Below are 71,775 nucleotides of genomic sequence, written 5' to 3'. Positions count from 1 at the left end.
TGTTAAAATAGGAAAGACCTTTAATCTGGCCACAAGCCATATTAAGAAAGATGAGACTTTCCCTTATATAAATGAAGGGCCCTGAACCTGGCCCCACCAATGGCACAATATTGTCCATTTTGGTAGGTGGGTCTCACGACTTTAAAATGTATCATATCAAGTAAAGGAGAGACCATAGCACATCCCAAGCGATGTGAGATTTTCCATGGTTCTACATCCACGCTTTCACTGTGGATATATTTCTAAAAATCAAACTCATCACTAACTCTACTACCAATGAAGTGCCATGAATCTAGTCCCACCGATGACACTATATTATTTGCTTTGACAAGTGCACCTCACGAAAATGCGTCATACCGAATAAAGGAGACCATAGAACGAGACCATAGAATATATATGCGCATTATATGGCACATCCCAAATGATGTGGGATTTTCTGTCATTCTACAAGAGAAGCTCATTAACTCTCTTTTTGCCTAGTTTTTTTAATCTAATTCTTATTTGAGAAAATAATTGAAATTAATACACCAAAGTATGAAGGAACCTGAAACTCTAAAATTTCAATTTAAATTCCAAAACATCAAATTTTTAAAAGAGATTTCACATTTTTTTATTATTTTATTCTGACTAAAGTTTGTCACAATAGTCTGAAAAAAATCCAAATTTTCGAAGTGTGCTGAAATTTTGGTGTATTAATATTTTTATTTTTGTTTTTTTTTTTAATTTACATAGATTATACCTACTCTATTACTTGAAATTTGATTGGTATCTATAGAAAAATAAAATTTAACCAATACAATTTACATCCACCATACTTAAATGTAATAAGGGAGAAAGAAAATCACCCGGTCGCACAGCGCACTGTCCCTACGCCCAAATACAGGGATGAGCATAATGACCGCTGCACTCCTTGGAAATATGAAAATGACTAGGGGTGCGGTGGTCATTTAGCACGCCCCTGTGTTTGAGCATAGGGGCAACGTGCGTTGTGCAACCGAGTGGCATTCTCTTTCCCAGTATTAAATATATCTAACAAAGTGGTTATATTTTTTAAAAATAAATAAAAAGGTGAACGTAAGAGGACCTCAGTCTACATGTCCACAAAATTTGAACCAGCAAGAAGATAAATATTTGACCCTTTAAGAAGGCTTTCATAAGAAAATCAATTGAAAGAAGAACACAATCACAATGCTTATTGTGTTGTGGTTAAACATGGACCTCGCAACCTAGTCATGGGGACAAGAGGAAGATCGAGTCATGTCTTATTCCCAGCGTTGCTTAAGTAAAGCTATAAAAGGATTTCAAGAAATAATTTGAAACTTACATCACAAATTGTCATTGACATGCACATTAAAGATACATATGAAATGACACTATTACCCTCATTAGGAAAAATTGTACATCAAACTAAAAGGGCAAAAAAAATAAAACTACAAATTATTCAACACCTTGTAGGATGTCAATAAGAGAATTGCTTTAGGGAAGGTCCGAAAAGATGAGATCTAGATCAGTAATGATAACTTGAATTGCTTTAGGGAAGGTCCGAAAAGATGAGATCTAGATCAGTAATGATAACTTCAGCTCCGTATTTAATCATATACCCTCAAGGATCAAGAACTCGAGTCTCGACCTGGCTGAAATCGAGTTTTGGTCGAAACCTGTTACTTTCTCCCTGTTATGTCAAGAAATCGCTCAGCGGTCCTTCGAGTGCCGTAACTTGCAAAAAGCCCTGGGGTGACAAAGGAGAACCGGTGTGGTTTCGGCCTAGGACTCTCCGATGCCTAAGTTAGATCTCTCTGAGCAAACAGATGAATAGTAGTATTCAATATGAGTTAAGATGTCCCCTTTGATGGGGTTGTGTACTTTGCCTTTTATAGTAGTGTATGGCGATGTGGAGAGTTCCAGTTGATGTAGAGTGTTTGCCGTAGCTGATAGAGTCCCTGAGTAGCAGGGCTTATCCTTGATAGATTGTCTTCCCGTGAGACGTGGTGTCACGGTAGACCTGGTAGTCGTCTTCCTGAGAGACGTGGTGTCCTTGATAGACTTGGTAGTTGTCTTCTTGTAAGAAGTAGTGTCCTGATAGACTTGGTGTCCTTGGTGGATAGACCTCATCTACGTGGTAGATGGGATTTCCGGTGCATGAATCCGTTCAGACTACGTGACTCGATAGGCGGTGGCCTAGAGTCCTTGACGATGTTGTCTTGTTAATGGCGATCCGAGGGAGCTTGTGCTTGGAGATGTCGTGTTCGGAGGAGCCGTGTCCGGGGTCTTCGTCCAAGGGGTTAGGGCCCAAGGAGGTCCGCGCCCCCAAGGGGTTGGCGCCCAAGGAGGTCTGCGCTCCCCAGGGGTTGGCGCCCAAGGGTGGTGGTGGATGGTGCTTCCCTGACTCTGTGCTGCCCACTCTTCTGGGTCATGCCACGTGGCGATCTTCGATTAGTCTGTGTGAATTTGGGTTCACCATTTGCCCCCCATTCTCTTGGAACGGAGTGCCCAAGAGAGTAGACTTCCATTGCCTTGTATCAACTAGGGGGCTCTCTGCGAATAATTTCTTCTTTGAGGATGTGCTTATGAATAACTTGGTGAGGGAGAGGTCATAGGTTCAAACCCCTCCTTCCCCATCTTTTTGTCCCTTTCTTCTTTTTTTTTTGTAGATATGTATGTCTTTGCCTTCATTTCACTTTTCACTTTGTACTTGAGCTTTGGGTTTGATGACCACTTCTTATGCCCCCCAAGTGTTTGATTGTTGGTCACAATGAGGGGCATCTTGCCTAGTTCTTAGACATTAGCCTTGCTCTTGGTGTCTTGTTTGGCCTGGTGCCTATGGCCTTGCTTGTTGTGCTTTGCGTTGCTTACTTGACATCTTCCTAGGTGGGTGCTGACGTGGTGTGCGCCCAAATCGACTACGCTCAAGCAATCCATGCCTAGAGGGGAATCCTTCGTAGGGATTTGTGCCTAGTGCCCCACCGGTCCGCGCCCATTTACGGTTTGTGCCCGCTTGCGATCTACGGTCGGCGGTCGACGTCCGTCACGATGGAGGTTGGCGGTCATCTTAGTCTGCGTGGCGTTGGAGGTTGTCGCCCCTGGTTCCGCGCCCATGACGTTGGCGGTCGACGCTTATTGGTTTGGGCCCTGTTGACGTTGGCGGTCGGCGCCTGTCTTGGTCCGCGCCCTGTTGGAGGTTGGCGGTCGGTGCCTGTCTGGTGGAGGTTGGTGCCTATCTGGGTCCGCGATCCGCTCCCTGTTGGAGGTTGGTAGTTGATGCCTGGTCCGCGGTCCGCGCCTGTTGGAGGTTGGCGCCCATCTTGGTCTGTGGTTAGCGCCTGTTGGAGGTCAACGGTCCCTTTCTTGGCCCGTGGTCCGTGCCTACCCCTCTCTGACCGACGTCTATTGGTGAGCATTGTCTTTCCTTCCTCCATGGACACTTGCCCTTCAACTCTTTTTTTTCTTTATTCATTGGCCTTACTTTGATGGTTGCAGGTGGTTCCTTTCTCTTCTCCTCGGTTGCTTGGTCTTGGGAGGTCTTCATTCTGAGTAAGTAACCCGTTGTCTTCCTTGTTTGTTCATGTCTTCCGCTGACGACTCTGATCCGACCTCGGTTGGGGTTGGATTTGTTGAGGCGTCTTTGTCAGGGTCGTCTTCCCCTGCGGATACTTCTACTTCCTTGCCTTCCCTTGTTGCTAGTGTTAGGGAAGAGGCTTCTGGAGATTCTGTTCCTAGTAGAGGTCGTCAGGCCTCCCGAGCTTCCACTTCTGTTGGCGACCCTAGGAGCAAGTTGGCCCACATTGCTAGTATCTTGACTTCTTCAGACTTGGCGTCCCTACGTCAGGAGTTCCATATACCCCCTGAGGTCTTGCTTCGTGTCCCTGGACCGGATGACCGTGCTTACTCCCACCGAGGAGATGAGGTATGCCTATACCGCATTTTCCTTGTTCATGGTCTTCGTCTTCCTGTCTCCTGCTTTGTGGAGCTGGTGTTGGGGCATTGGTGCCTTAACCACGGGCAGGTGGTGCCCAACTCTTGGAGGGTCATACTGGGCTTCTATGTGTTCTTCGCCCGGATGGGTCGTGCTGCCACTGTTCCCTTGTTCTTTTACTTGTACGTGTTGAAGAAGGGGGAAGGTGGGTGTTACCACTTCGCTCGTGGTCTCCCTAGGAGATCTCTTACCGCGCTCGATCCTCTGGTGGGGATCACCAGTTCGGTGAAGTGCTGGAGGTATCGCTTCTTCTTCGCCATGATCCCCTACTATGCCTTGCGGTCTACCTGGGAAGTTATTGATATCAGGAGGTTGAACAACCCTTTTGAGTTGAGTGACTTTGAGCGCTACTCCCTCCAACGCTGTCAAGGATGCAACCCGTTCGATATCCATCATTTGGATTCTTAGGCTTTCTTGTGTCTTTGGAAGTTGAGTCCTGGTAAGATACTTGACTTCTTTGATGTTTGCTTATGTACTTTCCTTCTATGTATTCCTGGCTTGACCTACCAGGTGTTCTTGGTTGGATGTTGAACTTTTGGATGGACACATTTTGGATGATAGCTTTTGGATTGTGATGCTTGCTTTTTGTATGTACTTGACTTTTTCTTCTGGTAATGTTTATATGACATGCATTTGATTCCTCTTGCTTTGATGTTTTTCAACTGTGTAACCCCATGTAACTGGTGGTCCATAGGGATGCCCTGGTTGGGTGGTCCATGGACCTTGGTGGCATAACGTCTCGGGTGGTGGCGGACTGCCTTAGGCATAAAGCCTCAGTGGTGGCGGACTGTCTTAGGCGTAAAGCCTCAATGGTGGCGGACTGTCTTAGGCGTAAAGCCTCGGTGGTGGAGGATTGCCTTAGGCTTAAAGCCTCAGTGGTGGCGAACTGCCTTAGGCTTAAAGCCTCAGTGGTGGCGGACTGCCTTAGGCGTAAAGCCTCAGTGGTGGCGAACTGCATCAGGCTTAAAGCCTCAGTGGTGGCGGACTGCCTTAGGCGTAAAGCCTCAATGGTGGCGAACTGCCTTACGCTTAAAACCTCAGTGGTGGCGAACTGCCTTAGGCTTAAAGCCTCAGTGGTGGCGGACTGCCTGAGGCATAAAGCCTCAGCGGTGGCGGACTGCCTTAGGCATAAAGCCTCAGTGGTGGCGAACTGCCTTAGGCTTAAAGCCTCAGTGGTGGCGGACTACCTTAGGCGTAAAGCCTTTGTGGTAGCGAACTGCCTTAGGCATAAAGCCTTAGTGGTGGCGAACTACCTTAGGCTTAAAGCCTCAGTGGTGGCGGACTGCCTTAGGCATAAAGCCTCAATGGTGGCGAACTGCCTTAGGCTTAAAGTTTCAGTGGTGGCGAACTGCCTTAGGCTTAAAGACTCAGTGGTGGCGAACTGCCTTAGGCTTAAAGCCTCAGTGGTGGCGGACTGCCTTAGGCATAAAGCCTCAGCGGTGGCGGACTGCCTTAGGCGTAAAGCCTCAGTGGTGGTGGCGGACTGCCTTAGGCTTAAAGCCTCAGTGGTGGCGGACTGCCTTAAGCTTAAAGCCTCAGTGGTGACGAACTGCCTTAGGCATAAAGCCTCAGTGGTGGCGAACTACCTTAGGCTTGAAGCCTCAGTGGTTGCGAACTGCCTTAGGCTTGAAGCCTCAGTGGTGGCAGACTGCCTTAGGCTTAAAGTCTCAATGGTGGCGGACTGCCTTAGGCATAAAGCCTCAGTGGTGGCGAACTGCCTTAGGCTTAAAGCCTCGATGGTGACGAACTGCCTTAGGCTTAAAGCCTCAGTGGTGGCGGACTGCTTTAGGCTTAAAGCCTTGATTGAGTAGTAGAAGAAGTCGAGCATTCTCGAAATTTTTTTCAAATTATCCTTGAAACTGTAATGCCATCTACTGCTACTGTTGGTGGTGCTGCTACTCCGCTGTCGTTACTTTTACTAATAGTACTTCTTCAGGTGTAGTGAGTTCCAGGTGTGGTCTACCTTCTTGCCCCCCGGAGTTTTCAAGTGGTATGTCCCTGGACGTATCTGCTTGGAAACTATATAGGGTCCTTCTGAATTTGCTGATAGTTTCCCTTCTTTTCTTGGTTGTGATGCACTTGCCCTTCTTAGGACTAGATCTCCATGATGGAATAGCCATTCACGTACCCTGGTATTGTAGTACTTGGCTGTTCCCTGTTGGTCACCTCCACCTGACCATTGGCCTATGGGTATGCTACCGAAACAGGCCGATAGTCAATATTATAACTCTGACAGAAAGCTCTGAACTTGGGGTTATTGAACTACTTTCCATTGTCTGAGACTATGATCTTTGGTACCCCGAACCTGTAGATGATGTCGTCACGGACGAACTTCTCCATCTCATTCTCTATAATCTTGGCTAGTGGTTTGGCTTCCACCCACTTGGTGAAGTAGTCTATGGCGACCACCAAGTACTTGCGGTTGCTTGGTGCTGCTGTGAAGTCCCCCCGAATGTCCACCCCCCACATGGCAAAGGGAATGGGGTTGCTGACCAGTGTCAGCTTGGTGGCGGGTTGATGGGGTACTGGGGCGAACAACTGACATTGCTCGCAAGCTTTGCCATACTGGATGGCTTCCTCTTGCATTCTTGGCCAGTAGAGTTCCTGACGGGGGATCTTGTAGGCTAGGGTTCTCCTAACCATATGGCTTTTGCAGACCCCTTCATGCACCTCTGCCAGGGTATATCGTGCTCCCTTGGGTCCTAGGCACCGAAGTAGTGGTGCTGTGACCCCCCTCTTGAACAGTACTCCGTCCAAGACGGTGTACTCTGCAGCTCTCACTCTCATATTCCTTACTTCAACCTTGTCTTATGGTTGGATGTCATTCTGTAGGTTGGTGAGTATAGGGTCCATCTAGCTAGGCCCCTCCTCAATTTCATTAACTTGCTTCTCTTGGTACATTGGCTCATGTAATATTTACACTGCACTGGCCATGTTTCTGAGTTCATCATTGGCTAGCCTGGACAGTGCATCAACAGTTGTATTCTCGATCCTTGGAACTCGAACCATCTCAAACTTCCCGAACCTCGGACCTCGAACCTCGAACTTCGACCATGGTTTATCGCCTATGGTCCTTGGCTGTAGCCTTTTTATTTATTTATTTTTTGAATTGGTCTTTGGCCACAGACACCTCTTTGCTCGAACCTCAAACCACGATCCTCGAACCTCGAACCTCGAACCTCGAACATGCCCAGCTTACGGGTCTACTGGCCTCGTACCTTTTTTGAACTTGGTCTTTGCTTTTTGGTGCCCCCAAGTGTTTGCTTTTGGGGGGCAATGAATCGTGGTGCCTTCTGCATGCTTACTTGATCTCTCTTGGCCATTAGCCTTGCTTTGATGGCTTGGCCGGCCTGGTGTTTGCTTTTGGGTGGCAAAGAGTTGTGTGCCACCTCTTTGTTTCTTGACTATTGCCTCTTGTGCTTGTCCTCGATCTGTGCTTGGTTAGCACCTATGCGCTCAATCCGCGCCTGGTGGGAGTCCTTTGATCCGCTCCTGTTTGGGTGTCATCGATCCACTCCTGTTGGGATCCGCTCCCGTTTGTACTTGGTATGTATATTCTTTCTTTTCCTTTTTGGTTCTCTTTCTCAGTCACGCCCTCGATCTCCTTGGCCCGAACGGCCATCACGTCTCCCCTTCACGTATTTGTTTAGGCTCCCTGCTCTTACGAGATTTTCTATCTCTCTCTTTAGTTGATAGCATTCCTCTGTGTCATGCCCATTATCCTTGTGGAAGAGGTAGTACTTGTCAGGATTGCGCTTCTCAGGTCCTGCCAGCATGGGTCGTGGCCATTTGATTACGTCACGGTCTTGGATATGCATGAGGATCTGTGACCTGGTGGTGTTGAGGGGTGTGAACTCTTGGCTGCTTACCCTCTCGCTTCTCTCTGATCGACGATCACTTCATCCAGACGGTCGATCGCCTTTCTCCTATCGACGCTCAGTCCTTGACCTTTTATTATCTTTACGGTCATTTGGTGCTGACCTCTTGTTGTTTTGGGCCTTGCCTTCAATTGCCTTCTTCCGTGCTTGCACTATCTCGGCCATGTTGGCGAACTCATTACATCGCTCCAGGAGCTCTTTCATGGTCTTGGTCTCATGACGTGCCAAGTCCTTGATTAGTTCCATGTATCTGATGCCCCCTGCTAGGGCTGCATGCTAGGTTAGGTCATCCAAGTCTCTGACTTCCAAGGATTCCTTGGTGAACCTGCTAACATACTCCCTGAGGGACTCCCCAGGGTTTTGGATCACGTTCAGTAGGTTGACTGTGGTCTTCTTCTGTTTGACGCTGCTCTGGAAGCGGGTCACAAACTGTTCGCATAGCTCTGCAAACAATCCAATCGACTGTGGTCGTAGTCGGGAGAACCATGAAGTTGCTGCACCCTTGAGGGATGCAAGGAATGCTCGACATGATACCACGTCCGATCCACTATATAGAGTCATCATGCCATTAAAGTAGTTGATATGGTCATTAGGGTCGATGGTACCGCTGTAGAGTTCAAAGGTAGGTAACCTGAACCTGGATGGCAGTGAGGCTGACATGATCTCTTCTGAGAAAGGGTGTTGTCCAGGGATTGAATGTGTCTCACCCTTGGTTTGCTTCTTCAACCCTTCCAGTTTCTCGTCCAACTCTCGGAGTCTCTTGTCTAACTCTTCATCCCGTGCTTGTTCCCCACGCCATGCTGGTCGTTCGGTGCGAGCTCGTTCACGTCCTCTCCTGAAAGTCCCTTCCTGTCTCGACTGTTGGTGAGATGGTGAAGGGTCACGTCGTGACGAATCTTGTCTTCACCGCGAGGGGCTTCCTTCACGGTAAGTTTGGCTTCGCTCTGGTACATGACTTCCTTCTAGTCGACCATCAAACACCGACCTCCGCATGGACCCATTAGGGTTAGGTACCCCGGACCGGTGTGATGGTGTTCTTCCTCAGTCCGACCGTGCTGGGAGGTCTGCCATTCTCCTTAGATGTTGGGAGAGTTCTCCCTATTGCCTAGTGTGCCCTCCAGATCTATCACCCCTGGGAGGTGATTTCCTAGGGCTTCGCTCTCGCCTCTGCTCTTGCCTACGACTATGGGTGACCGCTTTCTGCCTTAGATATTCGCGGAAGAGTCGTTGGTCATCGAGGATCTGACGTTGCAAGTCGTTGATCTGACCTACGGTCGCTGGTGCATTGGGATCAGGTACTGGTTCCACAATGCCTTCAGCGGCTACTTCGGGGTTGAGGTTGACTCCCTCAACCTGTTGGCTCTTTGGGACCTCCCTCTCCTGAGAGACATGGTCTGTGGCTCTGCGACGTGAGCTCTTTGGAGGAGGTGATCCGTTCCTCCCTCGGGGCATTGTTGGCGGAGGGAGCGATCTTCCTGCGTGCCATGGTTGATCAAATATGGAAATAAGCTAGTAAAGGTAATGGCTAGCGTCATTCCCTCAAACGACGTCAATCTGTTGCGTCAAGAAATCGCTCAGCGGTTCTTCGAGTGCTGTAACCTGCATAAGACCCTGGGATGACAAAGGAGAACCGGTGTGGTTCCGACCTAGGATTCTCCGATACCTAAGTTAGATCTCTCTGAGCAAACAAATGAATAGTAATATTCAATATGAGTTAAGATGTCCCCTTTGATGGGGTTGTGTACCTTGCCTTTTATAGTAGTGTATGACGGTGTGGAGAGTCCCAGTTGATGTAGAGTGTTTGTCGTAGGTGATAGTCCCTGAGTAGCAGGGCTTATCCTTGATAAGTTGTCTTCCTGTGAGACGTGGTGTCATGGTAGACCTGGTAATCGTCTTCCTGAGAAACGTGGTGTCCTTGATAGACTTGGTAGTTGTCTTCTTGTAAGAAATAGTTTCCTGATAAACTTGGTGTTCTTGGCGAATAAACCTCATCTACGTGGTAGATGGGATTTCCGGTGCATGAGTCTGTTCAGACTATGTGACTCGATAGGCAGTGGCCTAGAGTCCTTAACGATGTTGTCTTGTTGATGGCGATCCAAGGGAGCTTGTGCTTGGAGATGACGTGTTCGGAGGAGCCGTGTCCGGGGTCTTCATCCAAGGTGTTGGCGCTCAAGGAGGTCCGAGCTCCCCAGGGGTTGGCGCCCAAGGGTGGCGATGGATGGTGCTTCCCTGACTCTATGCTGCCCACTCTTCTGGGTCATGTCACATGGCGATCTTCGATTAGTCGGTGTGAATTTGGGTTCATCACTCCCATACATGGGGAAACCTTGGTTGGAGAGGTTTTTGCTGAAACTACCAAATTGGAGGGGGTTTTGCCAAAACCAAGTTGAGATATGCCTTTCTCGATCAAGATGAGCTATTATATAGGCCTGGTTTAAGGTGGTTCAACCATGTTTCGAGTGAAACATGGTCAAAACTAGTCAAAACCACCGATACATGATCAAAACCTTGCACTTTAAAAAATCCACCTCCAACTCGTCTCGAAAACCTACAAAACAGAGATATCTCGATGGTTTCGACAGAGTTCTTGATCCATGCATACCCTCGACACAAAACCAGCCTGTATCAACATCAAATTTCCATTCATCAATGCACGTTCAAGAGCAAAATGCATACCATCCGACATCAAATTCTAGATTAAAAATTCATCCAAGTACATCTCTAAGACCCCAAGTAAGGTTTTCGATCGTAATTAACCATAAAACAACCTTGATTTTCACTAGTTTTCTACCCTCGATGAGAAACCACCTAATTGGTAACCGTGCACCTTCTCCATTGTCCCGAGTATCTACTATTTATAACTTTATTTTGCCACTACTCTAACTCCGTTTAGACTAAAACTAAACAAATCGGCAAAGGTTGTGGCCAGATCATGAGAATAGATTTCGCTTGTGGCGTTAGGCCCCAACAGGACTGTTCCCAAGGCATATAACCTAAAGGAGGGTGCCCACCCAATAGCAGAAGCTCAACTCAGCTCCCTCTGGCTCGTAACAGAGAACAAATCCAAATGGTGTATAGCCTGTCAGGTCTCAGGACTCCGCAGTGTAGAGGCTATGATGTACATCTTATCGTCCCCATGTGGATAGCTGATCCGGATTCTGGAAGGAGTACCTAATGGCACAAGGTGAAGACAGGAGAGTCAAACACATGACCTCCTGGAGCCTGCACTCTCTACTGGCAAGGCAGCAACCAATTGAGCAAACAATTGTCTTCAATCTATTGGAGTTTGAACTTCATCTTCTGCATGTAATTCTGTTCAAACAAGGTGAATCCATGTCCATGAAAGCAACAAAAATGTTTTTCAGGAAATAACCAACCCTGAGGATCCAATCATTTCACCCTGCACTGCCAGTATACATTGTTGTTGGGTAAATATACCTAGTAACATACAAAACTTCAGTAAGCAGCTTCAATCTAAACAAAGACACATGGGAACTAAAAGAATGTTTAGTTGCCATGCCCGAGACCTAATTGCAGTTTGAAGATTAAATCTATCATATAGAAAAGCAGGTAAACCACCCAACCAGACACAAGAAAATCATGACAATGTAAACACCCCTATGACCAGTGCCTCTACCTGTCGTACATGGACGGTGGGAGCTCTGCCTTTTTGGAAGTAGCCTAATATTATGCAAGTTTTGGATGCACATCTCACAGGTGGACCTGTTCACTTTCCAACTCCCATGTATGCTCCAATAGAAGAGTTTCACCTCCGCATTGACTACACATTCTGCAAGACATGGAGATTAATTGATTGATATGGAGAACGAACAATACTATAAAGTGAACTCGACCATTTTATTACAAAGCATGTCAGTTAGACCTCTACCATTAGTACTCTGAATGTCCCTCCCAAACTTCAAATAGAAAGCAGAGCCAGATCAACAAGACCCAACTGGTTGCAAGGGCCCGAGAAGTATTAGAGTAGCACAATGACCCCCCCCCAAAAGCCCCTTAGCTCTGCATGTCCTCTAGCTTCATGAGCAATGTAATGGATGTCCATCGTGAACTAAGGCTCGATAGAATGCAAATATTTTCTTGATTAGTCTCCTTTCAGCATCAAAGAGCAGCAGTTGCAAGTGTGAGAAGGCAGGATTAGCTTGGGGAAGCAACCTCCAAAATCCTTGCAAATAAATCACACCTAATCTAACAACTGAAAGAAAATCTGAATAGGAGCCCTGTAATTTCTAGGAGTTTTTATTTCCATGTCAAGAATTCCATAAGTGGAATAATGTTCAATACTAATCTGTCCAACACTTGATGTGTCTGGGGAGGGGAGGGGAGGGAAGGGGAGAGAGAGAGAGAGAGAGAGAGAGAGAGGGTCTAGACTCTAGACAACAGCTTCATAAAATAGAGATATTCAAACAGTAAAAGCCAGAAGCATTGTACAACCAAGAACTGGACAGGTCAACATCAGAAGAGAGTTTTACTACAATTATTTGTTTATTTATTGACATCCATCACAAACAATCAAGATCAGAACACTTAACAGTCATGATAAAACCAACCATTGCATTATCATAACCTTAGAGAATGTATCATACAAATAGATCCTCATTCCAATAGTTCACACTCAAAAGAAAGATTAATTTGTTCACAGTTTTATATCTTTCTCACTAACAGATTTTAGTTTTCAATAATCCAAACAGTATTTTGGGAAAACGAGCAAAAGTACAACCATGGTACATCCCACCATAATCAATACTATTGTACACTTACTCAATTTTGAAGAAATTTTACCAGTTGTGAGTAAATTTGTAGACGTGTCTATGCTTCCCGCCTCAGCTTTAAATCCTTTGTAAATTTTGTTCTCATCAACAGAGATCATATTTCTAGATTCACAAGTTAATCGTACAAACTTTCCACTAGACAAAAAAATATCAATTGATGCAGTCATTAAACTTTAAAAACGCAATTTAGTATTAACATCTAGTATTGACAAATAAAAGATGTAGAATGCAGTAACAATGGTATATTGCAACCGCAGCTAAATGCATGTGCAATAGGAAACAAACTATGATTTGTATTTACCAAAAGATATTTGGTCAGTTTTTCGAGGGGCATTTGTGTCACCATTCTTGACGAGTTTACCCCTCAATGAATTATATTCATCTGCCAAATCCTTCAACTTACTAGAAGCATGATATAGTGCATCTATTATCATGCAACAGTATCCCATTACGAACCACTGGTACTTGCCAATGTAAAACCCTACATCATCATCATAATAATAGAGCAATAATAATAATAATAAGGAAAAATTGCCATTTCACATTCCAATGAAGATAAGCTTAGCTTAGTGGCCTACCTAATTCTGCCACATGGCAAAATGATGAATTAATTTCCACCGTTGGATAGACAGTGGACAGTCTGGATAGGCCACTTGTCAAATTTCGTACTCAAAATCAACCATTATCCCACCCCCATCATAATAATAGAACAATAATAATAATTAAGGAAGATTGCCATTTCACAGTTCAGTGTAGATAAGCTTACCTTTGTGGCCCACCAAATTCTGCCAAATGGCAAAATGATGAGTTAATTTCCACCGTTGGATAGACAGTGGACAGTTTGGATAGGCCACTTGTCAAATTTCATACTCAAAATCAACCATTATTCCACCCCATGTATTGGCATGCATCACCGTGTATGTCAATGCAGCCACAATACTCTGACCACCAGTGTGCATTCTACCATAGTCTTGGATTTTAAAGGCTCTATTTTGCCACCTGGCAAACTCTGTTTGTTAAAACTTGACATGTGAGCAGACCTAGGGTCCTACCTATCAACAAAATTTTAGCCCCATCAGACATGCCACGTGGCAGATTTTTGGACTGACCAGATAAGCTTATCTATCAGGCCAACCATATATAATAATAATGTGAATTATCATTGTCACAACTCAAAAGGGTCTGTTATTATTCCAAATGTCACAAGGTATGTATTCTGACATGTGGACAGATGATGTGTCCATTCCGACTGTTGGATAGAGAGGACATGGTCTAGATTAATTAACATGCATTGAATTGTTATATTAAAAAGAACTGTTTTCACCATCACATTTAAAAAAAAAAATTCTTGATTTCACTGCTCTAGACACGAGTCCACCGATATTCTAACACAGTTTAAGAACTGACAAGAGGATGACAATAATCCACAAATCCCTGACTTGTAGGTGAATCAGCTGATTAAATGTGATAAATATGAGAATGTAAAACATACTAAAATGAAGGAATGGATAATGAGAGTGAGAACAATCCATGCCCAAGGTCCTCAAGATGTCCTAAGGAGCACTTGTCAGCTCTCGGTGGAAGAATTAACCTCCCAACAGTAATGCATCTACTCCGCAGAAAAATCTAAACTAATGAGCCTGCTTGTTTCCATAACAAAAAATGACAACCTTATCTGATCCCAATATAGCAACTAAGCCAATCTGATGCAGTATTATGTTGATGTAGCATACTGCCAGCCTTGCTAACTCAAAAGGAACAATACACTATTCAAAAAATGATTTAAATATTTTCCTATAAAACATTATTTACGGGATGAGAAGGCAAGATAATATTCCAACTATGGATAATATGTTTGGCCTCAACAAGTTGCACTTGCTATTTTACAATGTCACTGTAAAAGAATATACATGTAAAATACCACACCTCCAATGTACACACATGCACCTCAAATGGAGATGATCATGCCTTGTAAATTCGCTGAACTTCTATTCCTGCAATACATGCTAACATTAGAATACAAGTAAATGCATCGTGCATCATTAACTAATTATTACACACCCCAAAATGAATGCAAGATTTTATTTCCGATGAATGTGAGGAAGACAAAGGTTAGGAAAAAAAGAAACAGAGCAAAATAGATCAATCAATAAGTAAAACAGCTGAAGAGAACTGAAAAACTAACAAGAACCTTCAGCTCTCTGATTAGTTACACTGGCCTGTCTATTTATAATTTTAAGGTAAACACAGGTACGTGGAGTGTTATTTAGAGTCTTAAGGTAAACACTGGTACGTGAGAGTGTTTATTTACAAATCTTAAGGTAAACACAGATATGTGGAGTGTTTATTTACAATCTTAAACACAGGTACGTGAAGTGTTAAATACAATCTTAAGGTAAATACAGGTACATGAAGTGTTCATTTACAACCTCAATGTAAATACAAGTATGTAGAATCCCTCTCTCTCTCTCTTACATGCGTCAGAAAGTCAATTAATCAGAAAAAGACAGATTATATGACATAATTGCATTGACAAATCCCATAGCAATATTCTTGGCAAGCTTGGCCAACATCACATTAGCTGTATAGACTCCACAAGAGAACAAGATGCTCACCGACACGGCCAATTCTCAGCCTTGCTTTTCTCTAGCATACAAAATAATCTCCAATGAATTTAATTTTTTATGCTTTTTTGCCAACTTAAAGCATTAAAATCACCTTCCATCATGACCTTCGCCATATTAAGCTCCTTGGCAATTATGAAGGCCATCATAAAGAGTTAAGGCTCATCCTAGTTGCAAACATGTGAACCAATTGGCCAGTAAAAATTCTACCACAATGATCACGAGACAATCTCAACCCAGGTATCCCAAGGAAGTTAAGTTTTAAACACAGCACCCATCAGCATTGAATGTAGCCTCATTCACAATGGGAGGTTGCCATGCCATTTCAATGTCAAATATGTAACAAGAGTATTATTCACCATGTCAATAACTCAAAATTCCATTTGAGGCTTCAAGAGATCTGAAGATAAGACCTATCATTTCCACAGTTTGACAAAGTCAAGAAGAACCATTTAAAGAAAAATAACCTACTTCACACATAACCAGTGTCAGGGCGTATGATTCTCCAACTAAGAATTAAAATTAAGGTTATATATAGGCAAGGGATTTAGGGTTAATATGGAAAATCAGAAATTTGAGTTTCATGGGAATTGAAGAATAGGGTTTGAAATGCAATGGGGTAGATTAGTAGATATGCCAGAAGTTCTGAATGCTAAGTCTAAGTTGATAGAGTTGATGGTTTTGGATGAAAAACTAAGACTTCAATGGAGAAAGATGATTTGCTGTAGGTCATTGGCCGATGTAGTAGAGAAATCAACTGGTAAATGATCAGCCGGTTGCTTAGTCATTTACATATATAAATGGAATGGCCAAAACAAGTCAAATGGTTTTTACCAGTCAGGCAATGAGTACCAAGTCCAGAGTCTACTGACTAGGTAGGTGATGTAGTTCAGAAGAACAAGAAACCAGCATCAAACCAGACCATCAAACTGAACCAGAATGGCAAAGGAATCAAAATGGATTTGTTTCTGAAATTATTTTTAAAAAATCTCAAATGAACTCCGTGTACTTTTCTACTGCAGAACTAGAATAGGACGAAAACCTTACAAAAACAAACAAAATTCAAGAGAAAGGAGAAGAAGTTTCAGATTAAAGATATTGTCTGTTAGGCCCCAAATTTACAGCACTAAGAGTTTTAAAAACTTCAGCATTGATTTTCGAACTAAGGACATGATTAGAAAGCAAGGTGGAGTAGATTGTTTTTGGAGATCTATGGGGCCAAATAAGGCCTGAGGAAATAGAGTAAATTATTTCTCTGAACAAACATTTAAAGAAATACCTGTAATACAAGAGGAACAAGGATTTCATACAATCCCACATTATGGACCCTTGTAAGACTAAAGATTCTTAATATCACCCTATGACCACTTAGTGCTATGTTTAGATTTATTTATGGCGTCAAACTGACCCAAGCACTAAAACGAAGCAAGGAATCCGTACCAGGACCAAACAAGAGCTAGAACTGATCACGGGCCGGTATGGAAGAAGATGGGAAAACCCTGGGGTAGAAGATCGCACACGCACACAGCCACACAGGCTCTTCACAAACACTTTATTATTCCATTCTTCAAATCTGTGATTTCATCCAAATACAAACTATTTAAAAGAAGAAAACTCAACTAGAAAAGGAAACCTAGTAAACTTGGAAACAGCTTTACAAAGAAACAACACCTTAAGATTTCTAACCAACTCAAACACTTGCAAACGTATCCCTAAAATAAAGTGAATAAAATAAAAGATATTATCTTCCTAAATAAAATAAATTCTAAAACCCCACTAGACCAAAGACCCAAATTGGATCTGGTTCATCTCCATCTGGATACCCAACTGGGTTTGGGTCGATCCAAGGTAGTGCACCTACATCAATTCCCTTGGTGTTGAGAAAAACTCGTCCACCAATTTGGTAAAACGAGAGAATTAGCAACAATTGATTGGCATCCACAACTATCAGCTTTGATGGGGCGATGATCCAGCACATCTCATGATCAACCATCACGATCTTCTGATGGTCGCTAGCGAACGACGTCTCTTCGATAAGAATCTGATTGTGGGGTTTCACAATTGAAATCTGACCGTCGATCAATTCTTCAATTGCAACCTTGATCAGACTGTGTACTTCAGTTTGATCGTTGCTTTCGTTGACCCCATTTTCTTCCACATCTGATCCACCTTCTGAAGATTGTATCATGCTTGACATCTTATCATAGAAGTTGTTGTTACTATTGGCAAGCTCTCGAAAACCTATCGTCAAATTAAAAAGTTTTGTTTGCAATTTACAGAACCCATCGCTAATCGAAAGGAGCAATTCGTATCGATCAACCTCCATGATGTAGTGGGTTTATGATATAAATAGCAGAATTGTAATTTATTGGACTGTAAACTAAAGAAAAGAAGTGTGGAGTACGTAGGGATGGGGACTGGGGAGGGGTAAACTTGGAAGAAAATAAAATAAGAATAGAAGGGAGGGGGCAATTCTGGAAAGAAAAAAAAAAGAATAAAGGAAGGGTAAGGGGGAGTAATCTTGGAACAAAAGATAATAAAGTTAGAATTGGACTAAAAGGGGGAGGGCAGTTTAGGAAACAAACAAAAGGGGACAAGAGAAGGATCATGGGGTGGGGGTTACCGTCTTCTATTGGGACTGTGACTAAACGCCGAAGTAGCTGCTGTGAGCTGTGCAACAGAGGAAGGGGGGAAGACGTGATGAGCTCTTCTACCAGCGGAGGATCTGGTGGAGAAAAGGGCGGAAGTCTCACTCTTCGACAAGAAGTTCGAACCCAGAAAGAGAGAGGGTAGGGAAGAAGATGGGAAAACCCTGAGAAGAAATCAGAGTTGCAGGGTAGAGAGGAGATCACAATAGAAAGAGACGGGGGGGGGGGAGAAGAAGATCGCACACAGCCACACAGGCTTTTCACAAACACTTTATTATTCCATTCTTCAAATCTGTGATTTCATCCTAATACAAGCTATTTAAAAGAAGAAAACCCAACTAGCAAAGGAAACCTAGTAAACTTGGAAACAAACTTTAACAAGGAAATAACATCCTAAGATTCCTAACCAACTCAAACACTTGCAAATGTATCCCACTTTCCAAAATAAAATAAATTCCTAAAATCCTACTAGACCAAAGACCCAAATTGGATCCGGTTCATCTCCATCTGGATACCCAACTGGGTTTGGGTTGATCCAAGGTAGTGCACCTACATCAAGAACCCATTCCAAATATAAAAAAAGGGCTTACCCAGTGCATGAAGCTCCGGCCACTGCGGGGTCTGGAAGGGGCAAATGTACACAATCTTACCCCATGCTTCGCAGGAGAAGATGTTTCCAAGTTTTGAACCCGCAACCACACAGGTTGCAATAGTTCAACTAACCGTTGTGTCAAGGCTCACCCACTAATTCCAAATATACTACTGATTTAACAAAATAGAAGAAATTAATGTAAAGCAGCTACAGACTCATTTAACCCAACCACCGCATAGTTTCACCTACTCTCAATCATTAGTGCAGTTCATTCGGACTTGGAGATGGCTGAACAGTCTTACATGGGACAATTAACCCATGGCTTGTTCCCATAAATGGCTGGCTCCAATCACATGGAGCACTACAAACAACATAATAGACTAAACTATACATGGCAATTAAAAATTATTAAGGGAGAGAGAATGGAGGAAAAGAGCAAGTAATATACTGCAATCCTCTCCCAAACAAAACAAATAATATTCCAAATTGAAATTACATACCAATAGTATGATGAACTACAAATAGTTCACCTGAGGAGAGATGGTTCATATTAAACTTCCAATACATAAACCACCACACATTTAAGATTCCTAAATGTGCTGCTGCTATAATTATGTACCTACATTTTATTCTTTAAATAAAGAATAATAATAAAACAATAACTCATGATATACCTGAGGAGGTATGGAGTATATTGGGGAAAAGGAGAGGGGGCAAAAAGACATAATTTGGCATACTGATCCAATAAAATATCCAGTAAATGATGCATACTGCAACAACAGCCACCACACAAGTCTATTAAATTCTGTTCTGGTACACCAGTTCCATGCATACAAACCCATGTATAGGAATCAACTAATATACCTAAATTTTACACTTCTAAAAGTAGCAAGTCCAAGAATATATTGATAATCGAAAAGTAAGAAATATAATAAAATTCGGGGCTACCTGGACAGATCCCGGAAAACCAGGTACTTCACTATGGGATCAACATTCTTCAAGATAAGCCTGCACTCAAGAGACCAAATGGCCTTTCTCTACTAAATGTTTCATCATCAAAATCTTCATTTGTAGAATTTTCTTGACACAACATCTTGTTTTCCCGAGCTTCCCAACCCAGATGCATGCCACCTTGTCCAGAGCCAGCATAGGACTCAACATTATCCTCTATTTTTTGCTTAGAATCATCATTATATCCAAGCTCTGTTCTCCTCCCTTCATGAATAGGCGCTGGTTCAACATTGAGATCAGAGCCCAAATCATATCCAGGGCCACCTGCAATTGGCTCCCCAGACCCATGATAAGAGATGTTCAGCGGCCCAGGGTCTAATTGCTCTGTACCATCTTTCCTTTGCCTTTTCCATTTCTTCGTAGATGAGGTTCCATCATCTTCAAAATCTTCTTCTTCTCTTTCTCTGTGTAAATAAACCCATAACTTCCTATCTCCATCAAATTGCACACAAGGATCACGTTCATAGTGCAGACGATCCAGGGCTCCACTAACAACTTGGTTAATTTGTGCATCAGAGACATTTTCCACTATGTACTGTGAATCTCTTATCAGGGTACAAACATCTGCTCGGGTGCCAATACTTCCAGGCAACCGGGCAGCTGCATCCCTCACAAGACAGAGAATCGTAACATGAGGTGGCCGATCAGGCTTAAGCATAAAATGATCCCGGGCTTTGGATGTTGGCTTACCACCACACCTTCTCAGAGGAGCAACAATAGATTTTCTACCATCAGCAGCAGTGTATGAAAAGGCCCTGTCTGGAACAGAGTACCTAAGAAGTTCCTCCTTCCGAAAGTAAGCCCTCACTTCTTCAGAGCTTGGGCTGATAGTGGTGAGACTCTTCTGAGCTCGTAGATCTCTAAACCTCTCCTTCTCATCCAAGTTTGGCTGCATTAATGTCACAGGGGGAGCAGGAAGGCTTCCTATTTGCTGAAGAGTTTCCTGACCGCTTTTCAGCCAGTTAGCAAACGAATCAACCAACTTCACAAGCATCTTGTGAGGAAGAGCCCAAGCCTCAGAAGATGTTTCTTCTTCAGCAGCCTCAAGGTCTGATGAGCTATCAGTATGCGGTCCAATCCAGGACCAACTTTTTGTTGATTTTTCATAGCAGACAAGCGGCTTCCAACCCTTTGCTCCCAAAGGGGCTGTTTTGGATGAAAAAACCTTCAGTACTCCTCTGACCAAATCCTGCAGTGGCTCCTGTGTTTCAAGAATACAAGGATCTCCAGGGTTTGATCTCACACGGTTGACAATCTCTTGAACAGTGAGAGAGGGCAAGGTCTTCTGTACCACAAGTTCTGAATTATTCGTATCCACATTAGTTCTTTCATGCTTTCTGCTCTGCTCTTCATTATTAGATTTACGTCTTCCATCAGTCCTGCTAAGATGGTTGTCAAGCTCTGAGCTATCTTCGGCATTACGAGTAATCATTGCCATGCGAACTGCAGAAAGAAGATGTATAATGGAGAAAGAGAAGCCAGTGTGAACAGTTGGTGTGATCAAAGTAAATGGCTTCTTTGGTGGTTTTACATCTGCCTCTACATCCATAGCCCCCCTTTCCGAAACCAGTGGCTCAGAATTTTGAATAGCCAAAGAATCTGTTTCAGCCTCCACTTTCCGTTTTCCACGTTTCTTCAAGGATGTCGGATCTTCAACCTGCTGTTGAGGACTAGACTGCATTTGATCAGATTCATTTGGTCCATCCATGTATTTCACATCAGTTTTGCCCTTCCGCTTCTTGGAGTTGCAGCCTAACAAAGACAAATTTGATCTTTCATGACGATCACTTAAATGAGCTTTAGAGTTTTGACCTTTCTTCCCTAACTTATTGGTTAATCCATGATCAGACACCAACCTCTGTTTTAGATGCAAATTGTTTTTCTCCTCATTAATGTAATCATGCATGTAATTTGACCGAGGCACAGAATAATCATGATCGACTTTTCCTTTATGCTTTCTCTCTGGAGGGTAGGCCTTTAATGACGGCAGGTGTAATCTTTCACCAGGTTCACCCTGCACATGGCCATTCTTCCCCAATTTGTAAGCTTTTTTCCCATCATCATCAGTTTTAGCGAAACCAGCATACCCACTCTCCTCAGAGATTCCCGTAACATTGGTGTGCATGTAACTTGAATTGCGTATCTTACCTTTTTGTTTCCCTTTTGATGGGTAAACATCTACGTCTGCCATACGCAACTGTTCAAGTGCCTCAGCATACTCCCTGTCTTTCCTCCCAAGTTTAATGCCCTTTTTAGGATCTGCTATTGCTTTCGTTGAAGTAGACCGATGACCCTCCACATCCCTTGGCCCTGGCTTATTTCTCAAAGGGTTGAATTCTTCTTCGCTGACCTGCTCTGATGAGTCTGACTCGGTTTCCTCACTTCGGGCATACATATTGGTGCTTCTAAGCTCTTCCATGTTAAGTCCTCCATTTAGTGAAGATTTTTTCTTGACCTTATCTAGTGATGCCTTTGTTCTATAATCAGAACGGAATACCATATCATCCATCTGGGTAGGAAAAGTTCTATGAGATTTAACTTTACGATCAAGACCCACACTGTTTTTACCAGTTTGAAACTCCTTCCCCATCTTCCACCTTTTGCCTTTAACACTCCATTCATCATGCTTAACAGGATAATCCACATCAAAGGCTTCTTCTTTCACTTTGTTGCGCTGAATGGACTCCCTCCCAACAGACCAGTCAGCTTGATTTCCTCTTCGTAACAGATGCTGTGATTGATCCTTTGTAGCCTTCATCTGATCTTTGGTAGCAGATTTCTGAACCTTCTGAGAATGCTTGGCCTTTGTCCCAGCAACTCGGGAATAATAATTATAAGAAGATTTTTCACCACTGGGTTTAGCTTTCAATGTTTCCAGTTCTGCCATCTGATTAAAACTCCTGCCCCTGCCATGAGAATGTAAATCATTTGGTATAGCCAGCGGTAAACCCATCAAACTTTCAGCAGCATACTCATCTTCAGTTTTGAACAATTTGGATTTCTTTCCCGGTTTGAACGAGCCAACTTTAGAAATTGTCGTGCCATGCGTTCGGTCTCTCAGGTGATCCATTTCATAGGGTGGTCCTTCTGCATCTTCCTCACCTCTTATCTGTCCCCTTGACCGTGGAGCAGAATCTGAATCATACCCTGAGACCTGATCTTGCCGTGGAAGAGCTAATGTCGGACGATAAGCCCTAGATTTACTTTTCAAGCCAGGCTGAATAGATGAAGGAAAGCGCCCCACAAACCCTTTCTCAGAAAGGGCCTTCGACCCAGCAAACTTCAAAATTCCTTTTGGATTTGACTTTCCATATTTTACAGGTTCCAGGGGCACAGGCCTTCCTCGAGAAGAATTATTCAAAGTCGGACTCACTGAGTATATATCACGACGACCTATCTTTGGCTTGAGCTTCATGTCCTTCAGTCTCTTGCCCCAGAAACCCTCACCAGATTCGTCCCTGTCTGAAGTATCAGTCTCCAATCCCCTGGCTTCCATCTTTTCATACATCAGACTTCTCTGACTTCTCATTATGTTCAAAACACGAAGCCTCTCTTCAATGCTGTATCCTGCACAATTTTCCCATGCATCCTTTATCTGAATAAGATTACCGACCATAGAGTTCTGATACTTGCGCAGAAGGTGGTAGTGTTCCCGCTTCTGGAAGAAATTCAAACCCTGCCTGTAAAGTGTTACTCTGGGTTCACATAGTCCCTCCTTCAACATATCAAAGAGCATGGCCACTGGGCTTCCAAAATGGAAGTTGTTGCCAGAGAAGAGCTCTTTCAATGTACGCATAAAGGTCTCCTGGTCCATATCAGGAAGATATTCCGCAAGGGAAAAACGATCCTCCTCAGTCAAGCAATTGTTCCACGCATCCAATGTGAGAATTTCCCCCAAATCCGGAAGATCATAGAGCTCGTATGGAATACTACAGTTACCGCCACCAAGTTGACAAGATTCTTCCCCAATTTCCCCCAATTCTGACATATCGAAGTCGTCAGAACCAGCTCCAGAGTCCACACCGTCTTCGTCTTCATCATCATCATTATCAGATTCTGACGTAGAGCTTCGCTTGCGAAGTTCATCCTCATCAGTCGACATACTGTCTCTACTCACAGGAGAAAACTCTCCATCCAATTTCGAAACCCTAAAGTTATTCTTTACAATCGCCATAAATGAAGCACAAAAAACGAGAGCAGCAGTCTCTGCAACAGTATAACAGTTCTTGGCCTTCTAACCAAACTCGACTGATCAACCTCTACATAAGCAAAATCCAATAAAAAACCTAGGTAAAAAATACAAAAACAAACAAAATACTCTTAAAAAGAGAGAAGAACAATCTAACACCACAATGCAACATGACTGACAATTCGAAAACGAAAGGAACCGCGAAAAGGAAGTTCTAGAACCTAACTTAAGCTTTCAGCTGATTAATAAAGGTAATTCTTTTTTTTTTTTTTTTTTAAACAGAACAAAGTGGAACCGATAGAATAATACCTAATTCGACACTCGAAGAGCTACACGGTCGACAACGAACAGAGGAAGTTCAGATCTTCAACCGGAAAACGAACCTCGATCCAGAGATAAGCACGGAACTAACGGAGACATCGATGGCTAGACCCTTCTCTCGCATCTCTGAAAACCCTAAAACCAGAAGAAGCAGAAAAAGGTGGAGAGGCGGACGAGGCAGTTATAAGTTGGAGAGAATGAGACGACGAAGACGACGAGGACGTGGAGGACTATCCGTCGTTCGATTGGGATAGAGAGAGCGACAACACATGAAAAGACGAAAAAAGGCAGGAAGACTGAAAGAGAGAGAGAGAGAGAGAGAGATCGTGTGTGTTCGTGCGTGTGCGAGAAGAAGAAGAGAGAAGCGTGTGTCAGCTACGCAGAGGCAGAGAGAGAGAGACAGAGTCGTAGGGAGACGGCGACTCGGCACCCAAGTAGAGACCGTTGCAGGGATAGCGGCCCACGGAGGCAGATCTCGGCCGGGTTTTCTTAATTCCCGGCCGTTAGATCTGACCCATACCTTTGAAATTACAATGCTCTCCCAGCTTTAGTCATTATTTTGACTGAAATACCCTTATTAAAATCCAATTTTACAGAAACCCCCTCTAAATATCAGTATTTTACAAAAACACTCGTTTCTGATTGATTATTCTTCAAAATGGGGAGTTTATGGTAATTTCAAGCTTAGTGGTTTCGACTTTTCGAGTTCCCCCGGCGTTGGTGGGACAAGCGGAAGCTGAGGAACTCTTGGAATTGGATAACATCATACTTCAAAGTGTTTTGTTCCACGTGTTAAATCTAGTTTTTTATTTTATATTTTTATGGGAAAAAACTAAAAAGCCAGAACGCTAGCCCAACGATTTTTTTCATTATTGTGGGAAACTTTCCGTTGGAAGGAAATCTTCTTTTTGTTTCCTAACTTTTTATGATATATATGACTTTCATCCTGCCATTAAGAGTGCATAGAAGGGTATTTATAGAAGTAAAAATACACATGTCATTATCTAATTGTATGTGTATATATTGTATACATGTATGAGTAGGTGATTCGAATTCAAGTTTACCATTTTTTTGGAGGGGGGAGAAGGCACAAAAAAAATTTCTCGAACGGGAGCTGTCCTTAGGGCGCATGTCAAAGGACGGTGTCACACAAACATTGTAGGTGAAGAGTATTACTTGCGCATAGGTGGAGAGGATCCAGACAACCATTTCAAAAATTGAAATTGGATTGATTGAATTGGCCATGAATAATTCGATTTTGGATATTTCAGAATGATCGATTCTTGGGTTTTTTAGACCGATTTCAATGGATTCTAATCTAATCTTGAATTGAAACGATAATGACTCATTTGACCCTTGACTCCAAGTTTAAAATCCTTGATCCGAACTCAATTCAAATATGTTCATCCTACAAGAGACTAAGCAAAGAGAACAACTTTGGATCAACTTGAGGAACTGATTTTGCCTTCACAAAATTTTGGGAACACCATGCACTCTATCAATTTGACTCCTCTACTTCTGCCTATCCCTACTGTCGTGTGCGCCCCACGCACAAGCAAGGCAGAATGTACCGCCTTATCCCTGCCCGAGCCGGGGTAAGGCGAGGCAATACTTTTCGCCATGCTTGTGTGTGGGGGTGCATGACAGTACCGGGCAGGCAGAAGTAGAGAAGTTGGATCCTGCACTCTATTACTTTCGTCACGAAAGTAGTTTCGAATTGGGAACAATGGGCCATTAATCGGGGATAATAGACCAAAACCTAAAAACCTAATTTGGATCGCCTTGAATCATAATCAGTCTCCACCAATTCTTATTCGATTCGACCGATCCAATCTCGATTCCTAGAAGCGTGCTCATGATTTGAGGAATTGAGTATTAATAGAATAGTGATTCTTTTCTTTTTTTTTTAAAAAAATTCCCTTGTCTGATTGACCATCCACTTGTTAATCATTCCTTGAAATCTTTATTTTTTAAGAAATTTTTGAAACTTTGTTTTGTCTCCATGGCCAACTCATCGAGCATGAAACTAGGCATATGAACAGGACTATTGGCTTTGCTCCTCCAAAATATTAATGTTCCTCTTAATTTTTCAAGTGACAATTATAAGACTATACTTGAAAGCCTCTTCTTATGTTGGAATGTAGAAAACAAAAGCCCATCATTTTAATTATAATCAAACCAAATTAATCAAAATTCAAGTACATATCTCACCTTTATTCTTCCATAGAATTCTATGGGGGATTTTTTACTCTCTATGTACATCTATATGTTATTCGAGGAATGTATTTCCGTTACAACCTGCAGGTGCAACTGGGTGCAACTGGGATGGGTTTTTTAAGACCCCAATCCAACCCAGGTCCCTTTACGGCAGCTCAAGCTAGCCCATCCTCAGGTCAAGCTCGGATATCTCAGTCCAGACCCAACCCTGTCAATCACAACCTAGCCTAGCCTTGATTGACTATGGTTTGTGTTGAGTTGGCCTTGATTAATCCTGGCAGCACTTATGTATGAAATAAGGGAAAAGGTTGGGCACACTGCTGGTGTATCGTAAGCTAGTGCCCACTCTCTCTCTCTCTCTCTCTCTCTCTCTCTCTCTCTCTCTCTCTCTCTCTCTTCCCCCTTTGAAATGACTCATGTCCCTTCTTTATGATACCCTATCCCACACCTCCATTGGTATCGCGCGCTAGTTTATAGCACATGCGCGGTGTGCCTATCCCTCTTTCATGATATAATAATTTTTAACTATATATTACATATAAATATTTGTGTTATATATCAGTCAATTCTTCTTGCAGCGATGGAATGTTAAGTGATCCTAAAATAGATTAGATGTCAAAAACGGAATTGGATTTGCTACACTTGCTTAACACACTATGTCTGCTTGAGCATCAGGCTGTATTATTTCAGCCCAGGCCGCCCTGTCAAGCACAACCCAGTCTAGCCTTGATTGACTCAGGTTTGTGCTGAGTTGGCCTTGATTATTCATGACAGCACTTGTGTATGATATAAGGGAAAAGATTGGGCACACCGCTAGAGTACCATAAGCTAGTGCCCATTATGTCTATCTCTCTCTTCCCCCTTTAAAATGACTCATGTCCCTCCTTTATGATACCCTATCCCACACCCCTATTGGTGTTGCCCACTAGCTTACCTTACATTGGCGATGTGCCTAGCTATCTCTCTTTCATGATATAATTATGTATAACTATATATTACATATAAGTATTTGTGTTCTATATTATATATAATTATATATTTTATATAGAGAACTAATGAACTATGCCTAGACATGGTCCGGCCTATAAATCTCAGCTTTGGCCTAGCCGGCGGGTTGAAAAGCCTGACCTAGGCTATATAGGGCTCAAGGAGGACTTGGGTGGGCTCGGGCTCATTGGACTAAACTTGCACCCCCTCGATTCTCAGTCCATTAACATCATAATTGAGGAAGGACATGGGATGGGAAAAACCCACCTACTATCAATTAGGAAAGAAACAACCCTTATTTTTCTAGGTAATGTTTATGCCAATCAACCTCCTCATTTTTGGATAATACCCAGGTGGAGGCTGGATCTTTGATTTTTTTTATCATGAGAGAGGGTTCTCTAAGCAAGCAGCGTAGAGAAACGCACCAATGAGGTGCAATAAAATGGTAATGTATATTGGAGGGCAACGAAGTCATTTCATGTAAAAATGAAAGAGATAGACACATATGTACTCGCGTACCCCACCCACACCTCAAATAACCTTTTCCTTTCTATTATATAAGCCATCCAATTCAATTAGTAATAGTCTAGTTGGGCTAAGACTAGCCGTTTCTTGCTTTTTTTTAATAGAAAGTGACTTCCATCTAATTAGATGTATTAATTTGAGTGATTCATCAAGTCAAAATTTTGGATATCTTATGTTAAGGAGGAGTTTAGCTTTTGCTCTTGTTTTTTTTTTTTTCCATATAAGTAGATCTGAAAATGTTGTGGCTCATTCTATTTCTAAATGGGCCACTTCTTATCCTCGTAGAGGGTTTTGGGAGTCCTTTCCTAAGGAGCTTCTTTCCTTTGTAAAGCAGTTCTTGCCTGTTTTGGCTTAATATATGTCCCCCACTCGCCCTTGATCTTTGCCAAAAAAAAAAAAAATCAAAATTTAAGACTTAGTCATGATTTATATAGGTTTGATAAGGCAAAAAAATGTGCGGTGACTTGGACCAAATAAATTTGGGTGAAGAAGATTATTCTTGCCAACTATTTTCTCTCCCTTTTTTTTTTTTTTTTTGGAAAATTTTAAAGAACCATTAATAAATGAATTGTATAAAAAAAAATTAAAGAACATTCCCAGTTTTTATATTAGTATAACTCAAAAAATATCTAATTCTATCAAATAACCCTTCACAAAACATCTTAAATGTTTGAGTTCGCAAAAGGACAAATTTTATTTTTTTGGGAAACGCTAAAGGACAAAATTAACTTTCAAAGAATCGTTAATCTTTTTTCTTTTTTGGTAAAAAAAAGAATCGTTAATCATAAAAAAAATATTTTACAAAGTTCTAGCTCTTATGCCTTTCATAATTTTGATTAAAAGTAAATGATGTTACTAACAAAATGAATAAAGCATTTTCCTATTAGAAGTATCATCAAGGGGGTTTTGATACTTTTAAATGAATTAACAATTGAAATGCATCAAAAAAAAAATGGTATGATAGATTAAAAATTATACGAATTTTCCCCTTTTCTGTTTGTGGGGGGGGGGGGGGGGAGGGGGAGGCCGGAGGGGTAGTTACTTAACATTGGGTTTTCTTGAAGATTCTTTCTATAAAGGGTTTTAAGATAAGCTTCGGAAGAGATTACGATTATGGAAAAGTAAGATTCTTTCTTATGCAGGATGACAGATGACTCGAACTCATTAGATTGGTAATGCAAAATTCATATATCTATTGGTCTATTGTTTTTGGGCTTTTGGCTTTAATCATTTCCAAGGTAGAATCCAGTATGCCTTCTTTTCTTTGGAAAGGATAGAAAAAACCCTAATTTCCCCCATCCTATTAATTGAGAAAAAGTTTGCTTTCCAAAGGAAGAAGGTGGACTAAGACTGCGTAGAGTCAAAGAATCTAACCTTGTAGGCATCATCAAACTTATCAGGTACATTGTGTCTAAAAAGACAAATATTTTGACAGGCCAAGTAAATTCAAGATACTTAAAGTCGGACTCTATTTGAACTACCACTTGTCCAAATGTTGCATTTTGGGCTTTGGAGGAAAATTCTAAAGTATAAACATCTTATCAGTGATACCATTCATTTAACTATTGATGATGGATGTGACACATATCTTTGGCTTGATAATTGACATCCAAATGGAGTGCTCATTTCCAGATATAGTGATCCGCACAAGATATGATGTTGTCTCTGATAGAATGGCTAAAGTCTTGTCCATTATTCGAGATTTATTTGGTACAAAGGTGTTGGTACTTCCAATAATTTGATTGAGATTTGGTCTTCTCTCTCTTCTTCTCTGATAAGATCTAGGGGGCGGTGACTTAATTCTATGGCTTTCAAACTCTTCAAAGAAATTTAGCTCTGTCTTTGCTTAAAATTTGATTATATCAAAATCTCTGAAGGTTCCTTGGTATAAGATTGTCTGGCAACATAGCTTCACTACTTGGTGTGCTCTGACATTATCTTTCCATACTCAAGAATTCCTCCATAAAAGTAATTTATCTATCTTGAATTGTTGTTTATGCCAGAACTCTCTATAAAATGTGGACCCCCTTTTTTTCTCTTGTACTTTTTTTAGATCTATTTGAAAAATGGTCATTAATAAGTGTTGGCCTTATTAAAGAACAGTCCATCCCTTTCAAAGAGAATTGAGATGGCTCTTAAAAAAATTCAATGATAAGTCGGTCAGTGATTATATTGAAAAGCTTACCTTTAATGTTGTCATTCGTCATGTTTGGTGGGAAGGAAATGAAAGAAGATGGACCTATGCATTGTAGAACAGATATAGGAAACCATTACTTTTGAGATAAAAAATAGGCTCCTCCCAATTCATTCAGCGAGTCTAGAAACTTTAAGAGATAGATATCTGTTCTACAAAAAAAAGAAAAAGAGATAGACATCTAGCCATTTGATTACACATATATTAATTAACTAGATCTCATAAGCATCCAACCAATCATTTAGGCATATATTTAATTAAATATAATTAGTTTAATTAGGGTTGCATAATGTACTTAACTAAGCCTCCAACACAGAACAAATCTACTTATTTCATTAATATGGCACAATGTAATGTAACTTAACAAAGCTAATGGTGTAGCTCATGGTGTAGGATTGGTGTAGTGGTCTTTATTACCTAGCTTAAGATTCTTTACCTTGTGACTTAGTTTAAAACTAATTAGTAAGAATTGGTTTATATAGAAGGAGACTGGCCTTCGGCCAGGCAGAACGGGTATCCAACACCTTCCCATCCCCTTACCTAACACCTATCTAGAATTATGGATAGACCTGAGCTTTCCATTGGATTTCATTCTTCTCCCTTGAATAGGAGAGACATTTATGGGTCCTAGATACTTGTCTAGGTGATGACTCCTCTTACCCATGTACTCTCTTGCGACATGAGAGGGTACCATAGTCCAAAACCTTGCAAGTCGGTTTATATGGATGCCCCCATCGGGTATATTTTTCATATACCTACTAGACTCGTATTTAAAGTATAAAAAATCGACTAGATCAAGAATCAGTTGATCGAAGACAACTAGTGTAGTTGATTGATGCCTTTCCAATCGAGCACATGCTCCCACACGATCACGGGTTCGACTATCCTGTCTTCACCTCGTTCCTTAAGGTACCCTTCTCTTTCCCTCCCCCGCCCCATCCCCCCCTCAGTCTCTAGTACTTGTACTAAGTCCTACATGTTAGATCGGTATACCCAAAAAAAAAAAAAAATTTGGCTAATTCATCAAATGAAACTACTGCCCAAGGTAAATCATTGCTTTGTGGTGAGGGGTTTCTAGGATATGTTTGTTGATGCGTGCATGCTTGGATTGGATTCTACAGTTTTGTTTTTTATTTAAGGGAAGTAGTTTGTCCGGGAGTGCTACCATGTGTCTATCTCTCTCCTCCTCAAAACAAGGGGGCAGAGGTGTCTTTTCATATGGGGAGGAGAGAGATAGACTCATGGGAGTGCTGGTGTAGGCCACACTCCTAGACAAAGTTCTTTTCCCCTTTATTTAAATACTTTCAATCCGACCCAACTTTTCTCCACCTATGGTAAAGAGAGTATGTCTTCTCATCCGACCCTTCCATTAGACTAGAGAAGGGTATTTAATTTGGACCATGAATAATAGGTGTGGGTGTCAATAATATACCTAGAGTCGAACCATAGTATCACATCACCATCGGCGACGATAAAAAGAAAACTTAATCTTTTTTAAAATCCAAGTATATGTTAAGAGGGTGTTTTGTACATGTGGAATCTTTGGCACTACAAGAAGCATAGTCTCTTGACCCTCAAGAGGGGCCGATCAAGTTTTCCTTTATCTTTCTCAACCAGTGATCTGACCGTATGATTAGACTCTTGAACCATCATTACACTCCTATCCTCTATTGATAGAGTCGAAATTATCCCTTCATACAATTCTGATGATGACAGTGACTATAACAAGGAGATTCTTCTATCACATGGGTGGACGGAAACTCAGTCTTAATCTCATTAAACTTTTGAATTTTAATGCGTTGAATATGAAAAAGTTCCCTCAAACATGCACAAGATATATTTTTTTCTTATTAAATCTAAAGATTTCATTGAGCTACTCTAAATTACATAATTGTCAATAGATAATGACAAAGTCAATATAAACAAAGGGACAATACAATGCATCCATTACAAAACCGACCAACAATTTTATATACAATCTCGTGATGACATATATCATTTTACTTCTATAAATATCGCCTAATATAGACCATTAAAAGTATATATAGAAGGATATTTATATTTATGAAAATAAAAGGACACATGTCTTCGTAAAAGCACACGTGAATCGTTTACGTACGGGTAGGTGAACCAGGTGATCCAGGTTGTGAAACAAACTAGGTGACAGTTGAAGAGTTGACATATCAGGTACAGGTCACAACACTATTTTATGCAGAAGAGGGTCTTTCTTTGTCCTAAAAAAAATGCAGAAGGAAAGGAGAGTGAAGGTTCATGTTTGTCAAAAACATAAAATTCTGAGAATAGAGAAGACAGTAGTGGGTAGTGGAAAGCCTCTAACTCTCTATAAAACACGACGTGCTCACCACTTAGAAAGAGTTTTTAACCACAAAAACAAACCATGGAATCATGCAAAGGTTCGTTTCCTATTAATAAACATCAATACAACTCACCCGCCTCCGCACCACCCCCTCTGCTACCAACCAGAACTAGTGGAGGGGTTTTCCCCGCTTCTCTTGCGAAACATTCTTCCATTTCCTTCCTTCCTTCCCCTTTTTCCAATATTTCCCTTACAACCCCCTTTTCGAATCCTTTCTTCCTTCCTTCTTTGTGGTTGGAGGAAACTAGATTTGCAGAGGGACGGTTTCAGAGCAATTGTGGAATAGAGATTCTTTGCTTAAAGAATTCCAGATTTTTATTCCTGGGCTCCCAGATCTTTCGGGCTACAATGGCATTTGTGAGTTTGTCTTTCTTTCATTAATCCTCAAGCTTTGTTTGTTCTCGTTGACCATTTCCCAATTCATCTTTTGGTTTGGTCCTTAAGCACATTTTAAAAATTGAACCTCTGGAATTCGATTTTTAGGATGGGTATAAGGTGTTTGGTTAGATGTCAGCGGTGAACCTTAGATTGATTATGAACAATGTGTTCCTGGGTTTGAGTTCTCTGGGATTTTTATGTGATCTTTTATTCACATTGGATGGGTTTTTTTTACCTTGTATGACTGCAAGCTTTTATTGCACTCAATAGAAATTACAGAAACCTTTATTGCTGGAATTCAAATTTTAATGGTTAACCCTTAATAGTTATATTCTTAGAGAGGTTCAGGAATTGAACTCTCCAATGGGCCAACAATGTTATGCTGAGTCCTTTTTCCTTCTGTTTCTTATGCAAGTTGAGGTTTCTCATTTCAGGAGAAGAACTATCTGACTTGATCAATCATAATTGTAACATGATAAATCCTGGGTCTGATCATTTGCAGCTATACACTGCTTTCATGTGTGCCAAGAAATGGATCTGTTTTGTTATTAATTAATTATTTTAAACCTTCCTTTTAAAGTTTGATACATAAGAATGGTGAACTACAGATACATTGGCATTTGGTAGTCCGACATGCATTGACTTACTGACCTATTACTTGATGAGCTTGATTGGTTTTAAAAAATCGCCATTTGAAAACATAACTACTTATATCCAGGTTTTTTTGTGAAATTGCTTATTCACTATTTGAGATAGTACATTAATTTGCTGAATGTGTAACAGGTAACTGTTTAAATCCAATCTCTAAGTGCATTCTTTATTGAATTGTTTGGTCTAGATGTGTACATTTTATGATGTTTGTATAATAATGTAACCAAAGGAACCAAGAGCTGAATGTTTGCATCATGGGTATGACATGCCGAATGAACTTTAACAGAGTTTCTAAGCTGGCAAATTTTGTTATTAGAGCATGGGATGACCTGTTTGAGAACCAATTTTAACTGTCTCAGATTAACTGGAGAGAGATCTGAATTGGTATCAATATCTGAGGATCAGGTGGCCCAAGAACCATGATTATTTGACTTATTTTAGCAGTCTATTTTCCCCCATGAAGTCTGGAATTTGCAGTATACAGCTTGTTAACTTTTTATCTCACAGCTTTCTAACAGCCTAATATTTTAATGTTAGTTTGAGAAAAAAAAAGTCCCACCTTGAGGCTTTTGCACGAGGGGTCAACTAGTATATATTTACATTTGTAGATATAAAATGCAGCTTACCACCTTATTATTATCACAGATGATTCACCTTCCACCCATGTAAATAGAGAAGTTTCTGCATTTTCTTTTCTCATTCATAATCTTCTCCTGCCTTCGAACCGTTACGTCCCTATTAACGCACATTTGTGGTACCACAGCATATATTTACCTCTTTGTTGGTCCTTTGCAATAGGTCATAGACAAGATTTCCTTCAATTCACACTGGAGGTAGTCTTACATTTTTCAATCTTCTAAAATGTTGATTTGTTTATTGCTGCAGGCTTGCATCCATGGTGTCCATATGTCTTGCAAAGCTGAATGGTGAACTTGGTAGTGGATCATCAGACAAGAATTGCTCAAAAAATTGTATGGATTTGCATCTCACAAGGGTTTCTCCTTGGTTGCTCTCCTGATCTACACTTAACTAATTTACTCCAACAACCGTAAGTTTCTTTCCCCTCGCCATAGTTTTCTACCTTCTTGTTTTATTGTAGGATGCTAATGGTTGCAGCTGTTGAGTTCTATATAATTGGATGGTTGTTCATGGTTGTTACCTTTGGTGGCTGAATAACAAATGTTGTGAATTCTTCAGCTTATAGGGCCTATTTAGGTGGCATGGTCATTGCCAGTGTTCTCCAGTTGATTTCCATTTTTATTCTATTAAATTCTGTGTATTTTCTGGATTGCGTCTTTTTGTCTACTTGAGGGTGGGCCTCGGTGCTACGTAAGGTTGCTCCATTGCAACCTAGTGGTCGCAGGTTCGAGTTGGGAAACAGCCTCTCCGCAAAAGGTGGGGGGGAGGGGGGTTAAGGCTGCATACATATGACCCTCCCCAGACCTTGCAGTGGCAGGAGCCTCGTGCACTGGGTACGCCCTTGTGTGTTTGTCTATTTATTCAAATTATTATTATTTTCTCTGACATAGTTATGAGTTATTTGAGGTTTGGTATTAGCGTTGACGCTTTTTTTGATTCCAAATGCTTTTGCTCACTTGCCTATGTGAGAGGTTGGATTTGCTATAATATGTCTCATCATCCTGAAGAGATCTTTGAGGTGGTGGGTGGGTATTGGGTTGGAGAGGAAGTATTTATAGATGCTTCTCATTTAATCTTTTCCCTAATTTGAGGAGCAGTATTGGTTGAAATTGCAAAATCATCAAAACTAGACGCACAAGAATCAACTCAGTACAAAGACTCAATTCCCCGTTCTCATCCCAAAAGGATATGATCATAAGTTGATCATGCTTATATTTTAAAAAGGTGTGTATGATCATAAGTTTCACAGCTTTAGAGTTATTAATATTGTGTATACAAGGCAAGAGCCAAATAGGATGCAGCTGAAATTTGAAAAAAAAAAGTTCTAATTCTGTATTTTTACCATTTCCAAATTCTCTTGGCTTATAATTTGGTGTTGCTTCAAGCATGATAATGATCTTCAGTTCAACATTTCCACTTCCACCTTTGGTTTATTAAATGACACACTTTGATGACAAAAACTGACTAACCTTTTGAAACAGTCAAGGAGTCACACTTGACTATGGTCTAACAGAATTGAGAGCCTATCCTGGTTATATATGGGAACCCCCACCCCATCTGCGGACAGATTTTGACAACCAAGCCTTTTCAATCGATTGTATTGACAGTTACTTCTCTTCCTGTTTTGTTCTGCAGACATTCCATCGTGGCTTAGATCTACCCCTCCTTGACTCAAGTTCCAACTTCACTTGAGAAGACGATATAGATTATAGACTGTATTGCTGATGGATGGTTCAGGAGATCCAGTTCACTCTGATTCTTCACACTGGATACTTGAGAGCATTGCGATTGCTGAAGGTATGGAGCAGACGGCGGACATTAATATTAACAACATTCAAGTGTCCCCAGAACCAAAATCCTCCAAAAAAATGAGCTTCAAGATAAGCAAAAGCATTGTGAAAAATGCCAATGGAGCTCTGGATAAGGCCCCACGATTGGGTAGAGCATACTCAGGTGCTTCAAGGGGGCTTCAGAGCTTACGGTTTCTCAATAGGACTACCACAGGTAAGGAAGGTGATGCATGGAAGGCGGTTGAGAGGCGGTTCAATCAGCTAGCAACCGGTGAGAAGCTCTCAAGGGATAATTTTGGACGCTGCATTGGTTAGTTCTCTCTCTCCCTCTCTCCCTCCCCCCACCCTTAACAAACCAACTAATGAAAGCTAAAATGGACTATTTATTTATTTATTTATCTTGAAGGCATGGGTGATTCAAAGGAGTTTGCTGTTGAGATATTTGATGCCTTAGCAAGGCGCAAGAACATAGATTCCAAGAATGGTATAACCAAGGAACAACTAAGGGTGTTTTGGGAGGACATGTCAGATCGGAATTTTGATTCCCGGCTTCAGATATTCTTTGACATGTAAGAAATTTTTTCCTTTCTCTCACCATTTCTTATTTTGGTAGTTTGAATTGTACATTGGGGCAGTTTTAAGAGGAAGTAAGGAGATTTGAAAGCATTGAAACAGGTCGAGGTCAAAGCTTGAATTGGCCTGCTATTCTGTTATGTTGTACCTACTGTGAGACTGAAGCTAGTCACCTTAAGGATTCCATACATCTTCCTTTGAAACCTCACTGACTTTAAAGCATGGAAAAATGGGAAGTTGACCATTTTTACTAAAATCCTCTGAGAGAAGTCAACTTTCAAAGGATGCAAGAATCAAATCTTGCAAGTATCACTTAAGACGTGTTGTGTTTCAATTGAGAGAGCCTGTAATTAACAAAATCAACATAGAACTTTCAAATTCAGCTCTTAGTTTTAGCCGATAGGAATATTATTGAGCTGGAAATTTAGAAGATTGCCAATGGTCAAGCTTTTGACGGTCAGTTTACTTTTTGCCTCTTGTCAATGTTCTATTCTTATCTTAGTGGACTATCAATTTATAGCGCATTTTGGTTGGGGCTATCTGTTCCTTTATGGGTAACTGTTCCTCATATCCCTATTTTGTAGATGAAACATTAAACATTCAGTATCAACCAAACAGGGATGGATGAAGAAACAGAGCAATGGAATATATGTTAATGAGTAGCTACTGAGTTGTTTTTGTACTTTTTTAGGTGTGACAAGAATGGTGATGGGAAACTGTCAGAGGATGAGGTCAAGGAGGTGAGGATTAGAAACTTGTGAGTTCTTCTTCATCATCTTACATGTTCACAAAACTGAATTTTCTTAATTTTCATATGAAGGTGATTCTGTTAAGTGCCTCTGCAAATAAGCTAACAAATCTCAAGGGACATGCCCCAACCTATGCTGCTCTAATCATGGAGGAGCTTGACCCTGACCATCTTGGATATATAGAGGTGAGAAGGTATTCCAGGATCTATTTAGTTTCCCAAAGGCAAAAAGAGAAAAATAAAAGAAAAAAATGAAAGAATGCTGACATGTGTTACTTCTTTTTCTTTCTATTCCTTTTTTTTATAAATATATAGATTTGGCAATTAGAAACTCTACTCCGAGGGATGTTGAATTCCAACGAAAATGAGCATTTTGACAAGAGAAGCCAGAATCTCTCCAAGACAATGATCCCAAAACGATATCGAACGCCTGTTAGCAGATGTTTAAGCAGGGTGTCTGAATTTATCCACGACAACTGGAAGAGAATATGCCCCATTGTGATATGGTTGATCATAAATTTGACTCTTTTCTCTTGGAAGTTCTACCAATACAAGTACAAATCAGCTTTCCAAGTCATGGGCTACTGTGTCTGCTTTGCCAAGGGTGCTGCGGAGACACTCAAGTTCAATATGGCTCTCATTCTCCTTCCTGTCTGTAGAAACACACTTACTAAGCTTAGATCAACATTTCTTGGTAACTTCATTCCATTTGATGACAATATCAATTTTCACAAGGTGATTGCAGTTGGAATTGTCACTGGAACTTTGATTCATGGATCTATGCACATAGCTTGTGATATTCCAAGATTAGTCTCATGCCCAAATGCACAGTTCATGAAGGATCTTGGATCTAATTTCAATTACAAGCAGCCCTCCTATGGTGATATCATGGCTAGCATTCCAGGTACCACTGGGATTTCTATGGTCCTGATAATGGCATTCTCATTCACACTGGCAACCCATTCATTTAGAAGGAATGTTGTGAAGTTGCCCTGGCCATTCCACCATTTGGCAGGGTTTAATGCTTTTTGGTATGCACATCACTTGCTTGTCATCGTCTACGCCCTCTTGATAATTCATGGTTACTTCCTTTTCCTGACCAAGGAGTGGTACCTGAAGACGGTAAGACATGCAAATTAATTTAGAAGCAAGAATCTATATTTATTACATGCCAGAGACTGAAATTCAATTTCTGTTTTTTTTATAGACATGGATGTATATCAGTGTTCCGATGCTACTCTATGCTAGTGAGAGAATGATCACGTCATTTGAAAGCAGTGATCACGTCAATATTATTAAGGTTTGTACTAGAGAATGTTGGGCCCTTTAAACCAATGGAACAAACACTTGTCACTCAGCCAAGGATTTAAAGATTGGTATCAGATGGATTGTCCCAGACTGATACCAATCCGGATTGTTCTGATCCAACTTGGTTGATTTGAACAATCTGATACCTATCTGTAAAACCATTCTCTCAGCTCTACCTTGTTGATTCAGTCTTTCTTTATTCTTTCTTTTCTTTTCTTTTCTTTTTTTTTTTTGGGGGGGGGGGGGGGGAGGGGGGTGGTGGAGGAGAAGTTTATTGTGTCAAACTGGAATCTGCATTGTCTTCAGTTAAATGGTAATTCGTAAAACTTAACATATAGGATTGGTAACTATTTTACGAGCTAGTGAGTTGACCCAGGGATCTGTTGTACCATTCTGTAACTTGTCCTCTGATCTCACTCAGTTTCTGACATGATAACTCAGGGATCTGTTGATCGTGCAATTCACCATGTAACTCAGTTAAGTGATAATCTAACTCAGCTGAGTTATCATGTCACAACATAATGTAATTATTTTCCGTGATTAATGAGGTGCATAATTTGCTACCCTCTGTTTCCTCTTCAATTTTTAGTATTTCTCTTAAAGTGAAATTCAGGTGATTCAAGTTTTCAAATTCTGTATCATTGCTTGGTCTAAGTTGAAATTAGCATGAGTATCTGTCTGACTCAGTTCTCTCTCAAATCCAAGTCAATTCAAGTTTGTGTGTTCTTTAGTCCTAGAAGGGACAAATTAACTAATCCTGCCCCCTTGTAAACTGCAGGCCATTATATATACAGGGAATGTCCTTGCACTGTACATGAGCAAACCACCAGGATTTAAGTACATGAGTGGGATGTATATTTTCATAAAGTGTCCAGACCTATCACCGTTTGAATGGTATATCGTCAGTAGATTTTGTGATACTGATCATGAGGTTATCTAACTGAAAATATCATATTCTCAGATCTGTCTTTGATCTGTATAGGCACCCCTTCTCCATCACTTCCGCACCAGGAGATGACTACTTGAGCGTTCACATCCGAACCTTGGGAGACTGGACGACAGCACTCAGAAAACGATTTGAACAGGTTATAGTCTAAACTCTGTTAGTGTATACCATACACCATAGGATTTAATTAAGAGGAGATGTGACCTGCTAGATGATCTTAAGCATCCAATCCAGATTCTCCTTCTGATGTATTTGCCATATTGTTTTTTCTTGTTCGGAAGAAAGCTATGGATTGGATGGATGAGATCCAGCACAATTCTGGCTGTCTTTGAGGGAAAGTTGGCTGGATAGCTGCTGGTTGATCCTGAGATTTAAAACCATAGATGTGAGGGTGGTTATTATTCCTCAAATCTTGTTGGCAGGGACAAAAGATCTTAGGTAATCATAATGTGGGTTGGTGAACTTTGTAAATAGTGCAGGGAAGGTTCCACGTTATACAAGATCATGTACCCACCTCGTTTGTTAAGTTCTGTCTCAGAGAAATTATGTGATGGTGGTTAAAACATGTTTCAAAGTTATACAGAAGTTAAATCCACAAATCTTTGATATGTAATACGTAAGGTTGGTAGTAGTTTTTGTAGTTCTTAAAACTTTTTCATAGTTGATAACAACTTTGGTTGACTTTTAACCCATATAGCATGCTCCTTTGGGTTTGAAATTTAATTGATGAGATGCTGGGTGTCCTTAGAAAAATGGATGTACTCAATGTGTGACATGTAATACCGTCTATGAACTGAAGTTCACTAACTCATATGAAAGTCATCAGGACCCTAAAATCTTTGTTGTTTCTCTTTCCTTTTTCTCCATTGTCACATGGATAATTACCCTCTATTGTTATTGTTATTGTTGTTGTTATTATTATTATTATTGTTATTGTTATTTTTATTATTAGATGATTTCTTACATTGGTTCTAAAACCTTCAACAAGGAAAAAGAATGACCTTTGTGGACTTTCCTGCACCCTGCAGGCCTGTGAAGAACCGAATACTCAACAAAGGAGTGGTGGTCTAACTAGAATGGAAACTACTCTACAAAGGAGGGGTGGTCTAACTAGAATGGAAACAAAAGCAGTGTCAGATTTTGATTATTCGGAGGACAGGTAAATGAAAGCTCAGGTTTAGCCACCTCTCAGTTTTTCTTTTCTTTTCTTCCTGCAATTTAATATCTAACATCCCTCATTAATTGCAGATTCCCTAAAATCCTTGTCAAAGGACCTTTTGGAGCTCCAGCTCAGAGTTACAAGAAGTATGACATTCTCTTGCTCATTGGTTTGGGTATTGGAGCAACTCCATTTATTAGCATTCTCAAGGATCTCCTGAACCATATCAAGATGAATGAATATAACCTAGTGAGTGTGTGTGAGCCAATGCAAGGGAGAGAGATTGTTTGAATTATTAAAGTTTTGGTTATTAATATCTTTGGGGGATCTGCATCAATGCAGGTAAATCCAAACTTACAAGGCAAGGAAAAGGGTCCAGGAAGGGCATACTTCTATTGGGTTACAAGGGAACAAAGCTCCTTTGAATGGTTCAAAGGAGTCATGGATGATGTTGCAGAGTTTGATCACAATGTAGGTGTGAAATATAAATGCTGCTTCTCATGAATCTCCTGTCCAACTTTATTTAATGCTGACTCAAAAGAATTCCCTGATTATTGTAGCATATCATTGAAATGCACAACTACTTGACTAGCGTATATGAAGAAGGTGATGCACGATCTGCACTTATTGCCATGGTGCAGTCATTGCAACATGCCAAGAATGGAGTTGATATTGTCTCAGACAGTCGGGTACCTGCTACTCTCATGGAAAAAATTCTGTAGATTCTTTAACCATTTCATATTTCATTCTCCTTTCTAACCTGTACCTAAAACAGATAAGGACGCATTTCGCTAGACCAAACTGGAGAAAGGTGTTCACTGATATGGCTAGTACACACAAATGTTCTCGGATAGGTAGGCCTGGTTTAGTTTTCATTCTGCATGAAAGTAGAGTATATAAAAGCTCCTAACCAATTTTATTTTTTTTTGGGTGAAATATAAAAGCTCCCAACTGAATAACAGTAATTACATTGCCTGTTCCTCGGATACAATTCGATCCTTCTACAGCCAATTCTTAATTTGTTCTTAAAAAAACTATGAAAGAACTTTTAAGATATCTTGCTTTTGTGCAGGAGTTTTCTACTGTGGGGCTCCCACCGTCAGCAAACAACTGAAGAATCTTTGCCAAGAATTCAGCCACGCATCCACTACCCGCTTCCATTTCCACAAGGAAAACTTCTAGGATAAAATTGTAAACAAAAGAAGTTCCATCTTCTCATGAGAACGCTTTCCATACTGATCTTGTAGCCAGTGTCATATATATAAATATATATAATATATATCTATAAATGAGCAAATATTCAATGCAAGGGAAGACTAGAATCAGAGAAAACATATTATTTTTGGAAAATACATACAATTCTAACTTTCCCCCTATTGCATTTTTCTTGCTGCTGCTTTTTGAGATTATGTTGTTACCTAACAGAAATACAACATTACTTTCAGAAAAAGTTTATCCATATTCATTTTCGTTGTTCTGCTTTGGTTCCCCAGGCCTCCTTGAATTCTTTCGGAAGGAGTAGATCCATTTGCTTTTATCTTCTATTTGCTTTTGGATTGCCACTGAAGCACAGCGGAGCACCTCTATGGTCTTTCCTCTAAGATTCCACATTCTTACCTCGAGCTTTTCGTGATCTAGCTGCATGTTTCACCGACTTATCAGAGGGTTTCTCACACTTCTTTAAGATCTTCAATGCCAATGTTTTCAATGGAACTGTAATTTCCAATGGCAGAAGTACTTCCTCCAATTCATGCCACTCAAGGTCTTCAAAGTCACCATCTTCATATACCACTCTATACCAACCGGTTTCTCTGTCAAAATTAGTTACTGTACCAGAGTAAAATATCTCACCAAACATTTTCCGGACTTCTCTCCCTTCCAACCATTCACCAAAACCAGTATTCTGTTTTGATTCTACATTGCTTGCGGTATCTAACTGAAGGAAAGCATTGTCACTACAGCCCACATTTGGAACCCCATTGATGACAACGGCAGGTTCTCCTGATACCTCAAAGACACCTGCAGATGAAGTTCCCAACTCCTCTTCTTTGCAAGTCTTCTCCATTTGTCGTGATCCTTCTCATAAAGTTGGCTACAAACACAAACAATTTGATTCAATGAATCTAATGGCTGCATGAGCAATCCATCAAGGAATAGGAAACATATAGGAGAGATGTCTCTACCCGATTCAAACAATAAGTCTAAAACCAATTTAAAAATTTACTAAAATTAGAAAGAAAAATCCAATTTAATAAGTGATTTAGTTCCTGAGTTGCAATCAAAGGTTTAGATCTGTGTTTCAGCAACATTGTTTAGCCTAAATGAAGTGAAATGAAATTTCCAATTTCTATCAAAATTTTGGTCCTGGTTGGAATTGTGTGAATACTTAGCTGAAGTTGTTTTACATTTGAAGGAAAATGTAGAATTTGGGAACCGCAGAAAATGTTTATTGCACATCAAAGCCTAGCACTTAATGTCGCCTTGTTAGTGGGAATCAAAAGTCAGAAGTCCATTTGTATTTGTTTTCAGAGCCTAATTTACCTGCTAAGGCAACAGAGTATAATAACTAAGTATGAAAGGGGTGGTGACTGGAGTTCTGCCCCTGTCCGATCCTCCTATGGCATTAGTGTCTGGAAAGGCATCATGGGCTCTTATGGCAAATTTCAGCAAGGTATTCATCTGATAATTGGCAAGGCTATTAGGCTCTGATTTTGTTTGACTCATGGTGCGGCGATGCCACTCAAGGATCATTTCCCTGCTTTATTCAAAAAGAGTTCAGACAGAAGAAAAAGAATTTAGACAACCTCTTTCAGACTCTCAGATTGGAATGGTAGTTCAGTTTATGATCATGCTCTCTTCGGTCCAACCTGTAAACCAACATGATCACAGGGTGTGGATCCACAATAGTTTGAATTCATTCTCTGCCTAATCAATTGGCCACAAGCTACTCCCTCCTGAAATTTCTAATTTCCCATCACAGGATCTGGAGATCTAAAGTGCCCACTAAAGTCGCCTTCCTTTCCCATGTGGTGGCTATCCAAACTGTTGAGTTCCTTCAGTTGAAAGGTTATCTTCTGGTAGGAAGGTGTGTCTTACGCTACAGCCACACAGAAAGTTAGAAACTTCTGGGCAACCCTTGATCCACTGCCCCTTTTCCTTTCTCTATCTGGCTGACCTTCATTCATATCTTCAATCTGATGGGTCCCTTCTCAGGCGATTACAAAGGCCCCTCTCCAAATGGAGGGCCAGGAATCTCTGGACTGAAAGAAATCGTCAAGAGGTTCTGAAATCAGTATAGGATGCTATCTCCTACTGGGGTCACCGTAAGTTCACTTTTGGAAGGAATTTCAAGTCGAGACTTGAAAAAAGGTTGCAGTGAAATAATTGTTGACTAAAAATGGACGAATCTACGATCTAATCAAATATTCCTATAACACAAGCAGTTTCAGCAAAAAGATTCCCAACTACAAAAACCAGATAACGAGAAGGCAACATTACGATAACAATCAAAACTTCATAAATTTCGATGTAGCATTGCGGGGTCTCCAAGGAGAGAATGAATGGAGAAACATACAAATTAAAGAATCCAGATCTCCCCCAAAACAAAAAAGATTTTCAGAGAACTCAGATAAAAGATTTTTTGATTGTATTACCTGAAAGAGATTCAATTCAATCAAAAGCACCTAAATTTCCTGAAATGGTTCGACTGCGGCTGATATGAATATCCGAAGCCGAATGCTAAATGCGAAGTGGATACCGAAGCAACTTCAAAGAAAGCAGCACAGACGAAGCCGCGCAAAATAGCCCTAAACACGGCTAAAAATCTGGATATAGAAATCTAAAAGGACACCGTGGATTTGTATTTGTTAGGCCAAGTTCTGCATTCCAATTCTTGCCACGTGGCATATCAATTGTGCAAATCTGAACCATTGATCTAGTGAAAGGCCACCATGTATTGGTCATTTCTTATGTCAAATTTAGGCCACTATCCTTGATCTGAGGAATCGGATGGGAAATCGGCCACTCCCGATCAGGGTTTTAGTAATCGGTATCGGTCTCTGTTGATATTGATCCAGATCGACTGTATCAGTCTGGATCGGTTTTGTTTTCATCAAGAATTAGTTTTTTCCCCATTTTTACCCCTGTTCATACTAATCCACCGATACAGGATCGGTATTGGGTATCGGTCTGCATCGATATCAATACCTCAAACCATGCTCTTGATGCAGATTTTGGCCAATTCAAGTCGAGTGATTCGTACTATATTTCTAGGGTTCATATTGATTCCAATTGGTTGGTTGAATCTGAATTGGTAGAGACCGATCCTATTGTCGATTCCGCTTACTTGATCCATGTCCCTAACTCAATTGTACGTCTCGTTTTGTACTGCACAATTTCCTTCTTTTTTTTAAGAGGGGAGAAAGAATGCCACCTAGTTGTGCCAGACACGCCGCCTCTAAGCCTTGACATAGAGGCGTGCAAAATGACCGCCGCACCCTTGCTCATTTTCGGGGTTCCAGGGGTGCAACGATCATTTTGCACACTCCTATGTCAGGGCGCAGGGGTGGCTGCGCAATCGGGTGGTGTTCTCTTTCTTTTTAAGAATCCTTTTATATTTCTAATAGACTATGTTTATTCAAAGTTTTTGTTTTTATATTTTTATTTTATTTTTTTTGGTAATATTTTTTATTTTATTTTAGGGGCACTGTTCTCTAGGCCGCAACGCAAGCTGTGCCCAGGCACACGGGGGTGGGCGCAATGACCACCCTACCCCCTGATTGGCAGGCCTATGTGTTTGGGCGCAGCCTACACTGTGGCACAGAGAACATTTTCCCTTTATTTTAACGCATAGAATAGTAAGATTTAACATGTGCACACAAACGAAGGGAAAAAGTTGAATAAGCTGAAACTTGGTACATAAGTAGGGTACGGTTACTCACTAGAACTTAGGTCCCATCGACAATTTCGTATGGAATGTAATGCTATAAATATTGTATGGGTTTTTGACAAATGCCCCCCTGAAAATGCCCATTTGTTCAAATGCCTTCTTCTAATTTTTCTAATTGCAAACTCCCTTTATTTTCAAACCATTGTAGCACTACGGTCCTTGCCATTAATTTGGGATGTTAAATGTTAGTTTTAAGGAATCTAATGATCAAAATGCCCTTCTGATATTAACCCATGAAAATTAAAAATTAAAATGACCAAAATGCCCTCATCTTCCCCAAATCGATTAGGGTTGAAACTGAAATTTTTTTTCTCAAATTAGTTAGGGTTTGAACCAAAAGTCCCTCTCATGTAAAGACATATATAGGCTTCGCTATATGTCCATGCATTGTTGATTTCTCAATGTGGTTTGTGAACAGAAAACCTTGGAGTCTATCTATTCATAAATTTTTAGCTTAATCTTGGGCACATGGAAAAACTAATCTTGGGCATTCATGAGTGATGGAAAACTTGATCTTTTCATTTTTATATAATGAAAGAAAGGTTATTTTAGCAAACGACATAGAAGAACACACAATAAAAAGACCGTACCCAGTGCACAAGGCTCCCATGTTTAGCAGGGTCTAGGGAGGGTCAAATATATGCAGACTTACCCCTATTTCCAAGACTTGAACTTGCGACCAAGCGTTCAGCAAGTGAACACTTGACCAACACGCCAATCACGACCTTCAAAGTATGCCAAAACGATACTATACGTAAAAGGACAGTAAGATAATTTTATATGAAGAGAGAGATAGACATAAAGATACTTAGAGCACCCTGCCCCTGCAACTCAGAAAACCTTTATCAGTCCTTACATAATATACAACTAGGAAAATGTTCTCTGGGGAAAGAGGCCACACGCCTAGGCACAGTGGGGGGGGGGTGAAATGATCGCTCCGCCCCCCAGATGCGAGTGTGTGGCCCCTCTGCGCTCCTTCACAGAGAACCTTTCTCACTCCTTACATAGTATATAGCTGGGAAAATCTTCTCTAGGGGGCAGATCACACCTAAACACAATGGGGTGAAATGACCGCCCTACCCCCAAGATGCAAACCCGTGTGACCTCTGCGCTCTCTCACAGAGAACGCTCCCCCTGTACAGCTTGGTTGTCTCTTGTCTATTCCATCACCAGTGCACCATACGCTTATTTTGGAGACAGGCCTGCTAGCGGTCCCCACTTGCCCCCCCCAGAGAGAGAGAGAGAGAGAGAGAGATTTGGTCATTTCCGTTTGTGTATCTCCCGAAGAAAGGAATGAGAGGCAGAAAAACACATGGAATAGAGTTACAAGCCAGCTGAAGTCTGAACCCTTTCTCAGATCTCTCTCTCCCTCTCACTGAAGTCTCTGATAACTGATTTGATAAATTTCAATTCTTGTTCTTTCTTTCTTCAATTCGAATGGGTAAAAAAAGTTGACAATTGGTAGTGAGAATGTGACTGGACAGTATTAAGAACTAAAAAAGGCAATAATGTGACTACACAGTTAGGTTTGGCAGTGGAGCTTAATTGGGAATCCCTTCCCATGCATGATCCGTACCCTGCCCCTCTTCCCAGTCGTGTCCCCCCCCCCCCCCAGAGATCCTCTCTCTCTCCCTCCCTCCCTGTACGTGAAGAAAAGTAATTTGTTTTTTTCTGTCTCTCTATATTTATGAATTAATTTCCTAGGGTTTCACCCCTATTAATTCCTATTAATTCCCCAAACAGTCCTCCCTTCATATGAATTTACCATATGTGCATGTCCCAACAGAACTGATCAGAGAGAACCGCAGAATTATTTATTTCGCTTGTCGGGTAACCAACACGTGAGAGGCCTTTAATTGGTAATAAAGAGATTACAGAATACAGTAGTAGTCCTACAAGGAAGAAAACAAAAAAACAAAACCATAGAAACGGCCTATAGATCCTTAACCCTAACGATTCAATTGGGATTGATTTGAATCAGATCGAATCGGCTTAGAAAAATCCTAGAATTGGCTTATAGATCCCTAAGCATTCGAAAGAATCGGTATTTGGATTATCAGCTGATTTGAATCGGAATGGGAATGGCCTAAATCGAAATTCCAATTCATTACTTTCTTCATCTTCTATTCCCAATTCCAGGCTGATCCTGCTTCCAACTCAAAATGGCTTAGAATCAGTTGGATCAGACGAATGATTGAATCTGATTCTGATCTGATTCAGATCGAAATCTGTATTGATCGATTTGATCTTTGATTCCGTTTTTGAAACCTTGTCTATAACCTTACCAATTCAGTTGGGATCGGTCTGATCAAAATTAGACCAAATCGGCCGATCCGATTTTTACATTCTTGGATATCTTCGATTTTTTTTTTGAATAAGTAAAATATATTAAAAATAAATAAATATACAAAAAAACAGAAAACCACCTGCTAGAACCTTTTTAAAATAGGTTTAAAGAAGAAAATGAGAGGGAAAATTATCATCTCCATTTATCTGCCCCTCCATTTCATCTAATAGGGGGGAGGGGGAGTGGACCCCACCTGGGCAATGTGTTCGGGTAGAGGGTAGGGGGTAGGGTGGTCATTTTCACCCCCTATGAGAGGAAATGGAAGAGCAGATAAATGGAGATCGACGATAAAGATCCCAAATGAGAGGCCCCTAACTAACGGATCCAGATCATCTACGGTGCCCTGCCCGTAGTGGCTTGAGCGGTGCACAAATAGGGCATGTTGCAATGACCACCTTACCCCTGCCCAAACGTCTTGCCCTAGCAAAGATAAGGCGATCATTACACCGCGCCCTATTTGTACACCGCTGATCAGGTCACTACGGGCAAGGCGCGGTAAAGGATCTGGATTGCTAACTAAAACAGGACAGGCCCCATCAATATCTGGAACCATGTACGGAGTAACATGAGATCGAACAAGCTGGCAGCTGGTAGAGATGGCCATGTGGCTAAGACTCTTGACTCAAACTTTACTCAAAAGAAAGACTCTTCGAAGAGGCAAAAGGTCAATGATTTAACAGAAATTGAAAGAGAGAGACTGAAAACTCAATAAGTAATGGGAATGACACAACACATCGAAACCCTTGGAGAAGGCAGGCTTAGGCTTAGGCTTAGGCGTAGGATTAGGCTTAGGCTTTTGAAGCCTTTCTCCTTCATTATTCTTCAGAGATACCCATTCAGCTTTCCCCTCTAATAACAAGGAGAAGGAAACAAAGGCTATAAATGGTGGATTGGAGTAATATATATATTTGATAATCTCCGCTTCTGAGTTCTGAGCACGTACTATGATCGATCTAGTGTATGTTTGACACTTAACTCTCCTACGCTTCTCTATTTTCATCCTATCCATTCCCTGCTCTGTTTTGTCTTTAGTACCTAGTGAGGTACTAAATTGCTTATCGGGTTACATTGTTTGACTCCATCATCCCTACGTCTAGGGGAGAGAGAGAAAGGGGGTACAGGAGATGAGTGCAAGGACATAGTAGTAAATTGGGAGACATTGTTCTATACCACACAAAACTCAGGCGTCAAAAGTAAGACCAAATTGATTGGATCGATTTAATCGACCGGTTCAATATTGATTTTGATTTTTACAAACAATTTATAGATCCAAAAATCAATAAAATTCAGAATTTTTATATGTTACTTTTTTATATACAAAAAAGCAAGATCTAATTAATAAGGAACCATTAAAAAGGATAATAGATCGAAATCAATCAGAACAGTTTATACTTGACGTCAAGTACATCTAATAGAGGGAGGTGGATCCCACTCCAAGCAATGTATTTAGGCAGGGGGTAGGATAGTTATTTCTACCTTTTCTGTTAGATGTACTTGACGTCATGTACGATCAGTGTAATTGAGAGGATAAAGATCCCTGATTTCCATCACAAGTATAAGAAAAAGATCCTCTTCAACTCCAACTCATTTTCAACCATGCATCTAACAGTCCGGAGGACATAGACATACATCCCCAAGGATTGATAGGTGTTGGGATACATGTCTAAGTCCTCCTTGTCGTTGGATAAGTGGATAGAATCCACCTTCCTCTGTTAGATGTACTTGACGTCAAGTACAAATAATGTAATTGAGAGGATAACAATTCATGTTTAAAACCCAAAAAATAAAGAAGAAAAAAAAAACAACAAAAAAATTTGTTGTTTTCAGTTGAAAAGTAAATAATAAGGTAATGATTACGGAATCATTCATTTTATTCAAAGCATCTCTGTAGGTAGGGCTATAGAATCTAGACCTTCCTCTCTTCACAAACTAAAGATTCCCTGTAGTGAGAGAGAGAGAGAATGACACCCCATTTGTTTGAAAGGATAAAATGCCACTTTCAGGGAAACAGCAACAGAAGTAGCAGCAGAAGTACTTCTGCTTACGTATGCCTTTAACATCTCGTTTGGCCGCTCTATCTTCCTCTCCATCTCTTTTGTCTCTCTCTCTCTCTCTTTCTCTCTCTCTTCTCCCCCTTGTCCTCTTCTCTCTCTCTCTCTTTCTCTATATACTATTGGGCAGCTCTCGTATACCAATAATGTATTATACTATTCACCATTTAACTTGTCTTTAATTATACTTATATATCCCTTCCCCTCTTTCGGTGTTCTTCAATCTTTCTTCTTCTTCCTCCAAAGAAAGAGCAAAGAGATGCCGCCGACAGCATCAACGAGGTGGTGTCCCACACCAGAGCAGCTGATGATACTGGAGGAGCTCTACAAAAGAGGGATTAGGACTCCCAATGCCTCCCAGATTCAACACATAACTTCCCACCTCTCTCACTACGGCAGGATTGAAGGCAAGAATGTCTTCTACTGGTTTCAGAACCACAAAGCCAGAGACCGTCAGAAGCTCCGCAGGAAACTCCTCAAACAACAACAACAGCAGCAGCAGCACCAGACCCACCATCATCTTCTTCATCAGAATGAAATATCTTCTTCTTCTGCTAGTACTGCTGCTGCTTCTCTTGACCAAACCCAGTTTCTTCCCCAGGTGAGGATCTATATCGTCATTATATTTCTTCCTACAAATTTATAGCGAAATCCAACATAGGAATTTTACTGAAATACTCATATAGTGAAACAGATCTCATCTCACCGTGGATGTAGGCAATCTTATCGAACCACATAAATTCTTATATATATTGTATGAATGTTTGTTTGTGATTTCCATTCTTGAAGCATTTATATGTGTGATCTGTGATATGTATATGTTTTTAATGATGGAATAGAGAAGAGAGTGGAAGCTGATGGATAGTTCATCAGCAAGTGTGGAAATGGAGAAACCAAACTCTATGATGATGATGATGATGGTGATGAACACTAGTAGTAGTAGTAGTAGTACTACTACTACTACTACTACTTGCTGTAATGATATGCCTCCCAAGACACTGCAGCTCTTCCCCATCACGACCAAGGCTCTTAAAGACGACAAGTGCTTCCCATCCCACCACCACCATGACCACCATTTCTCCTGCTCCACCAGTAGTACCTCCACCTCCGACTAGTCTGCATTTGTGCATCAGTCTATGGGATCTAACAATATTTTCTAAGTAGTAGCTAGTAATGTACCTGTAATATCTACGTTTTAGTGTTATCGTCTTGGTTTCTGTAATGTGTTTATGATGACGTCGTTGATGAGAAAGAACTATATTGTCTAACTAAAGAAAGTGGTACGTTTGTTTATCTTTTCTTTTTCACGTTCTTCCTTTTCTAACCTGAAATAAGGAATGACATGAATCTGTATGTTGGGATTATGAATTTACCCAAAAAAAAGTGTTAGGGATGATGAATATTTTCCTTTTCCAGCCGGGTTTGGTTTGAGTCCAGCTCACGTTCACGTACGTGAGTGTACGAGAACGTTCCACATGTACGTGGTGGATTTCTTCTTGATGGCTGTGAGCCATTCTCGTATGTTCACGTTCATGCCCAACTCGTTTGGTTTCAATACCAGTATTATGTATTGATCTCAGCCGATGCCAATATCGATACTCATTTGCATCGCTTGAATCAGTTTGTATTGGTTCTGATACGGCCATTCTACGCCGCTTTGTAGGCTCATCCACTGTATCAGCCAAAAAATAATAATTTTTTTTAAAAAACAAGTCCTTCTAGGTGTGAAGTATAATGTTTTACTATTTACCACTTGGTAGTACTTGAGTTAATCAATGTGATAGAGACACTACACATAAAATTTTGGACAAAATACCCTCTTGATACCCATTCTTGTCCTCTCCCACCCTTTGGTGAATGAGATCCCATTCACCGTGGGTGGAGGGAAACTTGATCTTAAAATTTTAGTCTAAAGTAAGCAAGGAAAATTGCTCAAACTCTGATTAAAATTTTTAGTAAGATTATCAAGGGAGAAGGAATGTTACATGGACGCGTGTAGTGCGTTGCACCTACGCCAAAACACAAGGGTAGGCAAAATGACCGTTGCGCCCCCATGGAAAGGCGGATTTTTCTTAGGGTGCACAGATCATTTCGTCCGCCCTTCTGTCTAGATGTAGGGGCATAGGGGCACAGTGCACCGAATGCACAAGGTAGTTTTTCTTTCCCAATTATCAAATGCCATAAAAAATATAAAATACAAATGACATATTTTATAATTTTAGCTATTTCCTCTACTCATTTTAAGCTGAAATTGTACCAATGATATGCTTGTTTAGTCCATATATGATCGTAGACCGGACAACCCATGTACTACTATGTGGCAAATAGTGAAGCTTTATACTTCATTAGTCATAGTGATCGGAAAACACCTTTTAAAAAGTTACAAAAAAAAAAAAAAACTGAAACCCATATGCATCGGTTGCATTGGTATCAGTCCGACATGGCCGGTCGGAGCCACTTTGTTGGATCGCCCACTGTATTAGTCATAAATAATAAAAATTTATAAAAAAACCAATATGTAATAAACGTATTGGATGATACAGATACGTATTGATCGACACACCCAATACACTATAGATACTTTAAATCATGAATTTCAAATTTACAACCCGTATTAGGTTGGAATAGCCGATTCGATCATAGAACCAATTACGTGATCGATACAATCAACTGCAATCAAGGTTTTAGTAATCAATATCGGTGTGTTGGTCTCGGCTGACACCAATATGGATTGGTTGGTATCAGTTTGAATCGGATAAATTTATCCTTGTTTTTTTTAATATATATATATATATACTAGTAAACATGCACGTGCAAATACACGTGTGACCATATGTGACTGCAGAGAAAATATATATATATATATACATTTTTACCTTCTGTCCGTATCGATCCATCGATACAGGATCGATCAAGAATTGATATCAGTCTCCACCGATATCGATATGAATCGATCAATCCGACCGATCCAATACCGATTCCTCAATCTATGACTGCGATAGGATCGGTTCATTATCAACTTTGTTCGGTGGAAAGAATTGGAGAAATCAAATCAGTTTTTTGGCTTTACAAAGCTTAGCAATGAGATCCCATATAGAAAACAAAATGGTCTTCTCACTGTTCGTTAGGTTGTGATTTTTTTGGCAAGAAATGGATAGAAAAGTGAAAAAAGAATAAATAAAACTCTTCCTTTCGGGGGAAAAAATGTGAAAAGAATTGAAGCAAATTTGTTCATTTTCAAGATGATTTTAATATTTTTTTTTTAAAAAAGCTTTTCTTTTCCTCTGACAAACAAACAATCAGAAAAACAGAATATTTTGATTTTCTTTTCTTATTCATTTCTTGCAAAACAAACTTGGCCCTAGTCATCCTTCAAATGTGATCATCCCTATAATATTAATCACGACGAAAATGTGGCAACTGGGTTAGGAATTAACAGTAGAAAATACAACATCTTGGCACGGTAAAAAATAGCAAAAATTTACCATTTCAAGTACGATAATATTTATTCATTCGACTTTAATGTGACAGAAGATAACATGTATGCCTCCAATATTAGAGATGGAGCCTTACCCATGCTGACGGTGTTAATTTTGAAATGTAAAAGACATTTTTACCTTTATTAAATCTTGAACTAAAATGATAAAATTGAAATATCATTTTTACCCTTATTACATCCTTCAAACCTAAAATTCCTAAATCGATTTTCAAATAAGGTTTGCTACATCCCATCTTTGGTGAAGGTGAAGAAGATAGAACTTTTCGGCGAACCTCTCCTTGCCTAGCAACTCTCCGGCGAAGGTTAATCCCTCCACCTCAGTGAAGCTGTTGATTTCTCCATCTCATATAAACCAATCCTAAATTTTCAATTGGATTTTTGAAACTTCACAGGCCTTAAAATAGAGACAGAAGTAGTTCCATTGAAACTCACATATCTAGGTTATGAAGAACTTGTAATTTTGAATTCTTGGTTTGAGGGAATATCTATAAACTTACGCGACACAAAAACGAATTGGTATGGTATATTCATACCATAACATATGAACAGTAAGAATTAGTATTCTTATCGATATTGAAACTCATTGGGAAAAAATAGATTTGTGGATGAAATCAAAGGATAAAATTTTCCTCCACCAATAGAGGACGGTTTACCCACCATCCTAGGGTTCATAAACCCCTCAAAGGGGTTTCGCATGTTCCAAAGTACTCTTCCAATGCGAATGAGAAATGTTTTAAGAAGCTCCCAGCTCAAAGCCAATTAAACCCAGCTTAAAAGTACGAAAAAAATTAACATTGTCAAGAATGGGATTTGAACCCATGCCCTTTCGGACCAGTACCTGAAACTGGCGCCTTAGACCAACTCGGCCATCTTGACGTTGATGCAAAATTGAACTCATTTTATATATTTAATCTCAATTAAATTCCCCTTTGGTCCACCCACTACTATAGTCCAAATGGTTCGAGGCTTGATGCGTTTAATATTGCCCTTGAAGTAATAATAGTGTTTTTTTTTCAGGGAAGCAATAAAAATTATATTCTCAGATCCATCGGAAAAGATAAAGGTCCATGTGAGCTTTGCCATCCGTCAATCTTCATGCCCACCCTTCTGTCTATCAAGTGGCTCTCTTTGGCATAGTTTAAATTTATATTTATGATCTATTTATGAATAATAGGTTATGGATTTTAATAATCATCTGATTATTACAAGATATAATAGATTATATCATGAAAAATAGGTTGGTATGCTTAACCTATATGGTTTTAATAAGTGAAGAATATATTATGTATTATGGTGGGGGTGGGGTGGGGTGGGGTTGGAGAGAGAGAGGGGGCTAAAGAGAGGCTTTGTTCTAATTTTTGTTAATTTTATCAATTTATCTTTACTTAAGTTGCAATTCTGCACATGTTCATTAATGGTACCCGCATAAACAAACATTAACGGTTTATGGTGATAAATCTTAAACAACTCTTGAGCTATTTATGAAGTTATGCTTATATTGAATTATTTTAATGAAAAATTGGGATCATAAATCATTCTAAACACATCTATTTATGTTTATATGTCATACAAACATAAATCAAACTATACCAAAGAGAGTATCCAATCTAAAATAATATAGCATAAGACAACTTTTGTTTTTTTATCTTCAACGTTCCATAACTTTTACTCTTTCACTTTGCTTCCAAACATATATCAAAATCCATATCAAATTGAAGATATGTGATACGAGCTTGGGAGAAATCAAACTTATAAATCGGTGTGGGATAAATGTGATCGTAACAATATAACACTGGTGTTTGCACTTTTAGACCATTCTGACACATTTCAACCTGACGAATTGAAGAATCATCACAGCACTTTCTAGACTTAGATTGATACCAATAACAATCACTAATCCTCTTTTTATTAGGGCAAAGTATCGAGAATCAGTTAAAAGCTAGATTTGCTCAGAAAATAACTTCTACACATTTAAAGCAGGATTGTTTAAGACATACTAATCCAACTAATCCAGTACATCAATGTGTGCAACCTGAGGTGGATGAGTAGTACTACTATCTCTGTTAGATCTACAATAATCAAAACCAAACCAGACATTTTCCGGCACGAAAGTCCGGAAATAGAACGGAAATGAGATCGGCGAAACCCGACCATCATCTTCTCGATGAAACACCTTAACCCAACCAGGTCTCCATCCATCTGATCCAAATTTCTTGACATAAAGTGAACAAACATTCTTCTCCATGCAAGCTCCAGTTGCTTCAAACTTGTCTATGGCACATCTTTCAAATGCTTTTGGAGAATATAACAATTTATGATTCTTCAAATGCTTCACGATTACAAGATTTCCAGCTGAATCACTGAATCTAACACTGATTATATCTGTGGTTTCTGCAGATGGTGCACATGTGGTTTCAATCACAATAGAGTAAGAACAATTCCCTTTTGATGGAGGATAGAAGGTAGGTTTAGTTGGTTCAGCTCCATTGACAAACAGAGAAACATTAATGGTGAAGGCAAGGAAGATGGTGATCATCATCAGCATTATTGTTGTTCTGATCATGTTTCTATGATTCAATAATTGAATGGAGAAGGTAACTCATTTATAAGATTGTATGCAAGTTGAGTTCCTTTAAAAATTAGATTTGATTCCTTTAGGATATAAAGATGAATAAAAATATAGTCAATAGAAATCCTTAGAAGTGATTTTCTTGTAGATAAAGGAAGCATTTGCAACTGAGCACAGTATGAATTTTATTACTTTTAAAGAATAGGAATTTTGATGCCCACTACTTGCATTTCAATGTCTAAGCTAAGAGCACTTTATATCTAGAATCTAGACTCTTACCATAGATAGCCGAATTTAATGGATCAATCTTGTTTTCCTTTTGCTTTTGGTTTTAGGGAAAATGTTCTCTGTGCCGGGGCACAGGCTGCGCCCAGACACATGGGGGTGGGCGCAATAACCACCCTACCCCTTGAATAGCAGGCCCATGTGTCTGGGCGTAGCCTGCGTTGCGACACAGAGAACATGAGCCCTTGGTTTTAATATTAAGAAGAGGGTTCTCTGAGCAAGCAGGATAGGAAGCACACCAATGGGTAATGAACGATACGATATCGACCATAAGAGGGCAGCTAGGTTATTTCATGTAAGAAGGAGAGAGATAGACATATAGATGCTAGCACTCCGTACCCCGGTGGCTCAGAGAACGTTTTCCCTAATATTAATTAGGGTTTTGTTTGGTTGATTGCGCATGATATGCTAGCACTCCCTAGCTCATAGGCGTCACTATGCCTAGTGAAGTATAATGCTTCACTATTTGCCACATGACAGTACATCTATACGTGGGTTTGTTCATGTTATAGAGGACTAGACAAGCATTTCATTTGTCCAATTTCAGCTTAAAATGAGTAGAGGAAATAGCTAAAAGGACAAAAAATGTCATTTTGTATTTTATATTCATCTCCATTTGATGACATTTTGGTAATTTTACTAAAACGTTGAATAATATTTTCGAACTTTCCTGCTTACCTGATTAAAATTTGCGATTGAGATGATGTGGATTCTCTCATACTTTATGCAAATGGTAAATAGTGAAGTGTTATACTCCACTAGGCACTCTAGGCATAGTGACACCTAAAAAGACTCAGAAAAAAAAAAAGACACTTCTAGAGGGGGAAAATAACACCTATGTTGCAAACAAATCGCTTGGACGGGCTTAGCTGGGCCTGTCCAGAGCCCATCCAACCATTCAAGCATATCGTGATTTCAGAAATTGGCCTACAACTTAGTTTGGGCCAAGAAATTGGCCTACAACTTAGTTTGGGCCAAGAAATGGGCCTGTTTATATTTGGTCCATCTGACAGATCAAAACAAGTTAATCCAAATTCAATTTGAAATCAAGGGTGTCATTCGATTCGGTTCTGGTTTAATTCAAGGTATATAGAGTACAAAATCAAAATCGAACCATTTATTAAACGGTTCGATACCCCAAATTGAAATAAATTAACAAACGGTTCTCTTAAACTGTTTACCATTTTTGGTTCCACTTTTGTTGTTGGTTTGAGTTGACAGATGTGGGCTCAATTTGTAATGAAGCTATTTTTGAAATCTCTAGAGAAATCAAATGCAATTGGGCTATAACCACGACATCTAGGCCCAAATATTTACTTATGAAATAAAAGAGTTCAAATTAATTTAGGGAAGTAGTTCTCTGTCAAAGAGTGTAGTAGCATACATTAGCGAAGCCGAGTTAAACATGGTTTCAATTTGCAATTCACACCCTTAGTTATTACCAATCGGTTCAGTTAAAACAAAAAACCGAACCGATTAGTAAACGGGGTTTCAGTTTGCAAATCACAACCTTAGTTATTACCATGGATTTAGTTCATGGTATCGGTGACAATATCGATCGTTGTCGGTAACATTACCGATATTGGGCCATACCAGCCCAATTCCATATCAAAGCACCATTTTTTTCATTGAAAAACTCTGTACAGTATATGCCGATCTATATCGATTACGGCCAATACTGATACGAATTGACCAATACAGCTGATCCGATACTGATTCCTAAAACCGTGGTTATTACAAGAAGTTAGTTCCTTGGGCTGTGGGCCTGTTGCTCGCAAGGCAAGCCCATTATAAGTGAGTGCAATATACGATTAGAGTTCAGAGCACGTGCTTTCCCGCCAAAATATCGCTGAAGATAACTGGTAACAAACTCAACTGTGGCATGAGATTCCCAAACTTCCCTCTTTAAATGCCAATTTCAGTTTCTTCTTGTTTTTTCTTCAAATCTCTGCTTCTGCTCTGGTCTTCTTGTCCCCACCTTTCCATTCTTCTGATTCCTTCTCGTTGAACAATCATGCACAAAGAAAGCTAATCTCGTGCTGCTTCCGACCAGAACTGGGTCAGTGTCTCAACACCTAAATTGAGACACTCTACTGCCCAGAAGATGGATGATAAGGAAAAGCGTAATCCAATCTCTGAACCAATTTCCATTGATAGCACGAAGGAGAGCTCAAGTCACAGGCCGTGTTATTCCCAGAAATGTATTCGCGTTCATCTGCTGGTTCTCCTGATTCTGTTCATCTACTGGTTCATTCTCTGGAAGTTCTTTAATTCGGGTAAATTTGAAGAAGACTCTCAAGAACCCTTTAATTTGAGGTTTTCTTTTATTTTTCTTCTCTATTTACATGTGGATTAAGGAGAACACACTAAACCAACCAAATTCAGAAAAAGATTCAACTTCTTAACCCCAGGCCCAGATATCAATCAGGAAATTGTACTTCTTGTGTTCTGGTTTTGCCTTTTTTGAGTCTGAAATCTAAACAAGAAAGAGGTTAAAAATGGTTCCTTCTCTGTATAGCATTTGGGTATTTTGATCAGAACAAGAATAGAGGTTGGATTGACTATTCCCTCTCTCTTCTGATAAGGGCAAAATGGTTCATAGTTTCATGTCGATTCTTGTTATCAACATTTACATTACTCAGTTGTCTGTCATCATGATTCTTACTTTTTCTCTCTTTTCAAAATGAGAAACATCCACATTCTCTCTTCCCAATTCAGGAGGAAATCTTTCTGCATTTTGCCTTCTGTTTTGCTGCATCTTTTTTATGTTTCAGACAGGTAAGTAATTGTTGAGCTAAAATGAATTCAGGGTGGAAAATTAACTTGTCGACCCTTCTTCCCTATTTAAATTGGTTTAGCTCCCTGAAAGAAATTTGAAAAAAAATGAAAAACAAGGGTGATTTTTATTCCCTGTTTAGATTCTCTCAGTTCCCTCAAAAAAAAAAAAAAAAAATCTTACGTAAATTTCATGGATATTTCTTGGCTGACTGCAATAAATGTGGTGAATATAGATGGAGGCGTTGTTTCTGTACACTGGATTCATGGCACTACCTCTGGACAACAAAACTCAGGACACTATACCAACCATGTTTTGTACCTCTCCATCAAGTGGCATGGCTCCTCAGGAGCCAAACAGCAGCAGTGAGCCACAACAAACTGGGGAGTAAAATCATGTGAGTGTTTCTTTTGTTTGTATGAGAAGATAGTCTGAATTTTCTGTTTCAGTTATGTATGCAACTCTCTGAGTGCTTGTTACAACAATTAGTCTCTTAGTTTTAGATCTCAAGAAAAAAGTACAGAAAGAGGGAAGGAACAGTATAAATTGTGATTCCTCTGTAAAGTTTCTTGCAGCCTTGCTGAGGGTAAAAGGGAGATTGGTTTCCAATCCAGCATATGAGCTTTTTTTGGATTTCTTCTAGAATACAAGATGTCTAAATAATTTGAGTTGAGATTTCTTTGATCATAAAGAAATGAAATAAAACCAACCTAGCACCCACTGTTATAGTTCCAAAATCTCTCTATCTTGACAGTTGCCCACAGATAGGTACATAGTTGATATCTTACTAGGTAAAACTCTACAACAATCCCTCCTTGGTGACTGCAAATACAGAGTTTTAACTGTTGTTAGTAGTTGTAGTGGCAAAGCTAATCAGTAATGTATATGATCCCTGAAGTCTTCTTTAATATTAAACCTTCACTCATAATCAGCTCAATATCTTGCCTTCTGCCACCGGAGATGGTCCTATCTCTTCATGACAACGATGGAATCAATTGCTCCAGGCGGATCCATTTTCCAATGGCAGTAAGCTTGTGGAGCTCTATGTCGAGAATAGATACCCTGTTAGAAATCTGAACAAAAAAGGAGAGGACAGAAAGAAGGCCTGAGTCGAACGAAATCGTTCTGCCCCAAGACAGTATTTGCACCCTCCTAATCCTGCAAGGGTTGCAGCAAACCTGCCTCCCAAGATAAATCAGGCGATGTTACTTGGTTGCAGAGACAGTAACACTGTGAAGCTATCAGAGAATTTTTTTTTTTTTTTTTTAAAATTCCTGGACTGAGAGAATCCGTGGCCCATTTATAGGCCCACAAGGCCTGTTCGGATGGGTCACACCCATTGGCTCATATGGCTTGACCTGACAAGTCATGACTATTGGGCTGGGCTCCCTTGGCTGTTCGTGTGGGCTGCAACTCTTGGGGTCAATGTTAAACCAAGGGTTGCACTCCCTCTTTGATCAGCCACCGATCCAACGGTCGGATCGATCCTAAGTCTTCTAACATTACATGTGATAATAATAACTACTTACTACTAACACATATAAACCCAATAAGCTTTCCTTTCATAGCCGATGTGGGACTAAAAGTCCACATCAATATTTTGAAAAATTCCAACATACCCAACATATGCTTCTTAACACGGTCAGATCAAGTAGTGCTCATGTAGAAAATATAAGGCTTTTGGCATGGATGCTTAGACACAGGCCTAGTGTTGAATGCGTATGCAGTGTAGCCAGCTCTTTTGTACCAATTAAGGACTGTTCTTGATGGCATCTCCAGTTCTCTGGGTGAAATGACTCCCCTTAAGATCTGGATCAAGTAGCTCCATGAGACAGAAAATCATAGATTGACCACTCTTTGTTCCTGTCATATCAGATGGATGCTTGGACACAGGCCTAGTGTTGAATGCATACCTAGTGTAATCAGCTCTTTTGTACCAATTGATGAATGTTCTTGTGGGCATCTCCAGCTCTCTAGGTGAAATGACTCCCCTTAAGATCTGGATCACGTTGCCCCATGAGACAGAGATCGATCACTCTTTGTTCTTGTCATAGCTGATGGATTGTTGCATAATACTGCCGGAGTCGAGTCTGATTGATTCAAAGAGGTGTTGGATGACTCTGGCTCTGCTCATACCTGGAAATATTTGATTCACAACATCTAGGTGGTACAAAGATAATAGTGGAGTTACAGGGTGAGCTTCTAATAACCCCAAGAGGTCCCCATGTACATCATACTGCACAGACAAACTTGTGAAGAGGAATTCCAGATCAGTATGTACAAGGAATGCCAACCATTGTGTAACCATCCATTGTTCCAAGACTGCTTATCCACACTTTTTCCACATAATGATGAGGGTCAATTTGATTCATAAATCTGGGATGATCAGGTTATGACCCACACAAACTGAACTAAAATCCATTCCGATACAGAGATATTTCTGAAACCTATGGAAATGATTAATTATCTGAGTGAAATGAGCTTGAATTTAGTAGAGGTTGGACTGACTACTCTCGCTCTCTCTCTTTTGAGAAGGGAAAAGTGGTTCATAGTTTCACACTTTCACGTCGCTTCTTGTTATTAACATTTATATTTCTCAGTTGTCTGTCATCATAATTCTTACTTTTTCTCTCTTTACAAACTGAGAATCATCCATATTCTCTCTTCCCAATTCAGTTGGAAATCTTTCTTTTTATTTTGCTGCATCTTTTTTATGATTCAGACATGGAAGAAAAATTTGAGCTAAATTGAATTCAGGAGAAAAACAAAAAGAACTTGTTCCCATGCGAAGCTGCGATCCTTCTTCCCCTATTTAAAATTTGTTTAGCTCCCTGAAAGAAATTTGAGATAAATGAAAAACATGGGTGATTTTTATTCCCTGTTTAAAATCTTTCAGCTTCCTCCAAAAAACAAAAAATATCCTAATTAAATTCCATGGATATTTCTTGGTTGACTGCAGTATATGTGGTGAATATAGATGGAAGCATTGCCTCTGTACATCGGATTCATGTTGCTATCAATGGACAACAACAGTCAGGACAATCTGCCAACCATGTTGTCTCCCTCACCATCCAATGGCTTGGCTCCTCAGCAATCGAACAGCTGCTCAACAATTTGGTGATTAAGATCATGTGAGAGCTTCTTTTGTTTGTATGAAAAGATAGTTCTGAATTTTCTGTTTCAGTTTTGTATGCAACTCTCTGAGGTCTTGTTACAACAATTTTAGTCTCCTAGTTTTTTGGCTCTCAAGAAAAAAAGTACAGAAAGAGGAGAAAAGGGAGATTGGTTTCCAATCCAGCATATGAGCTTTTTTGGATTTCTTCTAGAATACAAAATGTCTAAATAATTTGAATTGAGATTCCTTTGAAAACAAAGAAATGAAATAAAACCAACTCAAAAGAAAGATTTTAAGAGTCTGTCAGCCAACCGTACGACCACCCCAGGGTTGGAACCAACCATGGAAACGATCCTCTACTGCTTGATGAAGTTCTCTACGGAAGACATCAGAGCTGTTAATCACGCTCTGGTCACACGGTTATGTCTCATCAACCAGACTTTGGTTCCTGTCTCCTTAGAACTCAAGGATACAGAGGTACGAGCCTATAGAACAGATCCTGTTCAAGTAAGGTCGTATCCATTAACGACAAACGTGTACTTAATAATAGGCTTTTCTTCTTATATCATTCCGATGTGGGACTAAAGTTTTAGAATAATAAATAATTAAAAAAGTTAACCCTTGTCTCAATTATCAGAGCCAGGTATCCATTCACTGGATATATATATGTTTAGATAGACAGGTCTATCAAACCGAATTCCATTCCATTTATTTGACCGATAGATGGGTGCTTGGACACATGTGTTCTCTTTGGTCTCAGTTTCAGTATGGTTCGGTCTGAGTTTATCGGTTTTTTCATATTGAGTTATTCTTGGTCTGTTCCCGGTTTCAATTTTGGCATTACATACTAGTACTAATGTAACAGTAATAAAAACATATAATTTTCAGGTTTTTTTTTTTGTTTTTTTTTTGTTTATTAGTGGTTTCCTAACGTTTTTTATTGGTTTGGTTCTAGGTTCGGTTCAATTTCTGGTTTCGGTTGGGCCATTTTATTGGTCCAATTTTTTTTTTAGTTTATTAATCGCTAAAAAACACAATCTGAAACCACCAATAAAGGTTCGGTTTCAATTCGATCTGGTTTTGTTTGATCAGTCCAATTGGTTCAGGTTGGATTTTCACACACCATCTTGGGCCCATGGCCAACCAGGGAGGACTCCTTAGTTTCACATTTTATTCCCACTTTAGGCCTCGTCTTTTGTTTTATGGGAGAGAGTCCTTTGAGCAAGCGCCGTAGAAGAGCACACCAACGAAGTACATCAAAATGGTATTATACATGGGAAGGCAGCAAGTTCAATTCAGTTTAGAGGAGAGAGATAGACACGGGGATACCAGTGTACCCTCGCTAGCCAGCTCAAAGAACCTTTTCCCTTGTTTTATATTTCACTGTCACCTTCTTTTTTGGGAAATGGTTGGGCACACCACCAGGGTGCCTAACATGTGTCATCCTCTCTCCTCCCCCTTTGGAAAAGACCCCCTTATCCTCCTATGTCTAGCCCTATGACTGGTGTATACCACTAACTTACCAAAAGCTGGTTGCATCCCCAGTCCTCTCCCCTTTCTTTTTTATAGGCTTTAACTCTAGGGATTAAATTACCAACAAAAAAAAAAAAAACTCTGGATTATTTTGTCCTACTTCACATTTTATGGGTGTCTTCTTCTCTTCTTGTCTTCAGATTTAGTTCACTCCTACATTCACCTTTGTTGTGCAAAAGGCTAGAAGTTCTATAAATCTCTACTGATTAATTCATAGCCAGGTTCATCCTGAGCCCGGGCCAAAGTTACACCTTATTTTGATTGGGTGATGCAAGCGATCTGATCTGGTACGTTGTTTTTTTTTTAAATAATCAGATCCGTCGGATTAGAAGATCCTAAGGTCACGTCTGATAGGATATGACTGTTGTGAATAGGTACATCTCTGGTTTAATCTGTAGAGGCGTGTGCGTGCGCGTGTGCGGACGGCTACGCCGTCCTCGCATATACACTGTAGAATGTCTCCCTTTTCCGATTTAATTCAAGAGATAAAGAAGGTAATATGATAAATACCATTTATAACTTTTGTAGTTTTCCGATGTGGGACTAAAGCATTTTTCCCAAAATAACAAATTATTTATATAATCTCTCTTTTATTACAATCTATCTAACATGGCATACATTGGAGGATAAGCCAATATATAATAAGAGATATGATTGAATTGGAAAAAAGTCTTGCTACACGTGAATCTTGATCGACACACCATCTAGATTTCGAGTTGGGATTCTCTCCTGAATTGGATTTTAATCCTCTCCAATTCCCTAAAGTGTGCAGTGCGGCAGTTCAGGATGGAGATGTCGACACCTTGCAACTCAGGCATCCAACGGTCTGAGCTCATTGACTTCCGTTTTCTTTTTCTTCTCAACCTCGACATCGTTGGATGTCTGAGTTGCTAGGTGTCGACATATCCACCCCAAATTGCCGCATTGCACACTTTTAGGGAATTGAAAAGGATTATTTTCTGTGTGGGTACCTTTCCCTGGATCTCATATCATCCATCAGGTGTGAGTCTCACGCTCCAAAAGTGGATCCCACACCCCATGAACGGTGTGAAACCAAGGGGGAGGGTATCCATCTTTGGGCATCATGGGTTGTGATCTTTTGGGACTGTTGAGTTAAATTGTGCAAAAACACCCATGTCAATCGTTCAGACGGGCTTATCTGGGCCTGTGGAGAGCCCAGACAACCTTTCATGGATATCATGATTTTAGAAACTGGCCTAGAAGCGAGGGTGGGCCTATTGATTTGGTCCATCTGACTGACAGATCAAACCTACTTAATCCAAATTCAATGATTTAATACCCGTTATAGACGAAACTCAATTGATAATGAAGCAAACCTCATCTCATCTTAGACGTAAAGAATCTTATCGAACCACGTAAATCCTTGTGTTTGATTGTACGATTGTTGTTTGTGATTTTCATTCTTTTCTGCGTCGTTCTTGTTTGACACACCATCCAGATTCCTTATTACTCATCAGAGTTTGGGTAGAGGTTTCTCCCAAACCAGGAAACCATTCCAAGGAGAGGGCCTGTTGCCTACGAGGAAGTCCCATTAGTCGGGCTTATAGCCTGTTGCCTACGAGGCAGGCCCATTAGAGTTCAGTCTTCAACATGGTTCATGATCTTAGTATCGGCTGGATCGGGATCGCCCAAACTCGGGCAAATATGACACTTTTGTCACTGTTTTCTTATTAAAAAGCTAATTTTGTTACATTTTTACCCCTGTCTGTACAGCTGGATCGGATTGATATTGGGATCGGTCAAAATCGACCCTAATCCGGCCAAAATCGACCGATCCGATCCGATACCTCAAACCATGGTCTTCAGAGCACATGCTTTCGCGCCAAAAGATCGCTGAAGAAAAATTTTTGTTTTTTCTTATCCCCACAACGAACCAAACTGCTTACAAACTCAACTTTCAATCTTCCCTCTTTCAACCATGTTGTCTCCTCAGCAACCGAACAGTGGCAGTGAGCCACAACAAAACCTAGGGAGTAAATCATGTGAGTGTTTCTTTTGTTTGTATGAGAAGATATTCTGAATTTTCTGTTTCAGTTTTGTATGCAACTCTCTGAGTTCTTGTTACAACAATTAGTCTCCACCTTTTAGATCTCAAGAAAAAACAATTACAGAAAGAAGAAAGGAACAGTATAAATTGGATGAAGTTCACACAACTTATAAACACCAATATTTGAAGCCATACCATAAATTTGTGATTCCTCTGTAAAGTTTCTTGCAGCTTTGTTGAGGGGAAAAGCGAGATTGTTTTCCAATCCCGCATATGAGCTTTTTTAGATTCCTAGAGAATACAAGATGGTCCAAATAATTTGAGCTGAGATTCCTTTGATCACAAAGAAATGAAATAAATTAAACCAACTCAGCACCCATTGTTATAGTTCCAAAATCTTTCCATCTTGACAGCAAAAATCTACAACAATCCCCCCTTGGTTACTGCAAAAAAAAAAGAATTTTAACTATTGTTTGTAGTTGTAGTAGAAACATTAATCAGTGATGTATATGATCCCTGACAGTGTTCTTCAATATTAAACATACACTTATGCTCAACTCAACATCTTGCCTTCTGCCACCGGAGATGGTCTGGTCTCTTCGTGACAACGATGGACACACAATTCTCTGTCTGAACACACTGTCCCGGTGGGGTCCACCCTCTCCCCCTATATTAGAGGAATTTAAAAAAATGGACCGGGCAAGTAATTTGAGGAGATAATTTTCAGTAGGGAACAGAGTACATAGACTCTCATGACACCATCTTCGACGACCAATGCATCTGCTAGACAATTTAATTAAAAAAAAATATTTGAAATATATACCCGGGTGCCGCGCATCTCCTCAACGAATTCGTGATACCTCTGGTTATCGATATTTTTTTAATGACCAAGCGACAATGATGTTCAATGACCTCCTTATGCAAGTAGTACCACTAGTCAAGGGAGTACTTATGAGTAAACATATTCTCATCCATGGCATGGCATGAGAGATAGAAGGCCACATCTCTTCATCGCCTTTCAAATACTTCTCAGCCATATCTTTGAACTCTGCGCCGCCCATAGAAAAAGGAAAAGGAAAAAAAAAGGAAGAGAGATTATTAAATTGCAAGCAATTTTATAAACATAGAATAACAAGCCATCCACTGTGATGGCATGGCTGCTATATATAGTAAGGGAGGGAGGGATTAGGGATTAGGGATTAGGGATTGGGGGTAGATAGAAGTTGATGCACAGGTGGCCGGCCTGTTTCCTGAATTAATTTCATCTACCTACCTTTCATTCTGATTTCTTCCAAATCGAGCGGAGGAACTTCTTTCTTCTGTGGTTGTTGGGTTAAAGTACTGGTCTCGGGAACAGGAAGAAGAGGACTTTCATTTTTGGATGAGAAGAACCTCCTCCTCAGCGTCAGCTTCAGTTTCGAAGAAGGAGTTGAAGTGACATTGATGATGGCAGGGGAAGAAGGGTTTGGTCTGCAATTCGGAGGGGAGAGCAGATTGCGAGAATAGAGGGGAGCAAATCTTATTAACAGAGTTCGTCTCATGACTCCTTTGTGTTGGACCCCAGTATTAATGTCAACCCATTAAGTCCTAAAATCTGAGTTTGAACCCAAAAACTAACGGACATCACTCTGACTTAACTAAGTGAGATAAAATGTAAAAAATACCCTTCAAACCCCAACCCATCTTCAACCTAAATTCTTACCGTTGAAACTTCTAACCTTGAAATACTTCATCTTCCCCAAATCGAACCTGCAACTCATCATTGTTACTTGCACACCGGAGAAGCAGCAACACAGGTTCAGACCTATGGCACCCTTGATTCCACCTGCTTCCATCTTCTCCTCCTCTCCATTATACCTCCTTCTCTTTCTCCTGCTGCCTTCTCCTTTCTCCTGCACAACCGTAGAAAATTTCTCCCAACTGTCTTCCTCATTTCCGTTCCATGGTGACAAGAAAATTCGATCCTCTCTGGCCGAAACAAAGACCGACTTACTACCTTGGTGATGGCAGTGTCGATCCATACTCCACATAATCCCAACAGAAAATTCTGAATTAACCTCTAGAAGGAAGAGTGGGGAGGCGAATCTATGCTCAATGGGCTAGCATGGGGGTGATGAAAATTATCCTCCCTGTGTATCTGAGAGCAACACAAAACAGAACAAGATGTGAAAACTGAAGAAGTGGAAGCTTGAGAAATAGTTCTTAACTCCCCATTTCCCTATCTAAATTCTTATGCTAGAGAGCAAGAAGTTGAGTTTGGAAGGGTTTTCAAATTAAGGTTGTGGCAAAAGAAGAAAGAGGCTACAGCTCTTTACATCACAGACTTAACTCCCCATTTCCCTATCTAAATTCTATTTTATGTTTTCTCTTATTCTGGTAAACCGTCTAATTAAATTTGGGTTAGTTGAATCTTATTTTAATTATGGTCAACAGCTCAACTCCCTAAGCCTTGTTCTCAATATTTGAGGTTGGCTATACAAATTCTATCTCATCACTCTCACTCAAATTAAAGTCAATACCATCATTATGAAGAAAGAGGAATTATGGATTTTTGTGACTGAAATTGATGTGTTGATTGCTGCAAACCTTTGTGACACCCAAAATTCATTATCTGGCTACATACTGAAAAATATATTGTTAAGATTCTCCTAGTGCTACGGCAAAGACCACAGAAGACTATTCATCAGGCTAGTTGAGATACTAAAAAAAGAGAAGTACTTTTCTCCCTCCCCTTCCATTCTAGGCTACAGAAATTGAGATTCAGAATGGCTAAAATCTTCCTTGAAACATACCCAGGGCTGATACTCCCAATGGCCAAAACTATCAAAGAGATGTTCCCAATCAAGTATAGCACAAACAATCCCCAGTCCTGCACTGACAAAAAATAGGATCAGAAAAGATCAGAAATGCATTATATTCACAGCTCAAACAGAGGATACAAAACTAAAATAATTAACATTCAATTGTGATTATGAACTATTAAAAATTAAAGAAAAACTATCAACTATAGGAAGAACATTACGATCCATTGAACTGGATATGGTGGATAAATAATAAATTATTCAGGAGGGGTAACATGTGGATCCAATGTTAAAACAGGTTAAATTCATGCTGAAGTGGAAACAACTGGCTTTTACAATTCCAACTTTTAGATGTTTTTGCACACTACTAGGCAATAGACAAGAAAGAAGGTGCGAGTGGAAGTGAAAATCAAAAGAACAAAGAAGACAAAACAAAGATGTAGCTTTCATTTGGTCTGGCTCTTACAAGTTTTCAAGGAAGATCCAGAGTTGTAGGACAAAAGAATAGAATATGAAGAATATGCAAGTTTAATCCCTGATCACAATGTAACTATCAGAAAAATAATCAAAGAACAACTGTTGTTTGCTTGGTTGCAGTCCATACTGTACCTTCATCATTGCTTCCATGTTTTTAATAGTCATTGCAGGATCTGCCCTAATGTGGGGACCAATTTTACCAGCTATCCATCTAGAGTTAGCTTTTGCCAATTTTGTCTTTCTTCCACTACAAGTATGTTTGTCTGCAAATGATTTCACACTGAAAGTCTTGCCATCAAGTGCAAGAGAAGCATGTACCCTCCAAGGGCAACCATCACTCGCACAAATCACAGTTACTCTAGTCTTCTCATTCTTTAGCCTATATAGTTCAAACCCCTCTTGAATTGCATAGTTCTTCAAGTGGGTTTTATATTCATCCACACAATCAAAAGCCATCCCTTCATCCAACATCAATATTCCCCCACCACTAGATCCACTTTTTTTGGAAAATTGTGAATGGTATTCCTCAGAATCATAATCTGAAATACCATCCCTATCTGACTCATCTTCATCTTTATTTTCCTCTGGAACATAATCTGATTCATCATCCTCTTCCTCATCCCCTTTCTAACCAACAGTCTCTGTATTCTCATCACCTATTACTTCTTCAGATTCATCACCATCATCTGAAGAATCTGAAATTCCATCACTTTCTTTATCCAGATCATCCTCACTAAGTTGCCATTTATCATCATCACCTGAATCATTCAATTCCACAGGTTCATACTCATTAGATCCTGCAAGACTAGAAGGTGTCCTACTTGATACACCAGTTGCTGTACCACCCCCTCTTTTTACTATCTTCTTTGGCAGTCTACTACTACTAGGAACAATAGCACTTTGCTGTCTCACCCTTGTAGATTCACCAGCCACATATCTTTGACTTCTTGTATTAGTGGTCCTACCAATCACCTCACACTCAAACCCATTAATCTTATAAGATTTGGTTCCTTGCTGAGGCTCACTCTCTTGCAGATTAAAGACATACAATCTGATTACCTTGTCAGCCTCAAAGATGTCAAACTGCTGCATCACAGGCTGATCATCCCACACCTCCAAATCCTCATTCCCACCAGGTAGTATTGTTTTGCATTTGAAAGTCACACCTCTACCATCTGGTATATGACCTAGGACTGTGCTGTAGATGTCATGTACCATATCAATATACCCATACCTATCTCTATCAACTATCTTATGTGACACATTCCCATCATAAGAGTAATAAATTGTGAATAAATCCAACCTGCACTCATTACACAAATAAGCACAAATTTTTAATAAAACACTCCACAAATAAGAGCAAAAAGGGGCATGTATGTCTACTATAAGCAAGAGGGCAAAAGGAGGGGTGTGTGATAGGGAAAGAAAGATCATATTCCAAACCATTTAACTGATGACGACACAAGTGATCTCAATCATTTCGTTTGGCCGGGCTTTATTAATTTAGTCCTAAATGGAGTTCTAAATTATTCTTTGCCTAACCCATATTTAGTTTTCTAGCAAAGAGGGGGGAAATTCAAAATTAAAGCACTTTCTTAATACATGAACTACATGAATATTCTTACCAAAAGAAAAATACATGAATGTTCCATCTAATCAGAGAGGGGGGGGGGATGGTTCAAGTTCTTGATAATCCAAGATCCAAACCACTTCATGTGTAAGAACTTGTCTTTCTGTTCACGACTGGTTAGAGGGTCCTCATTAATCAATGAAATATAATCCCTAAAGAAGGGAGCAGAGAAAACTTACTTCAAAAAGGACCCATTACTAAACTATCCGAAAAGGGTTAATCTAAAAATCTGAAATTATTGAACTCATAGTCCCCTCCTCCTTCTTCTTCTTCCTATGGTCTCTCTCTCTCTCTCTCTATCTACATGGTTCGGTTGTTCATTGTTAGGATTCAGTTGGTTAAATCCGATTTAGATAAGAAATTGAAAAGGACAACTCTCCCTCCAAAGCTTAAACCAGCTTCTTAGACAAACTCAACACACCCAACTCCATTAAAACTGTGTAAATTGCATTTACACAGGTAGGTTAGGGAAAAAAAAAATTCGATTTTGAGGAGTCTGGTTTTGTGAGAACTCACATTTGGAGTGAAGTCGTTCCTTCAGAGCTTCGTCTCCTTCTCTTTGGTCGCCGGAATGTGTGCCAAGACGTGGAGCAGAGTTGCAAAGGTGAACCATAGGTTGGAGAGATGAGTTTGAGCCGATGGAAAAGTTGGAGAGGTGATTTTGAGAAGGATCAGTGTACTTTGGTGGGGTGGGGTGCAAGCTTTCAAAGACAGAGAAGGATCAGTATGCAAGCCGCCTTCTTCTTCGTTCCACTGAGATGGGGTGCAAGCTTTCAAAGACAGAAAAGAGAGTAGTAGAGAGGAGAAGCTAGACTGAGGAAGACAATGAAAATAAGGGTTTTTCACTTGAAATGGGAAGGGCAAAATTGAGATTAAATTTTAATTTACAAGCTGACGTCATTGTTTAACTGTTCCCAAGTGAAGTCCATTAGTTTTTGGGTTCAAACTCATATTTTATGACTTAATGGGTTGGCATTAATACTGGGTCCAACATAAAGGGGGGGGGGGGGGCGGAATTTCCCTTTTTTTTCCGGTCAGGGTTTCAGTCTTGGCCAGAAAACGGAGATGAACTGCAATTCTCCTGACGTAACTAGGGCATTAGGGTTGCCTGGACACCCGTTCCTCAGGTTCCCATCTTGGATGATCGAACTAAGAAAATCGGACGATCAAGTTTAAATCCCAAAATTTCTCCAAAATTAAACAATAACATACTCCTTC

General features: G+C 40.2%; 3 protein-coding genes, 1 long non-coding RNA gene and 2 other non-coding genes across 11 annotated transcripts; 1 reads left to right on the top strand and 5 right to left on the bottom strand.

Moving 5' to 3' along the window:
• Positions 1–11,347: 11,347 nt before the first annotated feature.
• LOC122651451 lies at positions 11,348–24,385 on the bottom strand. Of its 5 annotated transcripts, none has more exons than XR_006331459.1 (4): positions 24,015–24,385; positions 19,454–23,802; positions 14,568–14,635; positions 11,348–11,641 (listed from the first exon to the last, which is right to left on the bottom strand). XR_006331459.1 is itself a non-coding variant. In XM_043844835.1 (3 exons), exon 2 carries the CDS (start codon positions 23,688–23,690, stop codon positions 19,503–19,505), a length of 4,188 nt encoding a protein of 1,395 aa, XP_043700770.1. In that variant the 5' UTR covers positions 23,691–23,802; positions 24,015–24,385; the 3' UTR covers positions 14,388–14,635; positions 19,454–19,502. The 5 variants fall into 5 exon arrangements, 3 of the variants coding, with proteins under 3 accessions (XP_043700770.1, XP_043700771.1, XP_043700772.1); XR_006331460.1 differs by lacking the exon at positions 11,348–11,641 and adding an exon at positions 14,293–14,385; XM_043844835.1 differs by lacking the exon at positions 11,348–11,641 and having other exon boundaries at positions 14,388–14,635.
• Positions 24,386–32,535: 8,150 nt separating this feature from the next.
• Positions 32,536–55,915, bottom strand: LOC122652756. Its single transcript, XR_006331643.1, has 3 exons — positions 55,644–55,915; positions 47,890–47,895; positions 32,536–32,549 (listed from the first exon to the last, which is right to left on the bottom strand). It is a non-coding gene; the product is annotated as an uncharacterized LOC122652756 (long non-coding RNA).
• LOC122652754 (putative respiratory burst oxidase homolog protein H) lies at positions 34,246–41,730 on the top strand. 2 transcript variants are annotated; one of them, XM_043846596.1, is made up of 15 exons: positions 34,246–34,403; positions 35,630–36,094; positions 36,191–36,353; positions 37,049–37,097; positions 37,178–37,291; positions 37,421–38,227; positions 38,313–38,405; positions 39,192–39,307; positions 39,396–39,498; positions 40,388–40,518; positions 40,608–40,767; positions 40,861–40,989; positions 41,079–41,207; positions 41,294–41,372; positions 41,591–41,730. In XM_043846596.1, the coding sequence occupies exons 2-15, from the start codon at positions 35,719–35,721 to the stop codon at positions 41,698–41,700; spliced, it is 2,559 nt and encodes an 852-aa protein (XP_043702531.1). In that variant the 5' UTR covers positions 34,246–34,403; positions 35,630–35,718; the 3' UTR covers positions 41,701–41,730. The 2 variants fall into 2 exon arrangements, with proteins under 2 accessions (XP_043702531.1, XP_043702533.1); XM_043846598.1 differs by lacking the exon at positions 41,591–41,730 and adding an exon at positions 41,467–41,496 and having other exon boundaries at positions 41,294–41,426.
• Positions 41,836–42,742, bottom strand: LOC122652755 (dirigent protein 17-like). Its single transcript, XM_043846599.1, has 2 exons — positions 42,065–42,742; positions 41,836–42,028 (listed from the first exon to the last, which is right to left on the bottom strand). The coding sequence occupies exon 1, from the start codon at positions 42,581–42,583 to the stop codon at positions 42,116–42,118; it is 468 nt and encodes a 155-aa protein (XP_043702534.1). The 5' UTR covers positions 42,584–42,742; the 3' UTR covers positions 41,836–42,028; positions 42,065–42,115.
• TRNAL-CAG lies at positions 54,159–54,239 on the bottom strand. The gene has a single exon. It is a non-coding gene; the product is annotated as a tRNA-Leu (tRNA).
• A 6,490-nt stretch (positions 55,916–62,405) lies between the features above and the next one.
• LOC122653337 lies at positions 62,406–62,625 on the bottom strand. The gene has a single exon (XR_006331770.1). It is a non-coding gene; the product is annotated as a small nucleolar RNA U3 (small nucleolar RNA).
• Positions 62,626–71,775: the final 9,150 nt, after the last annotated feature.

Source organism: Telopea speciosissima, chromosome 2 (genome assembly GCF_018873765.1).
Source record: "Telopea speciosissima isolate NSW1024214 ecotype Mountain lineage chromosome 2, Tspe_v1, whole genome shotgun sequence".
NCBI classification, from domain to species: domain Eukaryota; kingdom Viridiplantae; phylum Streptophyta; class Magnoliopsida; order Proteales; family Proteaceae; genus Telopea; species Telopea speciosissima.
This window is presented reverse-complemented; position numbering and strand designations above follow the sequence as displayed.

Bases quoted from the DNA above. Each gene is read 5' to 3' on its own strand.
- LOC122651451 (XM_043844835.1), bottom strand. From the start codon at position 23,690: ATGGCGATTGTAAAGAATAACTTTAGGGTTTCGAAATTGGATGGAGAG.
- LOC122652754 (XM_043846596.1), top strand. From the start codon at position 35,719: ATGGATGGTTCAGGAGATCCAGTTCACTCTGATTCTTCACACTGGATA. The intron at 40,519-40,607 runs GTAAATGAAAGC...CATTAATTGCAG, and splicing joins TTTGATTATTCGGAGGACAG to ATTCCCTAAAATCCTTGTCA. The intron at 40,768-40,860 runs GTGAGTGTGTGT...GCATCAATGCAG, and splicing joins AGATGAATGAATATAACCTA to GTAAATCCAAACTTACAAGG.
- LOC122652755 (XM_043846599.1), bottom strand. From the start codon at position 42,583: ATGGAGAAGACTTGCAAAGAAGAGGAGTTGGGAACTTCATCTGCAGGT.